The 60,000-nt window shown below is 40.9% G+C and overlaps 2 protein-coding genes and 3 long non-coding RNA genes across 6 annotated transcripts in view; 3 read left to right on the plus strand and 2 right to left on the minus strand.

Moving 5' to 3' along the window:
• The window catches only part of LOC143416009 (uncharacterized), a 1,436-nt gene extending 787 nt beyond the window's left edge, over positions 1-649 (plus strand). Inside the window, exon 2 of the long non-coding RNA XR_013096431.1 lies at positions 1-649. This exon is cut by the window's left edge and continues 180 nt beyond it. This is a non-coding gene — a long non-coding RNA (uncharacterized LOC143416009).
• A 15,204-nt stretch (positions 650-15,853) lies between these two features.
• On the minus strand, positions 15,854-17,560 carry LOC112431927 (uncharacterized). The gene is made up of 4 exons (XR_013096373.1): positions 17,225-17,560; positions 17,032-17,139; positions 16,781-16,954; positions 15,854-16,177 (listed from the first exon to the last, which is right to left on the minus strand). It is a non-coding gene; the product is annotated as an uncharacterized LOC112431927 (long non-coding RNA).
• A 7,390-nt stretch (positions 17,561-24,950) lies between these two features.
• On the minus strand, positions 24,951-30,208 carry LOC143416031 (G2/M phase-specific E3 ubiquitin-protein ligase-like). Of its 2 annotated transcripts, XM_076881384.1 has the most exons (8): positions 29,807-30,208; positions 28,400-28,612; positions 27,328-27,821; positions 26,836-27,146; positions 26,549-26,724; positions 26,014-26,186; positions 25,618-25,832; positions 24,951-25,326 (listed from the first exon to the last, which is right to left on the minus strand). In XM_076881384.1, exons 3-8 carry the CDS (start codon positions 27,693-27,695, stop codon positions 25,067-25,069), a joined length of 1,503 nt encoding a protein of 500 aa, XP_076737499.1. In that variant the 5' UTR covers positions 27,696-27,821; positions 28,400-28,612; positions 29,807-30,208; the 3' UTR covers positions 24,951-25,066. The 2 variants fall into 2 exon arrangements, with proteins under 2 accessions (XP_076737499.1, XP_076737498.1); XM_076881383.1 differs by lacking the exons at positions 28,400-28,612; positions 29,807-30,208 and adding an exon at positions 28,021-28,093.
• A 6,226-nt stretch (positions 30,209-36,434) lies between these two features.
• On the plus strand, positions 36,435-39,212 carry LOC143415879 (uncharacterized). The gene is made up of 3 exons (XR_013096304.1): positions 36,435-36,585; positions 36,670-36,771; positions 39,039-39,212. It is a non-coding gene; the product is annotated as an uncharacterized LOC143415879 (long non-coding RNA).
• A 6,547-nt stretch (positions 39,213-45,759) lies between these two features.
• LOC143416080 (uncharacterized) lies at positions 45,760-53,517 on the plus strand. Its single transcript, XM_076881456.1, has 5 exons — positions 45,760-45,770; positions 45,982-46,155; positions 46,370-46,543; positions 46,720-46,893; positions 52,179-53,517. Exons 1-5 carry the CDS (start codon positions 45,760-45,762, stop codon positions 52,369-52,371), a joined length of 726 nt encoding a protein of 241 aa, XP_076737571.1. The 3' UTR covers positions 52,372-53,517.
• Positions 53,518-60,000: the final 6,483 nt, after the last annotated feature.

Consider the following 60,000-nt stretch of genomic DNA (forward strand, 5'->3'; position numbering starts at 1 on the left):
TCGAGTGGAGAGGAGACGTTGATATATCAGTGAGTTACAGAAGCATCAGAAGGAAAGGAGACAGTTATGACTGTTGGTTTGGATGCAATGATCAGTCCTGGAGTCTGATCTGCTCTGATGATGGTCCTCGTTGTGTCAGGCACAATTACAGAGACACATCCATCTCCTCCTCCTCTGTCTCTAACAGAGCAGCAGTGTATGTGGACTGTCCTGCTGGCACTCTGTCCTTCTACAGAGTCTCCTCTGACACTCTGATCCACCTCCACACCTTCAACACCACATTCACTCAAACTCTTTATCCTGGGTTTTGGGTCAGTAAATATCCTCCTGGTTCCTCAGTGTCCCTGTGCTGAGTGGAGTGTAAAGAGTGTCTCCTGTTACAGAAACACTCTGACTGTTGAACAGCTAGTTCAGTCTGTACATGTCTGTCTCTTTCACTCACAAACACGTTTTCAGATTCATGGATTCAATCAGTTGATGTTTGAAACTCTTCTAAATGATTCCTTGTAAACTTCTTCAGTCACAAACAAACAGGAAGTGATGTCACATGTGTTCCTGTCCACACAGCAGAATGAGTCTATTGCTGACAGTGATGTACAAACAGAGTGAGCATTTCTGAGGCCCAAAATAAACTGAGTAGTTCACTGAATGAACAATGGACTGTGAGCTCAGTTCCTTCATCATTAGTATGGATTATATATGTATATGTATTATATTAGTATCATATATATCAGGTGCTGCTGCTTTCAGTCATTGTGCAAATGTGCTGTTTGTAAGCTTGTAAAGCTGCAGTCAGCTGAGACTGAAGAAGTCACCTGATCAGTGAGCAAACGTTTCTGAAAACGTCCAGATGAACAGAATCAACCTTTTGGGATCAGCCAGCAATGCAGCATCATTGTTGTTCAGCTTCAGAGGTTTGCAGGAATGAACTGATGACCAGAAACAGCTGCAAAGTCCAAGAAAATACCAGCTGGAGTTCAGCTGCATTTGAAGAAGTCAAAGAAAAGTAAGGATGGCAAAGGGCGACGTTTTCTTCCAAAGAGCTGCAAACATGGTCGACGCCTCATTAGAAGAATCATCTGGACATTTGTGAGGAACTCTAACCAAGAAAGCAACGTCACACAGATCCAACAGACAGTTTCCATGACTGCAAGTGTTGAGTGGAAAAATGCTACATTGCATTATTGCATCCTCTCACCACAGGAGGCGCTGTTGGCACCACTGATTGCTGATCAGCTGTTCTCTGATGATCTGATTGATACTGTGAATAACGGGACTCACTGAACTCTGTGACACAGTGAAGATTACAGAGTTTAACTTCACCCTTTAAGACTGACCACAGAACCAAGTCCGCCAGAGCTTTTGTTATATTTTTACATGCTGTGGAGCCATTTGTGGGAGCATTTCAAGTTGCTATACATCAATACAACTGTTATAGCCCTAATTTTAATAATATGTATGCATTAAGTCCATAGTAACTACATAAACTGCAAAAAAAACCTCTGCTCATCCATCTCTGTGTGTATCAGGATACATTTGGTTCATAATACACAGAAAAATCAGAGTTATTACCTGTAATAAATGTGAAAGATTCCTGCAGTGATAACCAGGCAGGACTGAAACACATCCAAGCTGTCACCACGGTAACAGCACCGCCCATCCACAGGTGAGGGGAGGAGCAAAAAGAGGGACTTTGACCATTTTATACTAAAAACACTCAACTAATGTTTCTAATATGAAACAAATAAGCCCACATTAATGTGAGCGTTTATTAAATAATAATAATCATGATTTCCTCCTGATCTCATTTCCACAGCAGAGAAAACTGTGGTGTATATTGAGGTGGAGGGTGTGGTCTGTGGCTCAGGTGTAGAGTGAGGGTGGGGTGCACCACAGCAGCATGCTGGGACTGCTGAGGGTGGAGGAGGGAGTGATGATGACATCAGAGCTGCAGCACAGAGACCAGTGAACACACAGTCTGTTCATCTTTGCATAGATACAATATACAGCACAATATTGAATGACAGACACGCTGTGGGAGCTTCCACAGATACACTGACGTCAGCATCCAGAGTCCTCCTGCTGCTCCCCCCTCAGAGCCCCGTGATCAGCACCAACACATTCAGTTAGATGACAGAGTCCAGCTGCAGCTAGAATCAGCTCCCCTCTGTGAACAACAGCACAGCGTCAGTGTTTCACACTCAGTGAAAGGAGGAAACAGCAGAAGAACACCATGTGTGCTACGTTTCCCAGGACACACTACAAACTGCACAAATACAGAGCAGCACGTGGAAGGACCTGGAGCTGCATTTACAGAGCTGCAGACAGCGTGATGTCCTGTATGGACAGGTGGAAGGAACCAAGTCCTCAGCTGGAACACTCGTGTTTGTCCACAGACAGGAAACACAGCAGGAAACTTCCTCACAGAAGTGCAGCTCATGGATAACACACTTCCTGTCAGTCAGAATGAGGCTGCAGCCAAACACAGAAAGGTGTTTTTGTCCAGATGAGCCCAGAGAAGAAACACGAGTGTTCACAGACATCAGAAGCTCAGAGAGGTGAAACATGAGGTTGGAGTCCTCGTCAGCATCCAGAAGAGCTGCTGTGAAACCCTGAGTACTCATGACAGACTCTGATGGCACAAACACATCATGATTCAAACAGAAAGACAAACATGGAGCTCCTGATCCTCCTGCATGAGAACAAGCTGACATGAGCGCTGTGTCTGAGAGTGTCTCCCTGTCACAGTGACAATAACACAGCTGCTGCTCACAGTCATTAAACTGACCTGAGGTCAGCTGTGCTCCTTACATATGAACCATGTGACCTCACATCAGTGCTGTGGATGACTGTAGTCATAGAAGAGTAGAGCTGTAGCAGGTGGTGTGAGGAGGAGGTGGTGTATTGTAGTTAACGCAGTACTGAAACACTCCAGCAGAGGGCGCTGTTAAGTCCTTATTGTAACACAGTTACTGTGTGCAGTTAGACTTCATACATAATCTGCACTTATTTCCATCAGACATGCTGTCAGGAAATGATTGGTTTCTATTGATTCTACTTCCTGTTGACTCGTTTGATGACAGTGAAACAATCACAGCTGATTGTGTGATGATGTAAACTGTCACTGTTACATTCAGTGTGTGTGACATAATGTTAGTGCAGGCTGATAACAGCCTGGTTCTGTTAGAAACACATGAACGTGTCCATAGATCAGTGTGTGTTTAACATGAGAGCTTCAGCCCTGCTGATGTGTTAAATAAAGACATGCAGGAAAACTGATGAGACTCTGAAATAACTCTTTATATTTATAATGTAACTCTGCATCAAAAGAACAACAAAGGATCCCAGACAGGTTTCTGTGAACAAAGACCATTCTGATGTTTCTGTGTTTCTAACACTTTGACATTATTAGTAAACAGACTGCAGTGAGCAGCATTTATAAAGAGCTTCTATATAAAGATATGACAGCTGTTTGACAAGTTTATCACTCTGTGTTTGGACCTGATCAGTCCAGCTGTTTACTTGAAACATGTTCATTTACCTGTTCTGTTATATTCATGTTCTTGTCTCTGTTGAAAACACATTTTAATGTCCCTCAGATTTTTCTCCCAGATGAATAAATCTAAAAATGACACAAACTGACTGCAGCTACTTTTTGTCCTTTCTGTCAAAAACCTTCATGTGACTCATGAGAGACACGTTTCAGCTGTTTGTGACAGATCAGAGGCCAACAAGTCATTTATAACACTTTCCATCATTGTTTAAAGTTCTCAGTGTTTCTGTGTTGCTGCGTATAGGATCTCCCAGCATCATCACTGTGCTGTCCAATCATTGTGTGCGAGGTTACCCTTATAGTGCGATGTGTGTTTGCACAAAGAGAAGCATGTGTGTCAAATATAAATAAGCACAGAACAGAAACAGCTGCTCGTTTCTTCTGTTTAGAGTCAAGTTAGTGTTTTGTGTCTTTGTTTGAGGCCTGATGTCGAGCAGAGGTGTGTGTAACTGCACTGCTCTGTTATATGTGTGAAGTGTGTGCTTCTCTTCAGCATCATCTTTGTCACTGCTGATTCCTTTGTGTCATCATGTGTTGAGAAGAGAGAACAGTTATAACGGAGGAGCAAAAGGAAGCCCTGAAATCTGCATCAACAAGGAAGTGTTGGCTCACCAGTGATCCCAGCAGAGCCACTGGTTTGGCTCCAGTTGTTCTAGATTCAATGATGTTGTTGCTACAGATACATGTCAGCATCTTTATTGAATTTTATATGAAGCAGAAATGGTGTCATTAGGAGAAGAAGAGGAGAACAAGTCCGGCGAGGAGGCAGCAGCTCTTAAAGATGAAACAGCAGCTCAGCCCTGAGCTCAGAGAGCTGCACATGAAAAAGCTCCTCAAGCAGATCCTGTCAGAGGTTTGTCATCAACAGGAGGAACTGTTCACATCATAGGATGAAGATGCTGTCAGCTGGATGAAGAAGGTTATTTAATGCAAACGTTCACACTGAAGTCAAATTGTTGTCGTGTTGAACAGATTCATGTACTGATCGTCTCCAGAATGTTAGAAGAGCTTCAATGAATCATTAGAAACAACTTACAGCTGCACAGCTGTGTCAAACACATCTGTGTGTCATTGTGGGATTGTTGTGTTTCTACATGTGACACACGTCTAAAACATGCACACAATCTGAACACAAACAGGGACTCATGTGTTCCCACAGCCAGATGCTGAGAGCCATTTCCTTGTAGTCCTGTGTCTACATACATGAACCATTAGATGTTATTGGAATGATTGTCAGCTCTGATAGTTTCATGTGTGTTTAGCTGGACGCTGTTTGATCCTCGACATGTTTAAAGGTGTCCAGTCCTGAGACACTGGGGCTGGAAACAGCTGTGATGTCATTGGACTGTCACACAGACAGAAGTGCATGAAGTGAGCAGCCGAGGAGCCGCTGATGTTTTGGATTCAACAGCATTTGAAAGGTCGACACAGACACATTTGCACACAGAAAGCTGAATCTGTCATATGCCACAGTGAACTCACTGTTCAGTGTTTTTCAGGAAGCTTCTTAACTGCCTCTGCTGCCAAACAAGCAGCTGATGTCCTTGAGAAGAAGCTGAAGAAGTCTTCAACAACAAATACAGGAAGTGGACTTTCAAATACTAGATTCACTTTAGACTCACAGAGAAATGACTCAACCAGCTGTGTTTGACTCTATGAAAGGTCAGTGTGTGTCTGCACACAGACTGTTGTGTTGGACTGTTATTCAGTTGTCTGCTGAATGTTTTCAAATGTCTGCATCTCAGCTGTGATGAGGCTGGGGGTCATGGGAGGCCACCGTAGCAGCCTCTTCAACATCATGACATCATCATAAATGCTGCTGGACTGTCTGATGGGCTGACGGTGAAAAAGCCGTCGGGAAGGAAACAGAAGACATTTCAGAGGCTGCAGCAGATTTCTTTGATTCGGGGCCTTTTTCAGCTTTATTGGACAGAGCAGTGAAGATAAGTGACAGCAAAGCAGAGAGAAAGGGGGCGTGGCCCGGGTCAAAGCCAGGCCAGCTGCTCTCCACCTCGTGGTCACCTGCTCATCCTAGTGAGCTCCACCAGCAGCCCTTTCACACACTTTACACTGTCAAACACTGTGTGTGGACCTCAGCTAACAACAGGCTACATTTAAGTCTGGACTACATGCTTTTATATTGTTTTTATTCCATCAGCAGCTCAACATCATGAGCAGCTTTGACATAAAGACATCAAACTCAAGCTGACTTTAAACTACTTTTAATACAGGGGCTCAAAAACAACAACATCTTTATTATATATCAGGACACAAAGTCATTTCATCTCAAAGGGAAACAGCTTTATTTGGAATAACCAGCACTATCAACTGGTTTGGGATCTCCACCAGTTTCATGTCTTTGCAGCTTCTCCAACAAAGTTCCTGTAAAATCAGCATGTTTGTCTTTATTGGTTTGATAGTGATTGATTATTCAGTCCCAATCTGCTGTCATCTAAAGAACAAAATGATGTTTCTATGAGTCACAAAGCTCCAGATGTTGTCGGCTTCACAAAGAAAACAAAGAACTTAAACACAAAGTGTTTGGAGCCAAAATGTTCCCAAGCTGCTCTTTTTGAAATGGCAGAGGTACAGTGGTGTCTAACAGCACACTGTGGAAGGCAAACATGTTATTGTTGGATGAAACTTCATGAATCCTTTGTAGATTTGAGCTGTTGGAGCCTTTCTTTTCTCTTCAGGTGTACAGATGCTGAGGAGGCAGGTGAAGCAGGTGGAGCTGTTGTGATGCTGGCAGAGGGTGTGTCTTAGTAACTCTGTGAGGCAGAACTGGATCCAACATTGTGGATGTGTTGATGTTGGAGCCATTAAGAGTCTCTGGCCACACTGTAGGATTTCCCTTTGATCCACTGTGGGGGCATTTTGGAGTCTGTCAGTGAAACTCTTCATGTTTGTGTTTGACTCCAGTTTATAGAAACAGAGAAATGTGTCATGCTTTTGTTCGGCCTCCACAAATACACACATTTGTTCATTGGTTGGACTTTTTGGAAGGAGACACATTGAAAACCATGTTAATAAGATCTTGTTGTTTCCTGTGGATCCGACACAGAGAGTGGACTTCAGACAGAAAGCGTGGAAGAGATTTTAGAGGCCGTGTGTGGCAACAGGAAGTTTCTGTGTGTTTGCTGATCTTACATGTGGAAAACAACACGTGATGTTTGTGAAGTTCTACAATGATCATTGTTCTCACAGCATTTTGAGTGGGAACAGTTCAAACTGGGAGTAGTGGGAGTTATTTACTGATTGAAACAAGCTGAATGTTTCTGTGACGATGAAGATCAGCAGCTCAGCTGATCAATGAACTGACATCTATCAGTCGTTTCATGAGATGAAGTCATCAGCAGACATTTGTTCTGACTGTGTGATGAATGTCAGAACGTCAGGGCTCTGCTTTAGTCACTGCTTGATGATCATTGGCTCATTGTTGAATCCAGGGCCCAGTCTGACCTCTGACCTTTGCTGCAGGTCTTCTGTGTTATCTCCACTTTCATGTCTGATCTTCTACTTGTAGTCCTGTGTCTACATATACAGTGGCTTTCAAAAGTATTCGGCCCCCTTGAACTTTCCCACATTTTGTCACATTACAGCCACAAACATGAATCAATGTTATTGGACTTCCAGGTGAAAGACCAACACAAAGTGGTGCACACGTGAGAAGTGGAACCAAAATCATACATGATTCCAAACATTTTTTACAAATAAATAACTGCAAAGTGGGGTGTGCGTAATTATTCAGCCCCCTGAGTCAACACTTTGTAGAACCACCTTTTGCTGCAGTTCCAGCTGCCAGTCTTTTAGGGTCTGTCTCTGCCAGCTTTGCACATCTACAGACTGAAATCTTTGCCCATTCTTCTTTGCAAAACAGCTCCAGCTCAGTCAGATTAGATGGACAGCGTTTGTGAACAGCAGAAATTGAAATTGAAATTGCAGTGAAGTCAGCTAGAAACTTACAGTGACGTGGACATCATGCAAAGACTGCCAGACTCTGTAATACTGCAAATGATCAGTGACTCAGGTTAACACTAAACTTTAAACGGCACCTCTGTGTCTCTGTGTGCTGAACATCTAGGATTGAGTCAGGCTGCATCAGCTGAAGCTGTTATTTGTATATATCAGTATTTTTTTATTCAGGTGTGGGGAAAATACGTAAGACTGCAGTGAAGCGATGCACCAGATGAATCCCTGGCCAAAGGTATCGTACTCAAATCAGACTACTGATCCAGCCACATCAGCCTTTTGTGAGGTCTGTTTAAAGTAGACTAAAAGTGAACTGCAGGTTCCTGAGAGGTGGACTGTGAGCACAGAAACACATGTTCATACATACAGCTGCAGCAAACTTACATTAATTTTAAATAGATTTGTTACTCTGATGTCTGTCTCTGTGTTAGTCCTCTGACAGACTGGTGACCTGTCCAGGTGTGCTCTACCTACTACTGGGACAGGTTCCAGCCTCTGTAATAGAAATGTTCTGTTATTCTCATTTAAAGTGTTTAAGTGCTTATGCATATGCTTAGTTGTGACACTGTTACTGTTCAGTGAAAGTTGCTAAAACTAGATGAACTTACTTCAGCAGTTTGGGAAAACAACTCCCTTTACAGGTGCTGATAAGGCCAAGGGCACAAAACAGCACAACCATTGATGCGTTAGGTTTCATAGCGAGACACGTGAAGTGTGGTAGGATCAGTTTGTAACTTCCTCCCTCTTCCTTGGAAGGCGTAAAGGAGGAGGAGCACGACCTCTGTGGCAGCGCTGACATGACTGAACTGTGATGTTTGATGTGTGTTGGCGCAGTAATAAATAGCTTGATCACAGCTCTTTCTGTGTTGCAGACTTTATTTAAAAAATTCCACGAAACCCCCCCCACTGTGAACCTGAATTGAATATTCAGAAGACATTTGTTTAAATAGTTCTACAAATCTGAGCTGTTGGTGTGTCCTTGGATTGTGTGGTAATAATATTAGAGCCTGCAATCTTTCTTACTGGATCTCTACTATGAGTCATGTTACCTGAGATTAGTTCTATGTTTACCTGTCAGCCTGGACGAATGTGCTGTGTGAAGAATGTAAATGACATCAGATCTGAACTGCTTACATCTAAGGAGCCTGTTCATATTTAATTGTAATATGAACCAATGATTTTCTGATTGATTGCTGATATATACAGTGGGGCAAAAAAGTATTTAGTCAGCCACCGATTGTCATCATTTTAGGTGGGGGAACTTGCACAGAGGTCAGTAATTTGCACCAGAGGTACACGTCAACTGTGAGAGACAGAATGTGAAAAAAAAAAAAATCCATGAATCCACATGGTAGGATTTGTAAAGAATTTATTGGTAAATCAGGGTGGAAAATAAGTATTTGGTCAATAACAAAAATACAACTCAATACTTTGTAACATAACCTTTGTTGGCAATAACAGAGGTCAAACGTTTACTATAGGTCTTTACCAGGTTTGCACACACAGTAGCTGGTATTTTGGCCCATTCCTCCATGCAGATCTTCTCGAGAGCAGTGATGTTTTGGGGCTGTCGCCGAGCAACACGGACTTTCAACTCCCGCCACAGATTTTCTATGTGGTTGAGGTCTGGAGACTGGCTAGGCCACTCCAGGACTTTCAAATGCTTCTTACGGAGCCACTCCTTTGTTGCCCGGGTGGTGTGTTTTGGATCATTGTCATGTTGGAAGACCCAGCCTTGTTTCATCTTCAAAGTTCTCACTGATGGAAGGAGGTTTTGGCTCAAAATCTCACGATACATGGCCCCATTCATTCTGTCCTTAACACGGATCAGTCGTCCTGTCCCCTTGGCAGAAAAACAGCCCCATAGCATGATGTTTCCACCCCCATGCTTCACAGTAGGTATGGTGTTCTTGGGATGCAACTTAGTATTCTTCTTCCTCCAAACACGACGAGTTGAGTTTATACCAAAAAGTTCTACTTTGGTTTCATCTGACCACATGACATTCTCCCAATCCTCTGCTGTATCATCCATGTGCTCTCTGGCAAACTTCAGACGGGCCTGGACATGCACTGGCTTCAGCAGCGGAACACGTCTGGCACTGCGGGATTTGATTCCCTGCCGTTGTAGTGTGTTACTGATGGTGACCTTTGTTACTTTGGTCCCAGCTCTCTGCAGGTCATTCACCAGGTCCCCCCGTGTGGTTCTGGGATCTTTGCTCACCGTTCTCATGATCATTTTGACCCCACGGGATGAGATCTTGCGTGGAGCCCCAGATCGTGGGAGATTATCAGTGGTCTTGTATGTCTTCCATTTTCTGATGATTGCTCCCACAGTTGATTTTTTCACACCAAGCTGCTTGCCTATTGTAGATTCACTCTTCCCAGTCTGGTGCAGGTCTACAATACTTTTCCTGGTGTCCTTCGAGAGCTCTTTGGTCTTGGCCATGGCGGAGTTTGGAGTCTGACTGTTTGAGGCTGTGGACAGGTGTCTTTTATACAGATGATGAGTTCAAACAGGTGCCATTCATACAGGTAACGAGTGGGGGACAGAAAAGCGTCTTACAGAAGATGTTACAGGTCTGTGAGAGCCAGAGATTTTCCATGTTTGAGGTGACCAAATACTTATTTTCCACCCTAATTTACGGATAAATTCTTTACAAATCCTACCATGTGGATTCATGGATTTTTTTTTCACATTCTGTCTCTCACAGTTGAAGTGTACCTCTGGTGCAAATTACTGACCTCTGTCATCATTTTAAGTGGGGGAACTTGCACAATCGGTGGCTGACTAAATACTTTTTTGCCCAACTGTATGTATGTATGTATGTATGTATGTGTATATATATATATATATATATATATATATATATATATATATATATATATATATATATATATATATATATATATATATATATATATATTTTTTTTTTTTTTTTTTTTTTTTTTTTTTTTTTTTTTTTTTTACATACATAGTTTTTTGTTGCCTTATGGTTCCAAGTGCTGTCACCAATCTTTGCATTTTGCTATTATCTCATGACACTTGTTTAATCAGCTACCATCTCTCCTGTGGACTTTTTAATGTCTACAGTCTCAGACCAACACAGCCCTGCCCTTCCCATATTAGATTCTTGATGAATGTGTGTTGTTGTTATTCAGCCTGGTTCAATGTGCCCCTTTTTAACTTTGAGCACCCGCCCCTTTAAACCTCTCTGCACAGCCCTGCACTGAACTCACTATCTTCTCCCTCTAACAGCCTCCACATGTTCTCACTGTAATTTCCCCTCATGAATGAATTTATGCTGCACTAATGTGAATGTTTGCAGGGAAATCAAACGCATATCACACGCAGTACTCGAGCTGACTTACCTTTGTTTGAATGACGACTTGTACGCGCTGACTCCACAGATAAGGTACGAAAATATATCAGGCTACGTCTTCAGGGTTTCTACTCCACGGCCGTATTTCATACGGGTCCACATTTCCACTGCACGCTATTTTCTGCAAGTACCGCCGCTTCGCCTCTGGACGCAATCGGTCTCTATACAGTCCGTTCTCTTTTGAGCTGCTTTTAAGCATCTTGTAATCGTCGTTCCAACACAGTGTGTTTGTTTTGATTCGTAGACCTCGAAAATGGTGCCGCGCTCCCACAATGCATTGCGGCGTGACGTCAACTCCAAAGCCCTATAGAACATGTTCTTTTTCATTGTCAAAATTATCAGGAATAAAGAAGAAAACTGATTCATAACCTGTGGAACCTGCCAAAAAACAAGTTTTACTGCAAAGGATTTCTAGATGTGAAGGTTTTGTGGCTTTTTTCAGTTTCTAAAACAAACTCATTTGTACAGAAGGATATGAGGATGTATATGTCCGGTGGTGGGTTTTTTTCTTCTTGATTTAATGTATTCATTTATCTCTTCACTTCATTTTTCTTTATGTTGTTTTTTTTTTTTTGATTTGGCATGAGCGATTTCCGGTCCTCACTCCAAGCCAGTTGGTGGCGGTAATGCACCACATGTTCTATCACAGCTGCGTCCGAGAGGACAGGAAACGTCTGTATGCGTCTGCAAACCAGGTAACTACACTCAGCTGAGCCTCTCTGCTAGTCGTTATTAGTTGGGGGGTTTTTGTGTCACTTTCTCTCGGCTTGATAAAGGGCTGTATAGAAATCTCTGGTACGTAACACGTAACGTCATTTTTAGGGAGCGTCGCAGAGAAGTGAGGCTGTTTCTTTGTTTTTGTCGAGTTTTGATTGAAGACATGTTTCCAGTCCGTTTTTTACTCGTTTGTTTTTTCATTAATAACTTTACATTATCACAGAGAACAAGAAGGCGCTTTGTTTGTCACATTCACCTTATGTCTGTGAAGGTTCTCAGTCATCCAGGTCATCGTAGTCAAAGGAGCTTGCAAAGAAAAGCGTCTGGACTTCTTTAAGTTACTTGAAGACGTTTCACCTCTCATCCGAGAAGCTTCTTCAGTTCTAAGGTCAAATGGTGGAGAGTCCCAGATATAAACCTAGTGGGAGTATCCCCCCACAGAGGGACAAAAGGACCCCCTGATGATCCTCTAATCACCTGAGCCAAGGTTTGAAACTGGGTGTGGGTCCCAATCAGCCAGAGTTTCGGGTGAGTTCATTGTGAAACCTGGCCCCACCTTATCATGCGAATTCCTGAGGTCAGATGGCCCAGGATGTGAGTGGGCGTTAAGGCGTCTGGGAAGGGATCTCAAAACTGGATTATAGATGGCAGAGAGTTGGTGTCGTAAACCCCGCCTCTGTTCAAAGATGGTCGCTCACAGTGGACATAGATGCTTCTTTCACTCCTCTTTCAAACCATCTGTCCTCTCTGCCCAAAATGTGAACATTAGCATCCTCGAAAGAGTGTCCTTTATCCTTAAGATGCAGATGGACTGCTGAGTCTTGTCCTGTGGAGGTGGCTCTTCTATGTTGTGCCATGTGCTTGTGAAGTGGCAGCCACTTGGCAGCCACAGTGATAAATGGCTGAGATGGCTGCAGCTGTACGTGTGAGGTACCTACATGTTTCAAGATGAATTTGCAGAGATGTCATGTTTGGTGCTTACAGACATCACACTGCATTTTGTGATTTCGTAGCTATTGTTGTGATATTTCGGAGCTTCCCATGATCACCGTGACAGTCATTCATTTTAACATAACCTTTCTATTCCTTTCAGGGATCCTCATTTTTTTGGTGAGGAAGATCAGCAGCTGTGTCGACAGGCAACAGGTAACGGCATGCTTTTCTGTTAGTACTGTAGACCTTGGTCTGGTGCTCTTTTTTAGTTTAACACAGTATTTTCATTTGCCGAAGTGTAAAAAGCTTGTTCCAGGAGAAACAAACTTTAGTGAGTTCTGCAAAATGATTCCCACCATTGCACACTCTGTCAGCCTCCAGTGTGCCCTTTTTTTGTCCTTTAACTGAAGAAAGTCGGTAGTCAGAACATATGAGATAAGTGAGATCCTCATTTTGCCTGCTTATTTCAAGATACAACATTTTCACAAACTGCTGTAGGATAACCTTGCTATTTGTCTTTTCCAACACTTCTACATTCATCCATATTTCCTTGTCTGCTTCTTTCCAGGTGAAAAGTACCTGAAATGGGTGAAAGATTTTGTTTCCAAAAACAAAAGCATGTGCGTTCACCTGAAGAAGCCAAGTGGTGCTGACCTGTGGATAGAAGAGCTTGAGAACACCAAATACAACGGGGATGATGATGAAGTTAACGCCTGGGGAAAATTCTACCTTCCCGAGATTGTAAAAATGCAGGTTATTGGTGTGGTAAAGGGCACCTCATGTCCATGTGACGAGCTTGTGCTGATGACGCGTGAGGACAAAAAGGTGTACGGCTATGACGGAGAGGAGCTGCATCTGGTGGCTTCCAGTTTTCTGGAACTATGTGACAAAACGATAGAGTATCCAGCATCCAAGCGCTACTACAATGGAGAGGCCTTCAAAGATATGGTGAGAAGTTAGACTGCTAAGAATAAGACTGGGGATGCCTAGTGTTAGAGATCAATCACCTGAGCTTTTCTTTGTATTGTTGTGTGTTCTGTTTAGACTGAGGAGGACTGGAAAAAAGTTAAGATGAGTGATGTGGGGAGGAAACTGCAGGAAGAACATAAAAAGCTGGTAAATGAAACCCAGTCAGCGTTCGTCAGCCTAATATCATAGGTGGGTATTGGAGCTGAGTATCATCACTGATTTCTAGAACCTGTTCAATTCCAATTCACAAGGTCCCAATTAGATTCCATTTAATTCTTACTCAGAGAGTCAGAAACATTATAATTCTGATCATTTATCAGTACTGACACTTGTGAAACTTCATCAGAGGTGTGAGAATCACAGCAGATGCTTTTGTGTCAAAGTAACTGAGGATAAAACACAAAACCATGAAGCAGATTTTCCTGGCCTAGCTTTTTACAGTAGATAACCTTAAAAATATTATTCTGCAGTAGAACAAAAGCAGACGAGAACCACGACTCAACAAATGTACATTGGCTGATGCTGCTGAAGTGATTCAGAGGTTTTAATAAGAGGTTTTAATAGAGACACAGCAGAGCATTTTGCAGTTTCACTTAATTTGAAAAAATAAATAAATAAAATTTGGTATTGAACAGCAGAAATGAGGCTGTCTTGTCGGAAGTCATTAAAAAAAAATGGCTGTAAACAACGGTAGACTGCTTCATAACAAGCAAGCGAATAATGCCAAAAACAGAGATTTGAGATGGGAAACGGTGTTCTTAAAGTACACTGAGAGAGGCAGAGAGCTGTGCTGTGTTGTTTTTCTGTGTGTGTTTTAATGGTGGTGGAAGCAAACCAGCAAAAGTAAGAGGGAATTCATGACAATGTTTATGTCAAGCGAAATGTGTCTTCTTTTGCTGCTGGTTTGGTTAGAGAGAGACAAAACGTGCAGCTTCAGGATCTGAGCAGCTTTCAGCACCAACGGCATCACAGCTCAGACTTGGATTCAGGATTAAGCCCTTTATGTTTGACTGTAGTGATTGTAGCTCTGTCCTTGTTATTAATCGCTTTAGTCAAACACAGCTATTGTTTGCTGGGATGTGTATATCCTTGACAGTTTGTATCTCAGAGTTATCAAAGACACTGTGGATAATCATCAAGAGATTGTTGTTCTCTTAATAATGACCTATTTGATTGTTTGTTTTTTCTTCTTCTTACAGATTCTGGTATTTGGCCAAAAGAGAGCTTCACAATTCTTGGCTTCACCTGTGGTAGAAAAATGACTAAAGTTATGCAACACTCTCTAAAATTAAAGCTATGCAACGCTTTAACATGAATGGCGAAGGAGTGCATCTCTTTCACTGTCTCTTCCTGTCCTCTTCTCAGTCTTTGTTGTGGCACCTCTGCTATGTGTTATAGAAAGCACTTGGAATCATGTTCAATACAAAAACACCAAACTCGTGGGATTGCCCTAGCAAGCAGTTGGTAAAAACTAATTAAAACTGATATATATCAGCTTCACTTTCTAGCTGCAAAAGCACGTTTCTGCAAAAGCATGCAGTTTCCTGTCAGCACTTTTTGGCACAGAGTGTACTCAGAGTTAGGCCTTTCTTATATAAAGCAATATAATCAGCATATAAACATTTAAGATGATAAATTTAAAGCTCAACAGTAACTGCTATAAATATTATAACTACACATGTAGTGCTTTTGCTTAAGTAAATTATATTTGGGATCATAATAAGAAAACATGTGTTTTTATTTTCTGTGTACCCTGGGTACAGACCAGTATAAACATGGGATTCTTCCCAATAAATGCTGTCTGATAATGCTTCACATTGCATTAAACACTAGATATGTAAGCAAACAAACAAAAACCCATAGAAGCCAGTTTTAATTATTAAATGTGACAATTACATGGAGATGGAAAGTAAACATGCTTATACACGTCTCTGTGATTACAGAAAATCCACACAGATGCTGTCAGAGCAGAGAATCTTTGATTTATCAGAATGATGAATGCAAATGATTTCATGAAATCTCACTCTTGTTCTGGGTTGTAAAATTCACCTGTCCAGTTAAACCGAATCCTTTGCAACACGGTTCTAAGAACCCTACCAACCTCATCCTCAGCTCTCTGCCTGTTATCCTTTTCAGCTGAGTATTCATCCACATGCGTTTCAACTTCTCTCTCATTTTCAAGCAAATTGCTCAGGCTCTCAGCTTCAGCACAGTTACCATATGGCCACTCTCTGAGGTCTTCTGTGTTCAAGCCAAACAAATTCTTACATGATCTGCAAGGCTTCATTCTGGCACCATCACGGAGACAAAAAGCCTCCCACCTGATATTTCCAGGTACTTCAATTGTTCCATCAAAGTAATCTTTCTGGACTGTGTTTGGATAATAGGTCATCACCGCACCAGATACATATTTATGCCATTTGCTAAGACAGGAGGCAGCAATCATAATTTTCCCAGCGTTAGGACCTTTGGTGGACATGGAGACTCCGCAGTACCTTTCTGATTTGTTGGTTTGGGATTTTTGAGAAATGCAGATGGTGGACGAGACGAAAGCTGTTTTTTTATTATTCTCTTCTAAGTCCAAGTCTGTGAGGAGATCTTGCAGACTCTGCTTTATTTGCTCTTCATTCTCTGAGTTATTTTGCAGGACGATCTGAAAACAGTTACAGATCTGGTCAAAGTGTTGCACCTGATTATATAGTTGTTTTTCATAGAAAGTTGATCAACATGTTTGTTTCGCTGCTTGACTTGTTTAACTATGCAGGACCATTGGATGCTTTTGGTTTAGACATTTTAAGATAGGGGGTGAAACAAGTCACAAAAATCTATTTAATTTTAAATCAATAAGCAAAAATCCATCTTTGTTCTCACTAATTTATAATTAAATTTGCTAATTGACCTTTTTTTTTCTATTTTGCTATGCCGGGCTGTCAAAACACGCTGAATTTAGAGTCTTTGAGCTTAACAGATCCAGCAGCTACACAGTGACAGCATCATATACGCCTTGAAGACTGTAAGCATCTCCAATAATGAGTCTGTTAGACATTATTTAGAACTAACAAATTCTGAAGCAAGTCTCCAGCTCTCCTGCAGTCTCTGTGTTTGGTGGAGAAGTATAGCTAGAAGCATATGTTGAAGTATAAGGTACAGTATGGATTTTCTTTGGATTTCTCAGTAAAAAAGCACTTTGCATTATACTTTCCTAAAAACTGGAAGTTTGTCAGATTGACTGAAAATGTGAGAAGAGTTATCTTACCATGTCGAGCACACAGGAGAAGGGACTTCGCCTGGGAAGCTGAGTCGAATACAACTTTAAAGGCCTGGGATATCTTCTCATTAAAGAACCCAAAACAAAAGGATTAGGGAAGATTTCTTCTGGAGAAAAGGGGATGTTGTTGATTTTGCCCAGAAACAACATGCTGTGAAGGATCTGTTGAGTGAAAACATATTTGCTTATTGTTAGTAGTGATAAACAGGACTGTCTTAAAAGTGTCAAAGGTAACACACCTCATCCACCAAGTGTTGACTTCCCGGAGTCATGTAAGAGCCCCGAACCATCCTCTTGGTAATCTTGTAGGCATTAGTTTTGAACCTCCTTTGAGAAATTGTTGTCTTCTAAAATGATAATGATCGAGCAGTTAGGGATTTAAAGACACAGGAGATCTGATAACTTTGGCTACAGCAGAGTCTGCAGACATACCTATTTTGCTCTTGGTCGGCCTATTTTAAACATGAGAGACAACATAGTTAGTGAAATGTTGATAACATACAATGACTATCATTGGTGGCTGAAAAGATGCCAGGTAACAAGTGAAAAGCTGCTACTTACCATCGCCACAGTCTAAGAATGAAACAGGAAACACTGAGCGAGTTGCCTCCATCTTAAAGCTGTTGATCATGTGATTTAAAGGAAAGCCACACCCAGCTCTTTCCTGGAATTTTACTCGACTGTAGAAAACTGCTCCATTTGCCCCGCCCACCCATGATCTTTAATATCTACCAAAAACAACCTTTGGTTGTCAGTAACCAGTCGATCGTTTTCGCGATTAAAAAATGACTTTGTGCGGCGGCGTTCCCACCACGAGCAGAACTCCGGCTCAAAAACCGCTGTTTTTGAACACTTTTATTTACTTAAGCATTTTAATGGGCTTACTTTGAAACAAAGTGCGATTGAATGATTATTGTTATGTGTTGCCTTGAATTCGGCTATGCTGTCTGTTAGACAGCTGTTTTCCTTTATTGTTGTTTTTGTATTGTTTGTAGCGAACGCTACTGGAATGTATAGATTAAGCTACGTAGCCAAGATAATTAATAATTTAACTGTTGTACATTGGTTGATGATGATTTGCATTGTTACATAGGCTTGCAGAAAAATATATTTGTTTACCGATAAACTGAATCGAACTTGATGTGCTAATGGACGTTTTTCTGACCTACAGGTCAGGTTTTGTTCCCTCCCTTTGAATTAATCTTCTTCATATTGAAGTGGCGAGCCGGTAGGACCATTCTTTGTTTCCCCTCTTTCCCCCACTTAGCCGTCTTTGGATTACGGACATATTTCCCCATTTGTATGAAGCTGGACTCTAAGGAGGAATACCTTAAAAGTGAACTTTAAAAAGAAGAGGACCAAAAAGGACTTTTGCACAGAAAGATCACAGCATTGATTTATTATTTAATTGTGGGCATTTATGTTGTGTGTTGTGTTAATTATTTTGTTCCATTTCCCCTTTCCTCCATTTATTCAATATATTTTTGGTACAAGATATTGCAGTCTTTGGTCTCATCATTCACACCATCTAGGCTCCATAAAGAACTATTTCTTCTGCGCGTCAGTCAGTAAACTCATCCATTGAAATAAACTAGTCCTTAAATAACTTTGAGTTACACAGTGGCAAATGTAATAGAGAAAGACACAGGGCCACCTGAAATCTGTCGTCCTATCTGATTCAAAACCAACATGTAGGAGAATCTGGAATCTTTGATTTTGAGTTAAAAATAAAATATGGGTAAAATGCAGAAATGTTTTTACTAACATGTACTAACAGAGACTTGGAGGAGAGAGACCTAATGTTTAATAATCCACATTTCACTGTTTTACTCTTTGGTTCAGATGTGGATACTGTATTGTTCTTTCTTTGTGATTGTTTATGTTTAAGTTGTTTGTTGCTGGTTTTTAGTTTTTTGTCTGTTTGGGAGCTGACACAGTCTCTATGGAGATGGGTTTTTGGGGGGTAGCAGGAGGAGAGAAGCTGCAGAGAGGCGTGTAAGACTGCAACTCTGCTTCCTGGTCCCAACTCTGGATAGTCATATTTTGGGGGGTTTAATAAACTACTACTGCATGATGTAAAGCTGAAGTATGACACAGCTTTATGAACCTCCTGTTATCCTGGTAGACGAGTACAGCAATAAATCTTTTACTTGAACATCTTCTGGCTCCAATAAGCTTTGAAATGTGACCATGAAGTTAGAGACACACTGACTGAAACCCACAGCTGTGACTGTGGATCACATCCACACACAGTGTAGCTGCTGTCTCTGTGTGAGGTCTGTGTATATATGTACATATTTATGCTTATATTCATATTCTCTTATTCCCCTTTATTTGATATCCTAATTCTGTGCTGTGTAAAAGTTTGTCGGTGTTCTGCTGCTACAAACTGGATTTCCTGGAGGATAAACATGAGGGATTCATAAAGTTCTATCTCTCTGTTAAAATCCCCCAAAATAAATGAAATGTGAATTTCAGGCAGACGTGTTTTTAAAAGAGTCTCTTTAATGGAAAAATGTGTTTTTAAAACCAGCCAATAGGAGCGTCTGTGGATATCAGCTGAGGCTGAACTCAGGAACACCATCACATATAAATACACAGAATTAAATCACTAGATAAAAGACGTCATTAAATAAGGATCGAATCAACATGTCAGAGGTCAAAGGTCAGTCAGAAGAGGTGTGGTTAAACACTGGCAGTGCAGTGACCTAATGCAGTTTGGTTACCGCCACGGGAAAAGCCCTATGAGGTGCCGTAAGGGACATTATTACTGAAACGCTCTCACACACACTACTGAAACGCTCTCACACACACTACTGAAACGCTCTCACACACACTACTGAAATGCTCTCACACACACTACTGAAACGCTCTCACACACACTACTGAAACGCTCTCACACACACTACTGAAACGCTCTCACACACACTACTGAAACGCTCTCACACACACTACTGAAACGCTCTCACACACACTACTGAAACACTCTCACACACACTACTGAAACGCTCTCACACACACTACTGAAACGCTCTCACACACACTACTGAAATTTTACCTCTCACACACACTACTGAAATGCTCTCACACACACTACTGAAACGCTCTCACACACACTACTGAAACACTCTCACACACACTACTGAAACGCTCTCACACACACTACTGAAATTTTACCTCTCACACACACTACTGAAACGCTCTCACACACACTACTGAAATGCTCTCACACACACTACTGAAACGCTCTCACACACACTACTGAAACGCTCTCACACACACTACTGAAATTTTACCTCTCACACACACTACTGAAACGCTCTCACACACACAACTGAAACGCTCTCACACACACTACTGAAACGCTCTCACACACACTACTGAAACGCTCTCACACACACTACTGAAATTTTACCTCTCACACACACTACTGAAACGCTCTCACACACACTACTGAAACGCTCTCACACACACTACTGAAACGCTCTCACACACACTACTGAAATGCTCTCACACACACTACTGAAACGCTCTCACACACACTACTGAAATGCTCTCACACACACTACTGAAATGCTCTCACACACACTACTGAAATGCTCTCACACACACTACTGAAATGCTCTCACACACACTACTGAAATGCTCTCACACACACTACTGAAACGCTCTCACACACACTACTGAAACGCTCTCACACACACTACTGAAATTTTACCTCTCACACACACTACTGAAACGCTCTCACACACACTACTGAAATGCTCTCACACACACTACTGAAACGCTCTCACACACACTACTGAAATTTTACCTCTCACACACACTACTGAAATGCTCTCACACACACTACTGAAATTTTACCTCTCACACACACTACTGAAATGCTCTCACACACACTACTGAAATTTTACCTCTCACACACACTACTGAAATGCTCTCACACACACTACTGAAATGCTCTCACACACACTACTGAAATGCTCTCACACACACTACTGAAACGCTCTCACACACACTACTGAAACGCTCTCACACACACTACTGAAACGCTCTCACACACACTACTGAAATTTTACCTCTCACACACACTACTGAAATTTTACCTCTCACACACACTACTGAAACGCTCTCACACACACTACTGAAATTTTACCTCTCACACACACTACTGAAATTTTACCTCTCACACACACTACTGAAACGCTCTCACACACACTACTGAAATTTTACCTCTCACACACACTACTGAAATGCTCTCACACACACTACTGAAACGCTCTCACACACACTACTGAAATTTTACCTCTCACACACACTACTGAAATGCTCTCACACACACTACTGAAATTTTACCTCTCACACACACTACTGAAATGCTCTCACACACACTACTGAAATGCTCTCACACACACTACTGAAACGCTCTCACACACACTACTGAAATGCTCTCACACACACTACTGAAACGCTCTCACACACACTACTGAAATGCTCTCACACACACTACTGAAATGCTCTCACACACACTACTGAAACGCTCTCACACACACTACTGAAATGCTCTCACACACACTACTGAAACGCTCTCACACACACTACTGAAACGCTCTCACACACACTACTGAAATTTTACCTCTCACACACACTACTGAAATGCTCTCACACACACTACTGAAATGCTCTCACACACACTACTGAAACGCTCTCACACACACTACTGAAATTTTACCTCTCACACACACTACTGAAATGCTCTCACACACACTACTGAAATGCTCTCACACACACTACTGAAACGCTCTCACACACACTACTGAAACGCTCTCACACACACTACTGAAATTTTACCTCTCACACACACTACTGAAATGCTCTCACACACACTACTGAAATGCTCTCACACACACTACTGAAACGCTCTCACACACACTACTGAAATTTTACCTCTCACACACACTACTGAAATGCTCTCACACACACTACTGAAATGCTCTCACACACACTACTGAAATGCTCTCACACACACTACTGAAACGCTCTCACACACACTACTGAAACGCTCTCACACACACTACTGAAACGCTCTCACACACACTACTGAAACGCTCTCACACACACAACTGAAACGCTCTCACACACACTACTGAAACGCTCTCACACACACTACTGAAATTTTACCTCTCACACACACTACTGAAATGCTCTCACACACACTACTGAAACGCTCTCACACACACTACTGAAATGCTCTCACACACACTACTGAAATTTTACCTCTCACACACACTACTGAAACGCTCTCACACACACTACTGAAATGCTCTCACACACACTACTGAAACGCTCTCACACACACAACTGAAACGCTCTCACACACACTACTGAAATTTTACCTCTCACACACACAACTGAAACGCTCTCACACAAACTACTGAAACGCTCTCACACACACTACTGAATCGCTCTCACACACACAACTGAAACGCTCTCACACACACTAATGAAAACCAAGAGGATTTCAATTGAACAGGAAGGCATTTTAGCTGCACAGGAAGGTGAGGAAAAACAAATAACACATTAATGCACAGCTAACACCGCGGTGACGTCGACAACAGTCTGTTAGAGGTATAATTGAAAAATATTTTGCCTTCATCAGTGACTATCCAAACATTGTTGTAGGGTAGCAGCCTATTGCAACAAGTCGGGGCATCCTGGCTATGCTAGCTGCCCGTATAATCTGGAAAGACTGTGTCTGACAGTACCTCATCTACAATGAAATTACATCAGATCCTTGTCATTTTTTACATACTTTCTTTGTTTTTTGAGGTGAGAACCAATGAAGAAGATGTTGAAAGATTTTTTACTTGTGCTCTGCAATGTATTGGGGCGCTCCAAAATGAAAATTCGGACAATATCAGACAAGAGCGGCTTTATAGAGAGCTAGATGATCATACACGAACTCTATCAGAATTTCTTGCTGCTGTATCTCGATATGATCCCAATAATAGGGTTGCCACCAACCTACTACAATCCTTGTATAGATGCTTTTGCAGCTTGCTACATGAATATGATGCTAGACAGAGATCTGCTTATGTGACCCACAGATTGTTACCCCCAACCACCTTGAGTGGTCATCCAGGTCGGCCACGATACACTATATCTGCTGAACAGATTTCTCACTTTGTTTCCATTGGTATGACATGGCAGAGAATTGCATCATGCTTTGGAATAAGTCGAAGAACCCTGTACAGACACAGACAAACTTTGGGAGTTGAGCCATTAAGCTATGTGGATATTTCAAATCAAGAACTGAATGGCCTTGTGACGGATATCCTACAGAACACTCCAAATGCAGGGGAAGTATACATTCTTGGAAGTCTGAGATCTCGTGGCTTAAGAGTTCAACGTTGGAGGGTCAGACAAAGTCTACAGGAAGTGGATCCTATTGGACGTGCATTTAGACGTCGTCATGCGATAAGGCGAAGGATCTATAGTGTTCAGGCCCCCAACCACTTATGGTAAGTTCACTGGTTTGAAACAAATGATCAGGCCTTGTGTTTAAAAGTATTAACACAATACATCAAAATTAATGGTCCTTCATTCAAAACATTACTGAAGTTAATCTATATGATCAGCATAAGATAATAATAATAAAAAAATAACAATAACCAAAAAAACTGAAATTGATATAAGTATGTTAAATATTTGGGGGATTCATAGTACATCAATTTAGATGTTGTCTAATGTATATACTGTTGAGTTGTTTAATCCTTTATTTTACATCACAATTTTAATCTCTAACATCAATTGTGCCAGGTAAACGTAGTGTGGAAAAAGACATTTTATGCCACTGTGTGTATGTGTGTGCACGTGTGTGTGTGTGTGTGTGTGAGAGACAGAGGTGTGCTGTTGTTGAAGTAAATGTACAAAATGAAACCTCTAGTTTTTGTTTAAGTACAGGGTCAGGAATTCACTACTAAATAATATGAACAAACATGTGGAACTGTAGTAATGCTTTCTGATCTCTCAACAGGCATTTTGATTGATTAGATGGCGCTTGGTCCTGCATGGCTGTGTTGATGGCTTCAGCCGAACTATCATATACTTACGTTGCTTATCCAATAACAGAGCCTCAAGTGTCTTGTCATTATTTTTGGAAGGAATACAAAACTTTGGTTTGCCCTTAAGGGTCAGGTGTGATCATGGTATGGAAAATATACAGGTTGCTCGTTTTATGTTACAGAGAAGAGGAGTAGGCAGTGTTATTACAGGTGTTTCAGTACATAACCAAAGAATTGAAAGACTGTGGGCAGAACTCAACAGAGTTGTATCAAGACACTTTATAAATATCTTTAACTTTATGGAAGAACAGGGTATGTTGGATTCACTGAATGAGCTACATCTTTTTTGTCTGCATTATGTTTATTTGCCAAGGATTGAAAGAGCATTAACAGAATTTGTCAATCAGTGGAACAACCATGGTCTCTCTACACAAGGAGGACAGACCCCTCTTCAGCTGTGGCATACAGGTGTCACAAACAATGTGGGAATCCTGTCGTTTATAAATGACATTTTTCATGTTGATAACTATTATGGCGTTGATGAAGAAGGGCCATTACCAGAACTTCAAACAAACAATAATGTCAATATTCCAGCTATTGACATCAACATAAATGAGACTGCAATGAACATAATTCAACAAGTGAATCCATTAGAAAATGATGGAAATCATGGAATAGATGTGTTTTCTTCACTTTTACACCTTCTACATTAAATAAAATATTTTGCAAAAAATAAAAAAAAGATATATAAAAAAAACATTTCAGAAAACATATGTGATCGAAACTAACATATTGAAACCATTTTCTTTAAAATGATAAAATGACAGCTCTTTTGTCAAACAGAAACTGACACAGGCAGAAGAATAAACAGACACAAAGACAACCAAATCAAAAACCGATGGACATACACATGAAATGAGTAAAGTGACACAAATTTTGTATATTCAAACTCAACAATCTAAATTAACTTCTGACGTGCTGTTAAACAATTGGTATCTACCTGTATGAATCCTGAAGAACAATCACTTCTTGTCAAATTGATGTCTTAAAACATATGTGATCGAAACTACATCTTAAAACATCAATTTGACTGAAGCAGGTAAATTTGGAAATATTAAAACCTTAACAAGTTAATACTCAATACTCACTTTGAATCAAAAGAGAGACCAATACAAAAGAGAAACACGCAAACTCCTCCAGCATAATGTGTTCATACCCTGCCAAAGCCGTAAGTGTTACCTAATGCAAAATCAAACTTCTCCTTGAACAGCTGGTATGAAACATGCAGTGGCAGCCTAATGCAGTTAACACACGTGTTGGCAAGAGGGAAAATTGGTGTAGAAGAGAAGTCATCGTCTCCTCTATGAATGAACTCAATCGAGGGTGTTGGGGAAAAGCCAATAGGTGGCACCGCAGTTGCTCCAGTTGCAAAGGCCAATATCTTCTGTAATTTGGAAGGTCCTTCTTCTTCTGCATAAAACAGAGAAGGAAAAAAGTGTTAAAAGGTTATTTCATTTGGCCAACATAAATTGTCAGTGAGTACAAATCTAAAGCAAGAATCTTAATGACTGTTATTGCAATGACTATAGAGCATGCTTTTCATCTTTCAATAGTCTCAAAGAACTATGTAAAAATGTTACTACAACCAAGAGGGTAATGTGGTGTTATTGTTATATGAGTATGTTATTTAAAATAAAGATTTCAGAAATGCTAACCTATAAATCGTTACATCTATTTATTGTGCACTAAAGTGACAATTACCTTCTGCATCTTGGAGATAGTCTCTCCAGAAGGTAACAACTGTCTCCTCAGCAGCTCTTCTGTTGCTTCCTTCTGGAGATAGATGAATGTTGAAAAGATCATCCACCTGGTCAGCAGTCAGCATATGTGGCTCATAGCAGAACAGCGGGCGAAAACTGTCTGGATGCCTCCTCATTTTCTCGAGAACCCCAAGAGTTTTCAGACCTTCACAAAATCTGGATAAACAGCACAAAGAAATTTTATTCAATAATTCTGCAATTTCATGCTTCTAAGTTAATTGTATATTATCAATTTGGCACAATCAGTTATACTAGGTTATTAACTGGCCATTTTGATTAATAGGTAAGATTTTTATCACATTTTAATTAATCTGAAAAACACAGAATACCAAAATACCTTTGAAATGGACCTTGAACCCTGTGGATGACCTGAAACATGACAATATCATGTACCAGCAGATCCCTGTCTCTTAGTGAACGCATAGGCCTCAGGCATCCTGCATTGGCCAAGTAATCAAGCAGAGGTTCTTTTGACTTTTCAAGGTCCTCAAGGGTTGTACTTTGAGATATCTAGCATCACAAAGAGCAGAGGAAGGGCTTGTTATGGAAGTTACTCAGTAGTCTTATAACCTATTAGAAGGAACCCAGCCACCAGTGGTCTACACAATCACAATATGCCCGCGCGTACATTGGAAGTCAAATGACTACACATATTTTTTTAATATGTTTACAATGTGCTTAAAAAAATGATAAAATATACTCTTTCGTCTACCCTTATCTACTGAATCTTAGTTTAATATAGCAGCAAAATATAAAAACTTGGCATTCAGCAATGGCCAGACTGATCCGGATAAACATTCCCTGCAAAAGAAAACTGGAACACAAACTATTTTCAATTCACTATAAGATTTATAAAATAAACATATAGAGACCTTTCGGACTTTTTCAAAGAGTTCCAGGTCAGCTATGTCTTCCAGGGCTGGATTTGCTGAATTTCCAACCAGAAGGGAAAATACTGTTGGTGACAGAAAGTTAGGTGGTGGACCACCATGTACCAAGCTCACTGCAATGGCTCTCCCAGAGATGTAGTACCAGTCCCCTCTGAGAGCTGCAAAGCAACAGAATAAAAGGAAAAGCAAAATTGTCAGTAATGTTGCCTGTAAAAATAAATATCAGTTAAACAGTTCCCACTATTAATCTTAGAAAAATAGGTAATTACCAGTACTGTCAAGAGCCAAGTTCTTGCAGTTTTCTTTCCCCTCAAACATGGCTGACCTGGCAATGGTGTCCATCAATAGTCTCAAGAATTCCCTCCTTGGCCCACCTAAATCAACCCCTTCCTCATTTTTCCCCATATCATCTGAGAATTTCACACAGATCATCAAGTTGGGATCATAAGATAGCCTTTGAAAACCACGCAAGGCTCCCTCCCACACAGCAGAGCGATTTATATTAAATTTGCACTGCTGTTTTGTGCTAATTTTGCTTGATAGTTCCAGCAGTATCTCTTGAACAGGGACTTTTTCTGCACTAAAAAAAGAAAATAAAACAGAAAATAAAATATATCAGCCATGTAGTCATGTTACAGAATTTGAGAATATGTGTCACACTGATCATAGAGAGTTAAAGCTTTAAAGGTTTATATTGATTTGACAATTCTGGAAAGCCCAAATTATGTCTCAAACTCAAATTCTGTATGTTTGTTACTCACATCTGATTCTCCAAGCTCGCAATTATAGCTTGATTTAAATCCTCATCATCTGAAGAATCGCCAGAAAGCGATGCCACGAGAGTTAAATATGAAGAATAATCTTCATCATTAACGCTCATGGCAGGGATGTCTTCACTTCTTGCATTGAAATCTCTGCTGTGACTGCTTGTGCTAGGTTTGTCATCACTTCTTGCCATGTAGCCTTCATCACAAATGCTGTTCCCATCACTTCCTTGCTTTGCTCGTTGCCTTTTACCAACACTCCTTCGAATACAGTTGGTCCCAGTATCATCTTCTTCATCACTGCTAGTGCCAGGGTTATCACCTTTAACATGACTTCTTAACCTTGTAGTGACTTGGCTGCTCATGTCTTGTTGGATTTTTGAACTATCAACTTCAAAACAATCATTGTCACTGTCCTTATCAGTTGCACAACTGCTTAATGCTGATTTGGAGCTGATGTGGGAAGGATCTTTGTCTTCATCTGATTCACTCTTCAACAGAAAAAGACCAAAAACATATATCAAAAGCAAGTAATTATAGCTTATCTTAAAAAGATTAAAATAAGAAATATCCATATTGATTGCTCCCAAACACTTGTTTTAAATAAATATATTCTATTTTGTTAGAAGCCCAATTGTTGACATGTTTTTTCCCAAATCATGATTACTTTTCATTCTTTTAGTAACTTACTAAAAGTGTCCTTGATGGCCTTACATAGAGGGCTTTGGTTTTAAAAACCTTTAGGATCAGCATCCCATTCAGCTCCTGAACAACTTGGAGCTTTGGAGACACCAGCTTATTGCCACAAGCCATTAGAAACTCGAGGCTACAAAAAATAAATAGGGACAACAGCAATTGCTAATTAGTTAAATATTTTAAGTATTAGTTAAATATTTTATTATATATTGTTCTGTTTGTGTGTATGCTTTTATGACTTAAATTCTACTGGTATAGTCATATGTTTTTATAATGATGAATAATATTTTAAACTTCTTTACTTTGGTATATTATCTTTAAGTACAAGTCATTACATGAATACACACAGTAACAATAAACAATAGTATTTTACCTGACATCCTCTGGAAGGCGTTCACCAAAGCTTTCCTTGAGGTGTTTCACGACAGTTTGGTTGTCCCAGGTCTTCTGGAATTCAAAAGCACTGAGGATGTGCCCATGTTTGTGTAACCATAATTTTGAACCTTGTTTGCACACTACTCCCCATGATGGAGTTGGAAGTAGTATAACATCTTTGTTGAAATGGTCATGCTGCTGGGCCATAGCTCTGAAATATAAATATTAGATACCATAAACAACAGCAAGTGATAACTAATAATACTGAGATGCAGACAGCAGAACACTATCCAAACCCCTACACAGAATGCTTTCATAGACAAAATTGTTGTAGTTAGGCAAACATAAGGGTTAATTTTATATACTTTTTTTTATACTTTTCCGAGAATACGTGCTTCTTTTGTGGTTCGGACTCCTTCTGACATTTCTTTGGAGGTGGAGGAAAACCAAAGTAATTGCTTAAAGGAGCTTCTTCGACATCTTTAAGAGTTCTAAACAAATGTCTGTCCTCCTCCAGAAAATCCTATGTACGCAAACACGCGTTGCAACTTCTTATCTTGTGCGTGTCTTTTGTTTTGACAGCGAATGCGCACCTGCGGACCACTTATGTGCAGCCCTGGTTATTTAGCTTGTCATATTGCAGCCACAGAAATTATTTTGTCCATGAAACCATAAAGCTGCACTTTCTTTTTGCCTTATAGTCTGATTTGTCATAACTTTTCCGTTTTGTGGTAAGTTTTTCTTTGGCTGTCACTTCTTCACCCTGACCTGTCTTATTTGGCTCAGCAGAACTAAAATATAAATCCTGCTGTTTTTACACACACACACACACACACACACACACACACACACACACACACACACACACACACACACACACACACACACACACACACACATAACGCTCAGCGATTCTCTGCGCAATCAACCTCTCACATGTTTAAGCTGCGGGAGATTTCACTTGTCATGTTTGCATAGTAAGCTAACGATTGATAAGACGATGTCAGAGGAATTGGTGCGCAAATTATCATCACTCACCAATCAGTGCTGTCGCTCTCTATACACAGTTGCATAACACATAATTGCAAAGTGAAAGCAAAAAACAAGCGCAAATTCAAACGCGATTTCAATATGTCACATATTGACAGTGGCTCACCGATGCCAATGACATAATTACCCAGCTACATTTCCGAAAGAATGCAAAAGCATAGACATATATTTTTCCTTCCTACGATAGCCCGACGGGCAGGGCAGAGATAGATTTTGGTAGCCTGGAAAAATCGCTAGCCCCGGGACGTCGGGCTAGCGATTTTGCGAGCCCTGCAGTATATTATTAAATATCAGACTATTACATATGGCCCCATTTCAGGCAAGTGAATACAAACTCATTAAACTTTGTAACTACCTTTTTCTTCTGGTGCCTGATGTCCAGCTGCCGAAGCATTGCCGAGTTTGATAACGTGGTGCAGGTGCACATTCTCTCCTGACTGTAGATGTCGCTGGCATGGGCAAGCTGCTACGTTGACGTGAGGGAAAGAGGGATGTTAAGTGACTATCCAGTCCGTCCACACTGGTACTTGCAACAGGTTGCTGCCCCACGACTGTGGCATTTGACAAAGTTCTGATGGTCTCTGCTGAGGATAATATACTGTTGAGTAATGCGGCTGCTTCACTTAGGCTACTAGCAGGTTGCTGAGTAGACATCTGTGTAGTGGTTTGAAGTGTACCACTTTTTCCTTCACTTTCCTGGTCTGGACACAACTTCCTGTTCATCTAAAACTCCTTCCTGTTCAACTGAAATGCCTTCCTGTTTAACTGAAACGCCCTTCTATTTAACTGAAATGCCTTCTTGTTCAACTGAAACGCCTTCCTGTTTAACTGAAATGCCTTCCTGTTCAACTGAAACGCCTTCCTGTTTAACTGAAATGCCTTGGATTTTCAGTAGTGTGTGTGAGAGCGTTTCAGTAGTGTGTGTGAGAGCATTTCAGTAGTGTGTGTGAGAGCATTTCAGTAGTGTGTGTGAGAGCGTTTCAGTAGTGTGTGTGAGAGCATTTCAGTAGTGTGTGTGAGAGCGTTTCAGTAGTGTGTGTGAGAGCGTTTCAGTAGTGTGTGTGAGAGCGTTTCAGTTGTGTGTGTGAGAGGTAAAATTTCAGTAGTGTGTGTGAGAGCGTTTCAGTAGTGTGTGTGAGAGGTAAAATTTCAGTAGTGTGTGTGACAGCGTTTCAGTAGTGTGTGTGAGAGCGTTTCAGTTGTGTATGTGAGAGGTAAAATTTCAGTAGTGTGTGTGAGAGCGTTTCAGTAGTGTGTGTGAGAGCGTTTCAGTAGTGTGTGTGAGAGCGTTTCAGTAGTGTGTGTGAGAGGTAAAATTTCAGTAGTGTGTGTGAGAGCGTTTCAGTAGTGTGTGTGAGAGCGTTTCAGTAGTGTGTGTGAGAGGTAAAATTTCAGTAGTGTGTGTGAGAGCGTTTCAGTAGTGTGTGTGAGAGCATTTCAGTAGTGTGTGTGAGAGCGTTTCAGTTGTGTGTGTGAGAGCGTTTCAGTTGTGTGTGTGAGAGCGTTTCAGTAGTGTGTGTGAGAGCGTTTCAGTAGTGTGTGTGAGAGGTAAAATTTCAGTAGTGTGTGTGAGAGCGTTTCAGTAGTGTGTGTGAGAGGTAAAATTTCAGTAGTGTGTGTGAGAGCGTTTCAGTTGTGTGTGTGAGAGCGTTTCAGTTGTGTGTGTGAGAGCGTTTCAGTAGTGTGTGTGAGAGCGTTTCAGTAGTGTGTGTGAGAGGTAAAATTTCAGTAGTGTGTGTGAGAGCGTTTCAGTAGTGTGTGTGAGAGCATTTCAGTAGTGTGTGTGAGAGCGTTTCAGTAGTGTGTGTGAGAGCGTTTCAGTAGTGTGTGTGAGAGGTAAAATTTCAGTAGTGTGTGTGAGAGCGTTTCAGTAGTGTGTGTGAGAGCGTTTCAGTAGTGTGTGTGAGAGCGTTTCAGTAGTGTGTGTGAGAGCATTTCAGTAGTGTGTGTGAGAGCATTTCAGTAATAATGTCCCTTACGGCACCTCATAAAGCCCCGCCCCCTCTGAGCCTCCGCTGTGTCCTCAGCACATCCAGGAGCAGCAGGTCAGAGGGGGCGGGGCCATGTCAGGACTTATTTTAAGTAAAATTTAAAGTGGAGCGACGGCAGGAGTCACACAGCAGTAACCAGCTCTGTCTGCCAGGGTCAAAGGTCAAACAAGTCCTGCAGCTGACCTACACATAGACTTACACTGATCCACAGAGAGTGATGAATCCACACATCACTCGGCTGGAGGAAGCTGGGTTTTCTTAGATTATAATATTATTTTATGCCATGTTATACCCCTAATTAAAGATTGTGAATTATTATGTAGTTTTAGTTTGCATTATTCTCCTGAATTAGAAGAAGCTGATAACTATTGCATTAGTTAAACTGATTTGCATTACATTAAACTGCTGACTTGTTGTGAATGAATGATATTGTTTTATGATGCATTATACTGCTGAGTTATAAGAAATACTGTTTGCAGAAAGTCATCGCCTTATTTGTCTGATTAGAAGAGAACATGCTGGAGTTTTCTGCCCCATCTCAGCAGGAGCAAATAAACAGGGAGCCAAGGTCGTAGCTTAGGCGCCGTGTGAGAGAAAGCATGTGAATGTTTAGGCTTTTATGATAAGGTGGAGGCACCAGAGGCTATAAGAGTTTGAGCAATACTCCACCATTTTGAGATCAGAGGCTGTCTGCATCAGTGTCCATCTCCCACGTGTGTGATCATTAAAATCATCGTTTGACTCAACCCGACCGGACCAGTGTTGTTATTGTGGTTTTTCTCTTGTCTCCATCCCCAATATTTTGAACTCGTAACATTTTCCACACCGTCCAATCAGAAACTAGTGTTGACGCTGAGACCCGTCTCTGTAACAGGAAGTCCATGAACAGGCAGACCCTCTGCAGCAGGCTGACCTGTGACCTCTGAGACAGAGGGAGGAGTTTGTGTCAGCAGGGGGCGCTGCAGCATCACCTGAGAGCTTTAAGAACAACAGCAATAAACAGGAAGTGAAAGTCACACTTCTGTTGGTGTGCGTTATCAGCAGACCCCACCCTCTGCAGGAAGCTGAGATAAGAAGCAGCCAATCACAGAGCAGAGAGCATGTGACTTCCTGTTCCTGCTGTTACTGTGACAACAGCTCCTGGGACAGAGAGCAGCTTTCTAAAGAGGAAAGATGTTGCTGTCACCCCCGGGTGTCATGTGACCCGCCTGATGTACCGATTTAAGACTGTAAGAACAATAATAACAACATGTTTTAGTCAGGTGATCCATGCAGAGCAGATCCATGTGACCAAACACAGCTGGATCACATGTTTCCTCTCCTGGAAACAGAAAGCCTTCATGTATAAAGGCTCATGTACCCACTGAGCCCTGCTCTCAGATCTGTGAGGCTTTAACAAACAACAGTTTAAAGTCATGTTTAGCATCTTCTGTCAGTGTGGAAGGTCACACACTTTCCTGAGTGTTGAACCCTGAACTACTAGCTGTTCATGTCAGCCTGGACATAAATACAGACCTGCCTGCTGTCATAGACCCCAGCACTCACATGTTACTTATAAGTGACTCATATGTATGCATGTATATATTGTGTATATTGTGCTATTTCTTACTTAGTGTGTTGTGTCTTTGTTCCTGTTTGTGCTGCAGCACTGTAACCTAAATAATTTCCCCTGGGGATCAAAAAAGTATTCTGATTGTGATTAAATGAAAGCAGTCAGAGCAGAGGACGGTGATGTAAGGAATGGGATTTTAATCAGCCAGTCTCCTTTAACTCTCAGCATCACAAAGTAATGTGGTAACATCTGGACTGATGTGTTTACTGTCAGCTAGTTTAAATGCTGTAGGCTGCAGCCGCTGCTCTAACACTATAACTGTAACAGGGCTCAGTGCTGCTTCTAACAGTCTGAGCTGCTTCAGGCTTTATTTGTGAGGAGCACAGCAGCTTACAAACACGTGGCTGGGCCTGGACCCAAAGGAGTGTTTGTTAAAGCCTGCAGTGAATCCAGCAGCAGAATGATGGAAATGCAACACAGCAATGATGAAGAGGAGCAGCATTAAAGCCAAAGTCCAGTTCATACAGTTAGGTCCATAAATCAAATAAGGGAAAATAAAATGTTGTTGGATGCACCTGTCTGCACCCTTAATGCTCTCTGGTCACTATGGTAACGCGTAAACATTTCTTTCAAAATAAGACACACGACTACAACACGGGAAAGACCCAGGGAAACGAAGTTAACGATAAAAACCCTGAAAACCATTGTTGGATTTATATTTTATCATTGTCATTGTTATTGGGGAATATCTAACCATATATGCTTAGAGGTGTAGAACCAATTGTGTAATGATAGTAGTCTTTAAAGACTTTGTGTGACTCCAGAGTGTTCTGGCATTCACACCCACGTCCTGGGATCATGGGAGAGGTGCTACCTTCTTATTGTTTTGTGGTAGGATGTCTGTTTTAGTCTAAGTGCCTTTTGTTTAGATGAACTGCTGGACTTCCAGACCAGCAGGTTTAGGGAAGTCGTTTATGGGGTCACACTCTGACTCCACACACACACACACACACACACACACACACACACACACACACACACACACACACACACACACACACACACACACCTACATAACATACAGACTGGTACCTTTGTTCACGTGTATGTTAATGAACCTATGTATGTTCATGTAACCTCAATAAAAGAACAGTGTTACGAGGGAACGGACGAGAGCAACTGTGGTCAAGCGAAGGAACGGCATTGGTCCAGGTCTCTCCCGTGCACGAGAAACATAAAGAACTACTCGTGTCTTGGGTGAACCCATTGTGAGATCTAGCCCCACGCTATCATGTGATTTCCTGTGATCAAATGTCCCAGGATGTGAGTGGGCGTCAAGACGTCCATGTCCCTCTTCAAGCAACTTAAAGAAGTCCAGACGCTTTTCTTTCCAAGCTCCTTCAACAACATCATTCATAGAACAACTTCCAGCTTCTTTTGCTCGGCTACAGTTTGGATGGATTTGCATTTAAAGATGCAACAAGACTAAAATGGTTAGGGTCAGGAGGTCAAAGGTCAGAGCTCCTGTGGGTCTGAGGGCGGCCTCACGCTGGAGAAGGATGAAGGAGTCTGACCTGAGCCAGTGTTTGACATGAACACATCAGCACTGCTGTCAGTGAGCCTAACGACAGCCGTTAGCATCATTTCAGTGTTTCAGTCATAAAAACACTTCCTGTCTCTGTGGTGGTTACAGTGACATCATGCAGTTTGTGCTTTGACCTCCAGAGGGCGACAAATCAGCACAGACAGAGAGCTCCATTCAAACTTTGCTGCCATCAGGAATAATTCTTCAAATATAATCATCAGTGTTTGAGCAGTTATGATATCAGGGACAATCTAGACATGTGTGACAATACTGAACATGTCACATGACACACCTCAAACATCATGTGATCCACTCTCAGTCTGCACTTTCATTCATGACTTCAACAGGTTGAAATGAGCTTTGAAGAAACATTCAGTGAAATAAATCTTTCATGGATTCATGTGAGCAGCAGATGAACTTTGTACCAACAACATCTTCAATAACAGAGTCTGAATGAAGCTCAGGTGTTGATGCTGCTCACTGATTGGACGCTTGCTTTCAGCTCTGCTCTCAGTCTTTACTGCACAGGTGAAGGTAGAAAGTGTGACTGGATCTATAGACTGGAAACAGAGAAACATGCTGAACATTTGAAGCTTTGCAGCAGAAATGTTCATGTTACAAATACAGCAGAGCTGATCTGGGATCAGTGTGTTCACACCTGCAGCTACAACAAGGTTTCATGTCTCCACACGTCAGCATGTGAACTTTACTCTGACTCAGTCTGAGCAGTCAGACGGCATATTTTTAAAGTTAACACATCAGCACACACAGAGCTGAGCCCCTCCCACCTGTGCTGAGTTTCAGGTGGAGCCCCGCCTCCTTCCAGGAAGCAGCTCACCTGTGTGTCCGTGTTTAGTGTCCAGGTGTGGAGTGGAGCTTGTTGTTGGTGTGTGAAGAAACTGTAAGTTTGCTTTGTTTCCTCCTTTAACAGTTTGTCTTTAGGAACTTTACTGTTTGTTCAGCTCGTGTTTGATTTCTTCACACAACAAACTGTGTGTGTTTGTATTTCCGGTCTCTCCATTAAAGTCAGTGTGTAATGTTTCCTGGCTAACATCAGCTGTGTGCAGCTTAGTTCAGCACAAATCTGCCGCTCCATAGTTCACGGTAACGGACTCACAGCTGGACCAACGAGGCCGAGTGTGTCCGCCACTCTGAGCTACGTTCGTGTTTGTGTACTTGTAGTTTGTACTTTGAGTTCACTCAGAGCCCACAGAGGACGCAGCGTACGTGATGACGTCACAGCCCTTTACCTCCTTTACTCTCACTGTGATTAATAATTACACACGAGACACCTGCAGAGCTCTGACGCTAAGCTAGCACACAGCATGCTAACGCTAAGCTAACACTAAGCTAACACTAAGCTAACACTAAGCTAACACTAAGAGTTCTTACAGACACGAGTTAAAAAGTTGCTTTTAGTGTGTGATCAGAGTCCAGGACTGAGAGCAGCAGCAGAGCTGATGGATGATGAATTACTGGATGGAAGAAGCTTCTCATTAGCAGTGAATCAGTGTGTGTGCAGTTCTCTGCAAACTCAGCAGCAAGAATTAGTGTGAAGCTTTAACTCTGCTGATCCTCTTTGAATCCTGGATCAGCTGAAATGTTTAAAATGTTGTTCACACGTGTTGGACTGACTGAAGCTTCCAGTCACAGTGAATCAGTGTGTGTCAGTGAATGCATCGTGTGTGCTTCAGGCTCCATCTAGTGGACTGATAGCAGAGCAGCTGATGGCAGCTTCCTCTGCCTCACACTGCTGTCTGACTGCATCCAGCTGACACTGAGATGAAGCAGGAAAGAAGCAGCTGATATTTGGACAGCACACATGATGAAAGGAGGATTTCAGCTGATGTGCACATGAATGATTTGTGTTTCCTCTGCAGGTAGAAAGTGTGTGTGAGCTGATGTGAATTGAGCAGCATGGATCAGTGTGAGGACAGAGAGGAGGGAGCCCCTCCCTCTAAAAGCACTCTGTGTGGGGAACATGAGAGCCAGACCAAAGCTCAGAGGTGAGATGACCATCTCTAACTGTCCATGACTCTTCTCCATGTCACAGCTCAGCACTCACATCACTGCTCCATCATTATTCACAGGGACCAGCCTGGACCTCCACCCAGCTCTGTGTCCTTACAGAGTGACGGGTCTAAAGATCTTCCCATTGAATTTAAATCCCAGCCTGTGTCTGCTGCAGAGAGGTGAGCTGTTAGCAACAGGAACTCTTTGATTAAACTGCTTGATGTTGTTGGATATAAACTACAAACACGTCGTTCCCTCAGTCCCATTTAAACTGTCTTTTAAAACAAGCCTTTGGTTTCTAAACAACTGAAAACCCACTTCAGCAAACAGGAAGTGATCAGAGCGTCCGTCCACTTCCTGTCAGGCCCTGCAAACATTTCATATTGAAGAAAAGTAGCTGATATCTCACATTTTTACTCCACCACATTCAACCATTTTGACATTTTACAGCATGAAACTCTTGTCACATGACTCCTGTTATGTTATAGAGTCATGTGACCACCAGGGAGGGATTTGTATGGATGAAACACATTCAAATCAATCTGATTCATCAATGGAAACATTTTTGGTGTAAATGCAGCAACACTGAAAACGCTGAAGATAAAAACACAACAGATGAAATATGAACAAATCGAGGCTTTGAATACACGTGTGTGTGTTTGAGACACAGAGATAAATGGATTGTGTGTCTGTCCTATTGCTGCGTGAGGGTTTTATTGTAGATTTTGTGCGTGTACACTTTTGACCACGAAGGTGTTGAAAGGGCGTAAAACAGTTGGAGGCACCAGAGTGAACACTAGTGCTGTCAGTAGATTAAAAATGACTAATTAATGACACAATCTTCTGTCATTAATCCTGATTAATCACAATTACTTGATCAATAGCTGCAGTTACATTTTTCCAACTTTATATTTAAGCCTGTAACAGACGTTTACACCATATAATGAAGTCAATGCAGAATAAACACAAAGAATGTTAAACGCTTCAATTCAAAGAGACTTTGAATAGTTTTCAGTCTTTAACTCAGCTTCTCTGCTGTAAATACAACTTTGTAACAAACATATATACTAAAAGCTAAGTGTGCACTAATATATAATAATATATAATCTATGTTACTGCTGTTAATGAAAATGTTTAATCAGACTCATCACAGGGTTACTGTGGATTAATTTGGATTAATCACCATTAAACATCATTTTTAATGTAAACGAATCAAAGTTCATTTCATGAGCAAACAGACTCGAGAGAAAAGGGCAAATTTACACACTTAACATGTTTATTGAACATGTAAACATTGATTAACCTCCTGAATGAGCCGACCCCCCCAGGGACAGTCCTGCATGCTAATGATGGGCTCTGCTCTGTACCTGCAGGATTCTGTCAGCCACAAACTCCTCAGCTGATCCTGAATCTGAGCCCATCTGTCAAACAATCATTTTCTTCACAGGTCTGTGGAGGTGGCACTGATCCTGCAGCAGTCTAACACTCTCTGTCACTCTTCTTCAAGTCTTTGACACGAGGAACCAAAACTATGTTATTAACAACACTAACAGGTCTGCAGTTTGTCCACTTGGCAGTTGTGTCATCAGTGTTTTGCATTGTTGTGATATTTTAAGCTGGAAGTGCTTCGGTGAAAAGAAAATTCCTTCTGTCACGATGTGCAGAATCCTTCATGTTGGTCGGCTGGTCCGTCTTGTTATTTTTTTAATGCTCAAACTTTCCATCGAGAGGTCAGTGTGTGTTTGTCATCTTCCATATTGAGCTGATTGGTTCAGCTGCCGTCACTAACAGATGTGCTGCACATCTGCACGTGTGCAAAGGTAACTCTACTCGGACAAACTGCCCGAAGTGCGTTGATAGAAACATTTCAGGGATTTTGAGTCGTTCTGCTCTCCAGATGTGTCGTGTTAAAGGTTTTTATCATGTTAATCATGATAACAGATGAACCCCTAACCCTACATGTTAATTTTGACAGCACTGGTAAATCCTTTTTAATGTTCTTCTGTCAGATCATTGATTAGACTCGACTCCAAATACGAGACTCAGAAAACTCAAATGAAAACTCAAATCAAAGCAATGAGAAAAGGACTTCTTGTGTTAGAATGAAAACATGTGGAAGTGGTCAGGTTTCAAACACTCGTTGAATCTACTGCACAGTTACATTCAGGGACCTTTGGCCTCCTGAGAGCATTAGTTGATGGTTCATCACAGTTTTACCTTCCAGTGACTGAATTTATCAGTTTGATGAAGTCTCAAAGTTTCCTCTGAGCTTCTGCAGCATCATCACTTCCATCACTGATGAAAGAAAGTTCATAGAAAACAGAAAATATATCTTCAGAATCTGAGAGTCTAAAACTTGACAGACTTGATTCAGATGAAGTTATTTGAGCAGAAACTCCTGGATCTTTATCCTGTGTTGATCTAATCCTTCATGGTTCCTCCACAGAGTGGACCAGCAGAGCTCAGAGGTTCCCAGTGGTCAGTCTGCCCAGCAGCATCAAACACAGCTGGACTCCATATTTATGGTCTGTACATGTACAACAACTACTTTATTATTAATAATAATGCATTTATTTATAGGTCCCTTTCAGAACACCAAGGACTCTGTGGACTAAATGACCAAAAGAAACAAACTTTGAAATCAGATGGTGCAAATGTGATCACAGGGAAACGTTTTAAACATCGAGGCTTTAAACAGAAAGCAAAGTGAAACAGTTTGTAGTCGAGATCAGTGGGAATGAAGCTGAATAACTGTTTCTTCAATATCTTTGAGCTCTTAAAAAAAGAAAAACTAGCTGAAAGTCTGGCTGCTCTTATGAAAAGTACAGAGAAATTATGGGTCGCTCAACACTTGTGCACAATATAAGAGTTTAAATAAATCTAAAGAATAACTCAAAGTCCTACAATCATACTGATAAAGTCATCTACAGCTAACTATCCAAGTGGATTTGTTTAAGACAGCTCCATCTGCTGGTGGCCCTCTGCAGGTGCATGAAAGGGGCGTGTTTATAGTGAAAGTAGTAGAGAAAGTAAACCCCACGGGAAGGAGGAGGACTCTCAGCAGCTTCCAGCTCATATTCAGACATTTGACTTCTCACTGAAAGCAGCAAGTTTGAGTGTCTGTACCTTAGTTAGAAGAGATAACATGTCAGTAGTAATTAGAGTTGATTGAGCAATGCTGTCCTTGTAATGTAGTTTATGATTTTTATGGACAAGTCCAGTTTTTCTGTAGAGCCTCTCAAGTTGGTGACAGCAGCAGTGGAAGTTCACGTGTAAACCAGAGCAGCAAATCAGGTCCAAATGTGTTGTTCACAGTGAGTGGGATCATCATTGGCTGCTATGTTAACCTCCTGCAGCAGGATGTCTTTGGTCAGAGAATGGATAGATCACTAAGTCATTGTTGAGTTTAGGGAGACAGTAGACAGTTGGAGGAGGTTCAGCCAGTTGACACACAGTAGATAAAATAACTGAAGGCAGGAGCAGACACCTGTATGACTTTCCACCTCTCACATAGATTATTGTCCCTGGGCAGCGCCACAGGGCTGGTAGATGTAAACAAAGCTGGAGGAGAGGATTTATTCATCTGAGAAAAGTCACAGAGTTGTGTCTTGATGCTCAATCATCCAGGTACGTAAATCCCAAAAAGGTTGATTCTGTTCATCTGGATGTTTTCAGTGGGAGAAACGTTTCATCATCATCAGGTGACTTCTTCAGTCTCAGCTGACTGCAGGTTTCAATCTCATAAACAGGACATTTGTATGACTGAAACCAGCCCACTGAAGGAACAATGGGCTGGGAGGTCAGTTCATTGATCATTGGTACGCATATTGTCAGGACCATTGATCAATGGTTGTTGATCAATGGTCATGAGTCCAGTTCACAGAGAGCTGGGGAATGGCTGCAATCACAGCATGTAAGATGGTGACAGTTGTACCCTTAGGCCCCTCCTCCATTCAGAGATGGTCTTTCCTTTTCACATAAATGGCCTCCTTGACTCCGCCCTCAAACCAGCGTTCACATTTACTCAGGACCTTCTTGATGTGAAGTTCTTCTGCTTCCCTGGCTGCTGTGTCTGTGGGGATGGTGTTTGTTCTGTGTTGTAGTGTCCTGATGACGCCCAGTTTGTGCTCCAGTGGATGATGAGAGTCAAACCTTAAATACTGATCTGTATGTGTAAACAGAGTGAACCTTTAAGACCAGTTGTCTGTACGATCAACTCAGTCACCTGAAACATCTCCAAGTTTCTGGCTTTGATCATCAACCTGTTGGTAGTTCAGCTCTGAACACCAGTGAAATGTTTCTCCCACTGAAATCGCTGCATTCATATGAACAGCATCAACGTTTTGGGATCATGGAGTTGTGGACAAAGTCTCAGTTAATCAGATAAAGTCAAACCTATAATTGGTAAAGAGTTCGTGGATGATATGCCCCTTGATGGTAAAGAAGTGGATGTTGTGTGGACTAAAGTTCAGAGTGGTGGGTCATTCATAAAGTATTCTGTTCCAGCTGCTGGAGGACAACATCATCACTTTTGTGAAGAACGAGCTGAAGAAGATCCAGAAGGCTCTGAATCCAAATAAGCCCCAGTGCTTGGAGTTTCAGAGGGAGGATGATGAGCAGAGGAGAAACAGCAGAGAGGCATTTGTGAAGATCACAGTGGACTTCCTGAGGAGAATGAAGGAGGAGGAGCTGGCTGACCGTCTGCAGAGACGTAAGAGGATTTATCTAAAGATTTAAGCTGCTGGATAAATGAACATTTTCCAGAGATGGAAGATGGAGCAACATGTTTTAAAGATTAGTTCTTTTTGGAATTGAGTGTTTATTTTTCTTCTCATTCAGAGCTTCAAGCTCCAGTTTGTCATCGTAACCTTAAATCCACCCTGAAGAAGAAGTTCCAGTGTGTGTTTGAGGGCATCGCTAAAGCAGGAAACCCAACCCTCCTGAATCAGATCTACACAGAGCTCTACATCACAGAGGGAGGGACTGCAGAGGTCAATGATGAACATGAGGTCAGACAGATTGAAACAGCATCCAGGAAACCAGACAGACCAGAAACAACCATCAGACAAGAAGACATCTTTAAAGCCTCACCTGGAAGAGATGAACCAATCAGAACAGTGCTGACAAAGGGAGTGGCTGGCATTGGGAAAACAGTCTTAACACAGAAATACAGCCTGGACTGGGCTGAAGACAAAGCCAACCAGGACATCCAGTTCATATTTCCATTCACTTTCAGAGAGCTGAATGTGCTGAAAGAGGAAAAGTTCAGCTTGGTGGGACTTGTTCATCACTTCTTTACTGAAACCAAAGAAGCAGGAATCTGCAGCTTTGAAGACTTCCAGGTTGTGTTCATCTTTGATGGTCTGGATGAGTGTCGACTTCCTCTGGACTTCCACAAAACTACAATCCTAACTGACCCTAGAAAGTCCACCTCAGTGGATGTGCTGCTGATAAACCTCATCAGGGGGAAACTGCTTCCCTCTGCTCTCCTCTGGATAACCACACGACCTGCAGCAGCCAATCAGATCCCTCCTGACTGTGTTGGCATGGTGACAGAGGTCAGAGGGTTCACTGACCCACAGAAGGAGGAGTACTTCAGGAAGAGATTCAGAGATGAGGAGCAGGCCAGCAGGATCATCTCCCACATCAAGACATCACGAAGCCTCCACATCATGTGTCACATCCCAGTCTTCTGCTGGATCACTGCTACAGTTCTGGAGGATGTGCTGGAAACCAGAGAGGGAGGACAGCTGCCCAAGACCCTGACTGAGATGTACATCCACTTCCTGGTGGTTCAGGCCAAAGTGAAGAAGGTCAAGTATGATGGAGGAGCTGAGACAGATCCACACTGGAGTCCTGAGAGCAGGAAGATGATGGAGTCTCTGGGAAAACTGGGTTTTGATCAGCTGCAGAAAGGAAACCTGATCTTCTATGAATCAGACCTGACAGAGTGTGGCATCGATATCAGAGCAGCCTCAGTGTACTCAGGAGTGTTCACACAGATCTTTAAAGAGGAGAGAGGACTGTACCAGGACAAGGTGTTCTGCTTCATCCATCTGAGTGTTCAGGAGTTTCTGGCTGCTCTTCATGTCCATCTGACCTTCATCAACTCTGGACTCAATCTGCTGGAACAACAACAAACAACATCCAAGAAGTCTGAAACAGGAGAATCTGCAGAGACACACTTCTACCAGAGTGCTGTGAACAAGGCCTTACAGAGTCCAAATGGACACCTGGACTTGTTCCTCCGCTTCCTCCTGGGTCTTTCACTGCAGACCAATCAGACTCTCCTACGAGCCCTGATGACACAGACAGGAAGTAGCTCACTGACCAATCAGGAAACAGTCCAGTACATCAAGGAGAAGCTCAGTGAGAATCTGTCTGCAGAGAAAAGCATCAATCTGATCCACTGTCTGAATGAACTGAATGATCGTTCTCTAGTGGAGGAGATCCAACAGTCCCTGAGATCAGGAAGTCTCTCCACAGATGAACTGTCTCCTGCTCAGTGGTCAGCTCTGGTCTTCATCTTACTGTCATCAGAAGAAGATCTGGATGTGTTTGACCTGCAGAAATACTCTGCTTCAGAGGAGGCTCTTCTGAGGCTGCTGCCAGTGGTCAAAGCCTCCAACAAAGCTCTGTGAGTAAACATGTTGTCATCGCTTCATTGTTAAAATCATGGGAAATAAATCAGAAATGCTGAGTTCAAAGAGCACTGTAACATTTTTTTAAAATAGTAAATTAAATGATCATCAGTCACTCGGTAAATATATGGTAGTTTTAATGTTTCACTCCAGCATTTCTAAAACACACTTTGTTCTGTAACTCTTATCAAAGGACAATCCAGACCCAGCCTATAAGAACATGAGCTCTGATGCTTCAGCCCCTCTGACAGGTTTATTATCCTCAGCTTGTTCATTTGTCTCCAACTCCAGGAGTTTGGTTGTTTTATTCTAAAGCACAAACTTCACCTGCCAGACTTCACCTACATCTTTTTCTGATGTTCATAATTTAAGTTCAAGTTTGTATCTCACTTTCAGTGCACACCCTCCCTTTTTAAATATAAATCTCTGCTGTGCTGTCATGTTTTCATCCTGTATGGAGGGAGAACTTCGGTCTTCATTACTGAAATTGCCTCTAAGGTCGTGTTTCTTGTCAGTAACCATATGTAACTGTAAGGCTTCCATAACCAGTGTTATCACAGAATTACAGTGGGTTCACTCTGGGTCCTCTACAGTTTCTTCCCACTGTCCACAGACATGCAGTTAGGTTACCTGGTGATCTAAACTTCATGCAGGTGTGAGTGAGAGTGGTTGTCTGTCCCTCTGTGGGCTTAGTGGAAGAGACTGGATGGATCTCTGCTTTGTCTTTGATATATGCTGACAGCTAGTGATGTGCGATACCACTGATTTCCTTTCCGATCCGATACCAAGTAATATTCAGGGTGGTATCGACGATACTGATCCGATACCGATACTTTGTACAAAACGGATTTTATTTATTGTATCTCAAATTATAGCGTCATAATGATTACAGGACATCAGAATACCTTCTTCTTATCACTTAATAATGCAGAGTTCATCATATAGAAATAAAAAAACTAAAGTTGTGTGCTATTTGAACACCTTGCCTGCCTGGAGGACTAAAGGACTCCGTGAGAGACTCTCACCCTAGCAGCACCTGTCCCTCTCCTCCTCTTCAGTTCGCCTCAACATACGCTCGTCATATTTTGTGATATGATTTACTCTGAGGTGTTTGACAAGGTTAGTGATGTTGCCACAACCATACATGCCAACCCTCCCGATTTTTCCGGGAGAATCCCACCTTTCTCCAGATTTTCCACCCGGACAACAAAGTTGAAAAACCATATCGCAGAATTCATAGCGCGGCCCAGCCAATTCCAGTTTCCAACAATGACGGCAGCGACTTAGTTTTAATATCACTCTTATTTCTCTTTCTGGGTCGCAAAAAAACTTTTAACATATTTTCAGGTGAGAATGTAGCTGTGTAAACTTCAAATATCTGAGCCGACCGACACATCGTCTTCAAACCCCGCGATCTTTCACCACTCGGGTTAAACATGATGTACAAGTCACTTTGATAACTTAAAAATGTTCTTGTTTGGCTTTTTCAGTGTTTTATTTGTTCGTGAGTAAATCGGTTTGGCTGAGATTAAAGTTATTAGATTAAATTAAATTAAACTTTATTATTCCCTCGGGAGGGTTCCTCCGGGGTTTTCACACAGCTGAATAAACGTCAAACAGAAAACTGATTAAACAGAAGAGTTTACGTCAGCGCCCGGTTATATTTTAGACAGCAAGGAGCAGACGGCAGAGTTTCACTCCACCGAGGGAGCTCGTGACGTACTACCCGGCTTTCTTTAGACCGCGAAGGCCGGTCCTCAGGTGGAAGCAGCCTCTGAATTTGGACACCCCCGCTGTTTCCGGGCCGGCCAATAATAACGGTGACATTTAACGTATTTTATCCGATAAATAAACCCTGTAAAATATATTTATCCGCCCAAACAGCCCTTTTGAATGTCTCCCTAATTCTGAGGTCTCAAGGTTGGCAAGTATGGCCACAACACCTCACTTTTTTTGCCACATTTATTGCAAACCACGGCTCAGCTGTTTGTGGAGGTAAAATACATCCGCACAATTACGCTCAGCCATTGTTGTGAGTGCGCACGCCAAGGGGCTGCGAGACATTTATACAGCCGTATTTCGCACATGACTATGAAAGGCGGAAGAGGAAGTAGTTCCTTTGAATGTAGGCAATCCGAATGTTATAGTTTCTTTCCACTGTGTTCCTGTTAATGATAAACTACAAATTTACTCTAAATTACTAAAATATCGATATTTTAATGTGAGAATCGATTCTAGAACATAAATGATTGGTATCGGAGGAATCGATATTTCAGGATCGATCCGCACATCACTACTGACAGCAAACATTCTCCATGAAGTCTGCATTTCAGCTCATCTCCTTTATACACACCTTTAACAGGAAGAGTTTTATACAGCTAGTGTTTAAAATCAAGTGTTATTCACAATACACAGGTAATGAGCATGATTATTGAATTACTAAAATTTTCTAAAATAATTGTTTTAGTTAATATTGTATGATAGTGTACACAGAATTATTAGCTCAGTAGGCAGAGTGGTCGCCTCATGATCATAAGGTCAGGGGTCGAATCCACCGAATAATTACCTTGTGGTACCCCTGAGCAAGGTACCATCAAGGTACCAATCATGTGCACTGGACTGGTAGCACTCATAGTCTCATAGGTTTAAATAAATTTTTTTAAAAAAGGGTTCAACATATAAACAAATTTAATTTGATCACATATATTCTTTGTTTTTTTTGTTTTTGTTTTTCCCTTTCTCTCTCAGACTGAGCAGCTGTAACGTCTCAGAGAAAGGCTGTGAAAATTTGCTGTCAGTGGTCAGCTCCCAGTCCTGTAGTCTGAGAGAGCTGGACCTGAGTACCAACAGCCTGAAGGCTTCAGCAGTAAAGCTTCTGTCTGCTGCAGTGGAGAGTCCACATGCCAAACTGAATGTTCTGAGGTCAGATCAATTTGTATTATGTTTAGTTCTGTTTGTTTATGTGTTTGATGTTTGTTTTTGTTTATGTCTTTATCCAGTTATCCTTGTTTCATAGCATTTTTATTTTATTTCAAAGTTAAACGGAAGTTTTACTAACCTGCTCAGCACAAGACAATAAGCTATTGCACCTTGATTACACTTTAACAACAATCTTTATTCATGTTTTTATCTTCAGACTTAACATCTGTGAACTCTCAGAGGAAAACTGTGAAGCTCTGTCCTCAGTTCTCAGCTCGCAGGCCTCTAGTCTGACAGAGCTGGACCTGAGTATCAGAAAGCTGCAGGATTCAGGAGTGAAGCTTCTGTCTGCTGGACTACAACGTTTAAACTGTAAACTGAATACTCTGAGGTCAGATCAGAAAACATTTAGTTTTTAGAATTATTAATTAAAGTTCATACATATGATGTTGTATCTTAGTATCTTTATGTTTTCTTTAAAAATAGAAAGTCAACATTTAATGTTGTGAAATGTATTAACAAACTCTACATGAGTACTTGTTTTATAGATTGTCTTTTATTTTTCAGACTGAGTGGCTGTAACCTGTCAGAGAGAAGCTGTGAAGCTCTGTCCTCAGTCCTCAGCTCCCAGTCCTCCAGTCTGAGAGAGCTGGACCTGAGTAACTCTGACCTGCAGGATTCAGGAGTGAAGCTTCTGTCCGCTGGACTAAAGAGTTCACAGTGTGCAGTGGAAACTCTCAGGTCAGGATTCAAACTTTTCCACAGATGATCATTTGAAATGTGATTTATATTATTGTATAAACAGGTAACTTTTACAGCTGTCAAGTGAACTTTTATTTACATTTGAGTGGATAATTGGACTCTGAATTACTAAAAGTTGTTATAGTCATGTCTTTGTTTATTTAAAAAAATACTTCATGCACTGCCTAATTTAAAGATTTAGGCTCCTTTGGGCCCATAATATATATATTTGATTTCTTTGTGAATGAAATTAGGAGGATATTGGCGACTGCTGATTGGCTCGCTGTTTGTTTTTTATTCACAGTACTTAATTTTAAAGGCTGATTTCTCAAAATGAGATGTTTATCTTTTCTTCTACAACACGTGGAGCCACCAAATCTTCTTGCTTGATTTATTCATTACAGTTTGATTTAAAGAATATTAGACTCGTAACATAATAAATATATTTATTTCACTTCTTCTTGAGAGAAAGAAAGGGATGACTGGGTGAGCTCCAGTGGTTCATCCCAGCAGAGAGAGCGGCACACTGGGCTGCAAATGATCACAGTAGTAATGGCCATAGTTTGATAAAACAGGCAGTCTTACCCTGTAGATAATACAGGGTTCTGGTGCCGATGTGGGGGAGGGGAGTCGCCCGGTACTAACTACATACTACTAACTACCTCATCCAGATGTCTTCCCTACTAAACCTGATAAGAAGTAACTGCAGTAGCCTTATAGGTCAAATCAGTTTCACCTGTTAAAGTTAGCTCCACTATTAATTAGGGGTGGGGGAAAAAATCGATACTGTGTAGTATCGTGATATTTTGTTTGCTAATAATGTATCGATACAGGGACAGCAGAAATCGATATTTTGTTACAAACAATTTTTTCTCTGAAGTCAACATGCTCTGGAGTCAGAGCATGTTGACTTCAGAGCATGTTGATCCTTTTTCTGAGCAACAATCCTGACATTCCTTCACTGTCCAAATGTGTTTAACTTTTTTTTTGGCAGCAATAAACATGACAGTTTACTTATTTTAATTTAAGACATGTTTAATTTTAATTAAGTTTGAAACTTTTTTATTTAATGTAAAATTATATATTTTTTTAAATTTACTTTCAAATTCTTCAGTTGCTGAAGGGGCTGCATAGTTTTCATAAATTGCATAGTTCAGAATAGCTATAATTGTACCAGATGGTTGCATTCAGTTAAGTTGGACTAGACTGTAATACAAACCGTTCAGTTTGTCAACAATAAAACTGACTGAAATGAGAGAAAGACTGAGTGTGAGACTTTGATATTAGATAAAATGAATATTGATAAAGTTTACCTTTATGTGCAGAATTTAAATATCGCAAAATATTTTAAAAAATCGCAATAATATCGTATCGTGCGTTAAGTATTGTGATAATATCGTATCGCGAGTTGTATGGTGATTCCCACCTCTACTATTAATGGTGTCACTTGTTATTTCTGGGATGAGTTTAGTAGCCTGAACAGCTGCTTAAAGGAAAGTAATTAAATAATAAAAATAACCTAAGTCCGGGGGAACCTGCAAGAGCTGTTTGCACAAAGAATAATGCTCAGACTTTGAGGTTTTATCGTTTTACACAAGGTTTAAAAATGAATGTCCACAATTGAATTGCAGAAATTGTTATTGAGCTAATACTGATGTAGTTGTTATCTTTGGTAAGGAGAGGTTGGAGGAAGGATGAGCACAGTCAGGCCTAAAGATGCTCTTAATAATAATAATGGATTGCATTTATATAGCGCTTTTCGAGACCCTCAAAGACCCTTTACAATCCCACTACAGGGAGTGCAGAATTATTAGGCAAGTTGTATTTTTGAGGAATAATTTTATTATTGAACAACAACCATGTTCTCAATGAACCCAAAAAACTCATTAATATCAAAGCTGAATGTTTTTGGAAGTAGTTTTTAGTTTGTTTTTAGTTTGAGCTATTTTAGGGGGATATCTGTGTGTGCAGGTGACTATTACTGTGCAGAATTATTAGGCAACTTAACAAAAAAAAATATATACCCATTTCATTTATTTATTTTTACCAGTGACACCAATATAACATCTCCACATTCACAAATATACATTTCTGACATTCAAAAACAAAACAAAAACAAATCAGCGACCAATATAGCCACCTTTCTTTGCAAGGACACTCAAAAGCCTGCCATCCATGGATTCTGTCAGTGTTTTGATCTGTTCACCATCAACATTGCGTGCAGCAGCAACCACAGCCTCCCAGACACTGTTCAGAGAGGTGTACTGTTTTCCCTCCTTGTAAATCTCACATTTGATGATGGACCACAGGTTCTCAATGGGGTTCAGATCAGGTGAACAAGGAGGCCATGTCATTAGTTTTTCTTCTTTTATACCCTTTCTTGCCAGCCACGCTGTGGAGTACTTGGACGCGTGTGATGGAGCATTGTCCTGCATGAAAATCATGTTTTTCTTGAAGGATGCAGACTTCTTCCTGTACCACTGCTTGAAGAAGGTGTCTTCCAGAAACTGGCAGTAGGACTGGGAGTTGAGCTTGACTCCATCCTCAACCCGAAAAGGCCCCACAAGCTCATCTTTGATGATACCAGCCCAAACCAGTACTCCACCTCCACCTTGCTGGCGTCTGAGTGGGACTGGAGCTCTCTGCCCTTTACCAATCCAGCCACGGGCCCATCCATCTGGCCCATCAAGACTGACTCTCATTTCATCAGTCCATAAAACCTTAGAAAAACCAGTCTTGAGATATTTCTTGGCCCAGTCTTGACGTTTCAGCTTGTGTGTCTTGTTCAGTGGTGGTCGTCTTTCAGCCTTTCTTACCTTGGCCATGTCTCTGAGTATTGCACACCTTGTGCTCTTGGGCACTCCAGTGATGTTGCAGCTCCAAAATATGGCCAAACTGGTGGCAAGTGGCATCTTGGCAGCTGCACGCTTGACTTTTCTCAGTTCATGGGCAGTTATTTTGCGCCTTGGTTTTTCCACACGCTTCTTGCGACCCTGTTGACTATTTTGAATGAAACGCTTGATTGTTCGATGATCACGCTTCAGAAGCTTTGCAATTTTGAGACTGCTGCATATCCCTCTGCAAGATATCTCACTGTTTTTGACTTTTCTGAGCCTGTCAAGTCCTTCTTTTGACCCATTTTGCCAAAGGAAAGGACGTTGCCTAATAATTATGCACACCTGATATAGGGTGTTGATGTCATTAGACCACACCCCTTCTCATTACAGAGATGCACATCACCTAATATGCTTAATTGGTAGTAGGCTTTCGAGCCTATACAGCTTGGAGTAAGACAACATGCATGAAGAGGATGATGTGGACAAAATACTCATTTGCCTAATAATTCTGCACTCCCTGTATTCATTCACTCTCACATTCACACACTGGTGGAGGTAAGCTACAGTTGTAGTGGTAGGTTAGGTTTTGCCCAAGGACAAAATGACCAAGACAGAGAGAGCTGGCTCATCAGACAGACAAGCTCATCTTGTAACCTACTGGTTCGCTGGTCAGCACACCAGCTGACTAGCGAACCGGCTAACTAGCACACCAGCTAACTAGCAGACCAGCTAACGGCAGCCACAAGCTGAAGGACGATTAAATGTAGTGGAGATATCAGAGATGACACTGGTGTGTCCGATTCACTCTTTAGCACTCTGGTCACTCCGGTGTGTCAGCCAGAACACCACTGAAGGCCAAATGATCCCAGCATGTGGAATAAAGAGCTTAAGGTTTGGTTTGAGACACTTTATTCTTTCACTGATTGATTCTTGCGGCTGTGATCATGTGTGTGGTTTCTTACAAAAAGGAAGTACACAATACAAATACATGACAAATAAGATGAATAGATAAGTTACATATCCAGTTATATGTACGTACATCAGTATAGCTAATATAGCCATATATAAGGACAAAGATCACAGTACTATAATGCAGTAATGTTAAACACAAAGGTGTATATCTACATAAATCTGTCCTATCAGTGATCAGGGTACTGTAGTATACTTCCACTACATAAACTATAGAAACTAAACGACATTAGTGTGACTTTAAGTTACCATCAGTACAGACGAACTGATGGTAGTTGTACAAAATAAAGGCATTGCAATTATTGTGAAGGGCTTCCGGTTAAACTAAGATCAGCTGATTACCTCATAACAAATTGTTTGCTATAGAACGCAGCTCCCACTCTTCATTAATATCATGTACTGTAACTCCCAAGTAACCATGGTTACCCAGCCACGCCCAGTAGTCTCCAGAGAGACCAACAGCTGGTGCACGTTGTAATGCCGTGGCTTTCGTAGTCTCTCCTTTTTCCACAGCTCATGTGTTCTTCTTGTGATGGTGCGTCTTGAGGGAGGCTCATACATGCCGTCATTTGTTGATCCTAAGAACGTTCCTCAGACCGACTTCTTCAACAACACTAATCGGCCTGCAGTTTGTAGCTACTCACTTCACTGTGGCGTTTGTTAGCTTGTCTTTCTTTGGTTTTATCCTGACTCCTCCCACAAGCTGATCCTACGTAGTCTGCCCAAGCCTCCCACCTCTGTTTGTTTGGGTGGTTTGTTTGCTGCCATCAACAGCGTGTAATGCATTTAAGTGATACTTCAGACATGAAGTACTGCGACAATAAAAAACTCAACTTTGCTTAAAAATAACTTTAGTTGTATCAACACTGCCCTCTGGAATAATTAGACTTTGGTGACAAACTGATGTGATCTCCATGTTTCCTTTGTTGGACTGTGGGCGAGTGTCAGAACTGAATGTACTGAGTAACATGTGGAGTTTAAATATGTGTCAGTTCCAGTTTTAGAGCTCTAAAGTGCAGCTATCATGTTAGGAATATGTTAGGAATAGACAGGAACACTGAGCACACTGAGGTCAAATCTTTATTTATCCAGTTCATCTGTAGGCTGAGCTCAGTCCATCCATTTAGTGAAATGATGTTTAAAGGTCTCCTTGTTCTGTGAGCGTGCACAGATCCTGAAGCAGAAAGCCTGGGTTAACAGAGAAATGATCATCACTGTGATGATGCTCACCATCTCTGACTGGGATTTGAGGTTTTGTCAAAGCAGCAAAGAAAGCCTGGCTATGTTGGACTGGGTGTGGAAGCAGCTCCCAGTTTGAGTTCAGGAGACAGACACCCTCTCTACTTTGACGATCAGCTTCAAACTTTCCTTTTTGATAAAACTTATAGTTAGAGCTGGATCAGGTGACCCTGAACCATCACTTAGTTATGCTGCTATAGAGATGGATAACAGATGGATTGTTGTTTTGTGTGTCTGCAGTCTGTCAGGCTGTCTGATCACAGAGGAAGGCTGTACTTCTCTGGCCTCAGCTCTGACCTCCAACCCCTCCCATCTGAGAGAGTTGGACCTGAGCTACAATCATCCAGGTCCCTCAGGAATGAAGCTTCTGTCGGCTGGACTGAAGGATCCAGGCTGGAGACTGGACACTCTCAGGTATGGAGAGAATGTCTGATATAGGAGGAAGAGCTGGAATCATTTCCTGTGTCTTTCACTCACTTCCTGTTTGTTTCCTGCAGATGAGACATGAACAATCACACATGCAGGAATATTTTCAGGGACAGACACACTAGTCTAGCTGGATAGTACATGGATATTTATGTAGGGGGTCTTCAAGGAGTCTGTTTGCAGGAACATTAATGATAACTGATAAGTCATGTTGAGAGTTTCATTAAAAGTAGACTTACAGTTAGGTAATATTTGGACAGAGACAACATTTTGTAACTTTAGATACAAGTATCAGCCATGTGTGTGTTTCCCATGCTGTATGTCCACAGTCACAGTGACAGTCAGTGACACTGACAGAAGGATGAAACAAGGCTGTGAATCATTTCAGTCTGTGTGTGTGACAAAGAGGCAGACAGGAGCAGCTAACATTTGGAAATGGAAGCTTACTGGAAACACTACATTCACGGCTGAATTCACAATAGATTTGTTCTCAAGTGCACATTTAGCAGCTAATGCTAATACTGTTTTCCCTTTGCTTTCTACAGCAGCTATTGCTAAGTAGGCCACTTTGCTCCGCTAAGGATTTGTGTGACCATGATGGAGACTCTGATAAGCTAATGCTGCTAAGCTAATGCTGTTTATGGGCCCTGTTAGAATCAATATTTCATTCTCATTCTGTTGTTTGAGAACAATATTAACGTTTCACATCATTATAACACAAGAGAAAAGGGTATTGGCATTAGCTACTAGTGCTTATTCACCTCAAATTACCTTTAGCTGCTAATGGCAGCCTACTTAGCATTAACTCCTCACTAATATAATGCTAATTTACATCAAATTAGCATTAACTGCTCATATTGTTATAAGGAAAGAGAAAACGGTATTAGCATTTGCTGCTAATAATTATTCACCCCTAATTAGAATAAGCCGCTAAAAGCAGCCAACTTAGCATTAATTCCTCACTTTGTTGTTACCCAACGGAAAAGAGTATTAGTATTAGCTACTATCATTTTTAATAAGTAAGAGAAAACAGTATTAGCAGTAGCGCATAATGCTAATTCACGTCAACGTAGTATTAGTTAATAATGGCAGCCTACTTAGCATTAACTGCTCACTAATATAATGCTAATTCGCATCAAATTAGCATTAGCTGCTCAAGTTGTTATAAGGGAAAAGAGAAAACGGTATTAGTATTAGCTGCTAATAATTATTCACCCCTAATTAGAGTTAGCCCCTAATGGCAGTCTACTTAGCATTAACTCCTGACATTGTTATAATGCAGGGGAAAAGAGTTACCATTATCGGATAATGCTAATTCTCATCAAATTAGCATTAGTTAATAACGGTAGACTTCATATCATTAGCTGCTGTCATTCTTACAAAGCAAACAGTATGAGCATTAGCTGTTAATCCTTTTTCATCTAAAATTAGAATTAGCCACTAATGGCGTATTGTTAAAAAGTAAGAAAAAACATTGTTAGCATAAGCGGATAATGCTAATTCATCTCAAATTAGTATTAGCTAATAATGGCACCTGCTTAGCATTAGCTGGTCACATTGTTATAAGGCAAGAGGTGCAGGAACAGTCTGTGGAGCAAGAGACACCATACTTCTTACTCCTCTCAAAGGGAACAAGGTGGGATTTTACATCTTTTAGAAGTTTCTCAAACGTGATTATCAGCAGAGATCTCATTTCAACTGATTTAACTTATTGATTCATTCCATATTACTGGTTTATTTCCCAATCTTCTCACCCCCCAAAGAGATCGGGCACTAAGAGAAATCAGTCTGTAATCCTACAAGAAAAATCTGTGAAAAGAAAATGTTTTATTGTTCTTCTGCTTCTTTTATCTGGAAATGTGCAACCTAATCCCGGTCCAGACTGCAAATGCTTAAGTACTCCTTGTGATTTCAAAACTCGAACAGGTCTTGGTATCACTCATTTAAATGTCAGAAGTCTTCTTCCCAAACTTGATTTTGTGAAAATTTGGATGAAAGAGTTAGATACTGATATTCTTATATTATCAGAAACCTGGCTTACTAAATCAATTACTGACAAAGACATTGCAATAACGGGCTATAATCTTTTCCGTTGCGACCGCCCCAGAAAGGGTGGCGGTGTTGCAATTTATGTAAAAAGCAAATTCCATGTTACTGTCGATTCATCGGTATCTGTTTGTAAGCAGTTTGAACTTCTTGCCCTCAAACTCCAACTTTTCAAGGGCTATTTTATTACCATTGTGGGCTGTTATAGACCCCCCTCAGCTAGTAGTGAGGCTTTAGTTTCACTTAGTGAAAAACTATCTACTTTAGATTTTAATGAAATTGTGCTGGCCGGAGATTTCAACTGGGACTGGTTGTCCTCTGCCTCAGACAGTTTTAAATCCATGTGTGATTCATATAATCTCACACAACTAATTTACAGCACAACTCGTCCAAATCTTAAATGCCCAGAAAAGTCATCACTTATTGATTTATTTTTAACTAATATGCCGTATAAATATTCTCACACTGGGGTTTTCGCAAATGATATCAGTGACCACTGTGTGGTAGCTGTAGTCAGGCAATCGAAGCTCCCAAAATCAAGGCCACAGATAGCTTTTAAACGAGATTTTAAGCATTTCTGTGAGCAAGCTTTCTTTCATGATTTATGGGACTATAACTGGAGTAGAATCTACCTGATAACTGATCTTGAGCTGGCATGGAATTATTTTTATGATACTTTTATCAAAATTATAAATAAACATGCCCCTATCCGCAAATTTAGAGTAAAATGCAGAAACAACCCTTGGTTTTCTCTTCAGCTCTCTAGTCTACTCAAAAAAAGGGATGCTGCCTGGGCTAAGGCCAGAAAAACTAAATCCGAAGCGGATTGGCTGATTTTTAGACAGCTTAGAAACCGTTCAACTTCCTTAATTAAAAAGGCCAAATCAGAATTCTATCTTTCAAATACTACTAAACATTTGAACGATCCTAAAAAATTCTGGAAAATAATAAAATCTTCTTATGGGGACATAATTACAAATGAGATGCCAACTTTTGTTGTAAAAGACTCCTGTACTTTAACAGAGAAATGCGACATTCTAAACTGCTTTAATGAGCATTTTGTTTCTTCAGGATCTCTATTTGAATCTTTATATCCAGATTTAAAACAGCTTAATCAACAAGAGGCTCTCTCTGCAACCGCTCAAACTGAATCTGCGGTCCAACCCTTCAGTTTTTCTCCGCTAAATGTTTTTGAGGTCCACAGGGCTTTAAATCTGTTGGATCTAAATAAATCAGCAGGACCAGATCAACTTGATCCCTATTTTCTTAAGTTGGCTGCAGATTTTATAGCAGAACCAATAACTTACATTTTTAATCTTAGCCTCTCGAACAGTGAGATCCCTGTAATATGGAAATCTGCCTATGTTCTCCCTTTGCTGAAAGGAGGTGATCCTTCAGATGTTAATAATTACAGGCCCATATCTAAATTGTGTGTTCTAGCAAAAGTTCTAGAAAAGTTCATTAGTGAACAACTGAAAGATTTTTTGGACAAAAATTCAGTTCTTTCCCAACATCAGTCAGGATTCAGAAAACAACACAGCACAATAACTGCTGCTATTAAAGTGGTTAATGACATTGTTGATTCAATGGACTGCAAAAAATACTGTGCGGCTCTTTTTCTTGACTTGTCAAAGGCTTTTGATACAGTTGACCATGCTATTTTATTAAATAGACTAAACAATATTGGTCTATCTGTAAATGCTGTAAGTTGGTTTTCAAATTACTTGTCAGCAAGAAAACAGTGTGTCCGTGCTGCTGGGTCTTCTTCCTCTTTTCTCCCAGTATCCAAAGGAGTTCCGCAGGGCTCCATATTAGGACCATTGCTATTTTCTCTTTACATAAACAACCTTTGTGATAATTTGTCAAATGCAGCATTTCATCTTTATGCAGATGATACAATTATTTATTGTTCATCCCCTTCAGTAGCACAAACCCTGCAATTTCTGCAGTCTGCCTTTGATGTCGTTCAGTCCCATTTAACTCAACTTAAGTTGGTGTTAAATCCAGAGAAATCCAAGTTTATGTTATTCTCAAATGGCTTTTTTAGAAACCAATCCTGTTTCTCCCTCCAAGTGAGAAAACATTTGATTCGTTCAACCTTTTTACCTTTATTGGATTATGGTGACCTGCTTTTTATGAATGCACCTGCCCACTACCTAAAGAGGTTGGATACTGTGTACCATTGTGCTTTACGTTTTATTACTGGCTATGGAAGTCGTGTACATCATTGTTCTCTGTATGCTGCTGCTAAATGTCCATCTTTGCATATTCGTAGACTCTCCCATTGGTTGATTTTTATCTATAAATCTCTCCTTGGGCTGGTTCCATCTTATTTATGTGTTTATATGTGTAAAAACCACAACCAATACAACCTTCGTTCGAACAAAATCATAAAATTGATTGTCCCAAAAATCAGAACAGAATGGGGGAAAAGGGCTTTTAAATACGCTGCCCCTGCTTCCTGGAATAATCTGCAGAAGGAACTGAAATTATCAGAATTGGTTACCTTGGGAGAGTTTAAGTCTGTTTTAAAGGAACGAGAGAACAGCTCTTTTACTCAGTGTGATTGTTTTTAATGTACTCTTTTTGTATTTGATCTGTTATTGTATATTTTACACATGTTTGTATGCGATATTGTATTTGTTTTAAATGTTATATACCTATGTGGTATGTGACTTTTGTTGCTATGATGCCAGGTCTCTCTTGGAAATGAGATTTTTAATCTCAATGAGATTTTTTACCTGGATAAATAAAGGATTAATAAAAAAAAATAAAAAGAAAAATAAAAAAGAAAATATGGTATTAGCATTAGCTGCCAATTTCTATTTACCTAAAATTAGCATTAGCCACTAATGGTAGCCTATAGCAAAAACTTCTTAATGCTAAATGAAGTTAATTAATGCTAAGTAGGTTTAACTGAAATTAAAGTAGTGTTAGCATTAGCTGCTGATATTGTTAAAAGGTAAGATAAAACATTGCTAGCAGCAGCGGATAATGCTAACACACATAATAATTAGCATTACCTAATAATGGCAGCCTTCTTAGCACTAGCTGCTCATATTGTTATAATGCAAGGGAAAAGAGTTGGCAAAAACAGTGTTAGCATTAGTGGATAATGCTAATTCACCTAAATTAGCATTAGCTAATAATGGCTACGTACTTAGCATTACCTACTAATATTGATATAAAGCAAGAAAATATGGTATTAGCATTAGCTTCTAATGCTTTCTCATCTAAAATTAGAATTAGCCACTAATGGCATCCTATTTAGCATTAACTCTTCACATCGCAAGGGAAAAATTAGAATTCAATAAAAAAAAAGTGTTCACATTAGCTACTTGTATTGTTAAAAAGTAAGAAAAAACATTGTTAGCATAAGGGGATAATGCTAATTCACCTCAAATTAGTATTAGCTAATAACGGCAACCTACATAGCATTAGCTGGTCACATTGTTATAAAGCAAGAAAATATGGTATTAGCATTATCTGCCAATTCCTATTCACCTAAAATTAGCATTACCTGCTAATGGCAGTCTACTTAGCATTAACTCCTCACTAATGTGATGCTAATTCACATTAAATTAGCTTTAGCATTAGCTGCTAGCATCAGCCTACCTAGCACTAGCTGCTCACATTGTTAAAAGGGAAGAGAATACGATATTAGCATTAGCTGGTAATATTTATTCACCCCTAATTAGAATTAGCCACTAATGGCAGCATACTTAGCGTTAACTCCTCACATCGTTGTAATGCAAATGAGGCTAACTTGCATTAAATTAGACTGCTGTTATTAGCTAATGCTATTTAGCAGTAGCTGCTCACATTGTTATAAAGCAAAGGAAAACGATATGAGCATTAGGTTCTAATGCGTATTTGCCTTAAATTAGACGTAGGTGCTAATGGCAGCCTACTTAGCATTAGCAGCTCAGATATTATAATGCTAGGAAAAAGAGTGTTAGCATTAGCCGTTCACATTGTTATAAAGTTAAGGGAAATAGTGTTAGCATTAGCTACTCACATTTTTAAAAAAAGTAAGTGTTAGCATTAGTGCATAATGCTAATTCATGTCAAATTAGCATTAGTTAATAACGGCAGCCTATTTAGCATTAGCAGATAATGTTGACCTTGGCCCACTGGAAAAGTTAAGAACTAAAGATTTAGGAGTGTTTCTCGATAGCTCTTTCTCGTTTGAGAAACAAATGAATTCTGTTATTAAAACCAGCTGTAAGGTTTATATTGTTGATTGTCATTTATGCTTAGAAATATTTACTCATATATGCTTAGAGTTGTGTAATCGATTGCATAATGATAGAGGTTTGATCCTGAGTAGTCTGTAAAGACTCTGTGTGCCTTCCAGAGTGCTCTGGCATGCACACACCACTTGGGGCCATGAGAGAGGTCGTACCCTCTCTTACTGATTTATGGTGTAGGACAGGGGTCTCAAACTCAATTTAGCTGGGGGCCGCTGCAGGCAGAGTCTGGGTGAGGCTGGGCCGCATTAGGTTTTCCACAAGAAAGGCATGGTTAAAAAATTGATCATCCGTAAGTCTGGACCTGTACTTGGACTTATTGAAGTTCAAAGTGGAGAAGAGCTTTTGGCACAAGTATGTGCTACCAAAAAGGCACATGGTCCGCTTGAACACTCGGGAAAGCCGAGGGAAACTAGGGCTCAATTCTCTCAAAAATTGTCCAAGCTTGTCTGCTTTTCCACTCACCTCCCTGAACGTTGCTTTGAGTTCAGAGTTGCACTGCAGCTCAATGAGCTGCATTTGAAGCACAGAAGGGGCATCTTGCACATCAAAGGAGAAGGGGTCCGCAAAAATGTGAAAGGTGGCTCTGTGTGTCTTGAAGTCAGCAAATCTGTGATCAAATTCCTCCTGTAGCCTCAAAATGACATCAACATACTCGTCAGCACTGAATGGTGTGCCTGCATCCACGAGTGCCTTGCATGCTGGGAAATGGCAAAGGTTTGTCTGAGAGAGCTGAGCTTTCCAGAGCGCCAGTTTTGTGGAGAATGCTCTCACGTTGTCATAGGCAGCACTGACAAGTTGCCCCTGGCCTTGTAACGTCTTGTTCAGTACATTAAGCTCATGTGTCATATCAACAAGAAAAGCTGAGTCCATGAGCCATTTGGGATCAGTTAGCACAGGAACACTAACTCCATCCTTCTCCATGAAGGCTTCACTTCTGCTCTCAACTCAAAAAGTCTCTTTAATACATTTCCCCTGCTGAGCCAACGTACCTCAGTGAAGTCGAGCACATCCCCATATTCTGACTCCATTTCCTCTAAAAAAGCACAGAACCTTCGGTGCTTTAAGCCCCTGGATCTGATTTGGTTGATGCATTTCACAACAATAGACATCACATTGTCAAACTTCAGGCATTTGCTGCAAAGGACCTGCTGATGGATGATGCAGTGCAGAGCAATGGCCTCCTCCACGCCTTCCTCTTCCAGTTTGTTTTGTGCCACCAGTCCATGTTTCCTCCCTGTCATTGATGGCGCTCCATCTGTTGTTATTCCAACAAACCTCTTCCATGGCAAACCAACATTCTCAATGGCATCACACAGCTTGTAAATATCTGCTGAGCG

Source organism: Maylandia zebra, unplaced genomic scaffold (assembly GCF_041146795.1).
Source record: "Maylandia zebra isolate NMK-2024a unplaced genomic scaffold, Mzebra_GT3a scaffold11, whole genome shotgun sequence".
NCBI lineage: Eukaryota > Metazoa > Chordata > Actinopteri > Cichliformes > Cichlidae > Maylandia > Maylandia zebra.

What these genes read in the sequence shown, in the direction of transcription:
- LOC143416080 (XM_076881456.1), top strand. An exon ending in TGTAAACTGAATACTCTGAG is followed by an intron (nt 46,544 to 46,719) that starts GTCAGATCAGAA and finishes TTTATTTTTCAG; the next exon opens with ACTGAGTGGCTGTAACCTGT. An exon ending in TGTGCAGTGGAAACTCTCAG is followed by an intron (nt 46,894 to 52,178) that starts GTCAGGATTCAA and finishes GTGTGTCTGCAG; the next exon opens with TCTGTCAGGCTGTCTGATCA.
- LOC143416031 (XM_076881383.1), bottom strand. Translation starts at nt 28,083, where the DNA reads ATGCTGATCCTAAAGGTTTTTAAAACCAAAGCCCTCTATGTAAGGCCA. An exon ending in CTTGGCTCTTGACAGTACTG is followed by an intron (nt 26,725 to 26,835) that starts GTAATTACCTAT and finishes GTTGCTTTGCAG; the next exon opens with CTCTCAGAGGGGACTGGTAC. An exon ending in CTATCTCCAAGATGCAGAAG is followed by an intron (nt 25,327 to 25,617) that starts GTAATTGTCACT and finishes TGTTTTATGCAG; the next exon opens with AAGAAGAAGGACCTTCCAAA.